We start from the raw sequence: 71007 nt of genomic DNA on the forward strand, positions 1-71007 counted from the left end.
GGGGACGCCAGGGTGGCTCAGTTGGTTAAGCGTCAGACTCTTGATTTTGGCTCGTGTCATAATCTCAGGGCTGTGAGATCATGCTCCCCCTCGGGATCTGTGCTTAGCACAGAAATTGCTTGAGACTCTCTCTCCTCTCTCCCTCCCTCTCCCGCTGCCCCTCTCCCTTCACTCTCTCAAAAAAACAAAAACAAAAACACAAAAAAGCTCACTACATTATCGGGCAAAATTAAATAAAAACTATACACATCAGTGTACCATCTAAAGTTACCAACCTACAAGATTAAACAAAGACGTGTCCAGCATCCAGGTATCAAAATTAACCGTTTACAAAAGTAAAACAAAAACAAAAACAAAAAAACCCAAAACCCAAAGTCATGTTGGTTTCAAATTTCTCAGCAACAGCTGAGGCCAACAACGAAGGCGAGATGTGACCCAGGGCTCCACATCCGATTAAGCTGCTGCTCACAGGGACAGAACAGAAAGGCATTCTCACAGAAGCAGATTCCAGTTGTGGGAACTCTGAATCTAACTTATGGAATCCGTCAGGATTCGACCAGAGAAGTGGAACCGTGTGCGTGCACGTGCGCATATATGTACCTGTGCATGCGTGTGTGGGGATTTGACTCATGCAGTGTGGGAGCGGGGTAGGCAGCTTTCACAATGTGATGCTGGGGATTGAGGGACACAGGGCTACCAGTCAGGAAGGGACGGTAAAGTAGAGAAAGGAAAAGAGCACTCTGGATCCGGTGAGCTGGAGTCCATGAGGACAGTCCCTGGGACAGAAACTCGTGTCATCACAGAGCTAAGCACACTCACCTGGCCCAAGAGGCAGAGACACTCCAGGAAGATCCAAGAGAATGTGAAGCCGTGGCAGGCCTGGCTGCGGAGGGGCTGAGGCAGCAGAGAAATGACAGCACTTTGAGCTAAAATTGGCTGCTGTCTCATTTCCAGCCTCCGAATCTCCATGAGAATCTCTAGTCTTGTGGGCCGTTCTAATAAAAAACATACAGAAAAGATAGTTCTGGAAAAATATAATTTGGCCTCGGCAAGTGGAAACATTACAAAGATGCCATGGTCCATCCCTTTCCAACTTGGCACCAGGATACGTTGCCTTAAACCACACTTACTCTCCAAATAAAGACAGTCCAGAACCACACTTGTGTATAACACAACACAATATCCCCAATACGGCCAAAACCACACTGACCTTCTCTAGCACCAGACCCAGCACCAGAGACCCTGGTTTGTCTCTGGAGAATGGGCATTCTCTTCCAAGCTGGTTCATATTCCCTTTTTGACATCTTGATACTTAAATACTTACACAGAACATTATTCATTATGAGCACATCTTAAATTAGAAAATAAAGGATTGAGAGATTTTAAAAATTTGGTTAATATTTATTAAAATATATTCACACCACCATAAAGGAGAAATACCCATACTATTACAGTCTTTTCTACAACAGGTCATGAGGTCACAGATCGTGTTTGTAACTACCATCATTTACCACTTATTCCTTAATCCTTTGTCCTCAGCAAGGACCTCGGTTCATCATAGTTCCTCACCTGGTGGAATGATCCAAACCTCTGTGGAAGGTGTGAGCCATTGCCAGTATAAATTGGGTTATTACTGTTTTCCTTTTACTTGAGTCAGAGGCTATGGGAGTGCTATAAGGTACTGCCAAGGATCTCTGGCATTCTCCCTCATTATCCCTACTGTGTAGTAACAACCCAATTTCCCTTTGATAGGATCAGTCACCCCAGCCTGTCCTATGCCTGTTTATTCAGTGCCCAAAGACACCAGATGGCAGCTTCCAAGTCCACTTCAAGGCAATCTTTCCTGTGTGTCCTGGGGAAAGCATTTCTCCCTTTATAACTAAGACTTCTAGACCAGTAGAGGCTCAAGCTGTAGGAATGAGAAGCAAAAATTTGACTACCAGATCAACAGGGCTGATAGGGAGAGGAGTAACTCTTCATTTTTCTGCCTTGATTCCTAGACTCCCAGATCCAGGGTGCGGGAGAAGCAGGATGCCGACGGACAGCATGTACCGCATGCTGAAGGACTCGGCCTCAGTCCTGCGAGGGATCCCCATCTAGCTGGTACTGTGGTTGCTCACTCAGCCAAGTGTCAGCGCAGTTGCTTCAGGATGGTGGGGGAACATGGTAAAACCAGCGAATGCCAAGAGCATGAACCCACTTCTGCATTCTGTGTGCTGCGAATACCATGATGGCGGGTGGCACATTCTCTAAGGCCAGAGATGGCAGTTTTGGCAGAGGCATTGTGGGCAGAGACGGCGTGTCTATGTCCCCGGCAAGTGTCAGTTCCAGTAAGATCAACCCGCTGCCTTTTTCGTAATGAACGTGGTCCCATGTCATCAACCTGACACCGGGTAGCTGGCTGATCCCTCCGGGCACGGGCGCCGTGTCAGGGGCTCAGCATTGTCCCTCGCGCTGGCAGTTGAGGCAGTCGGCAGCAGCTGTAGCCAGGTTAGTCTTGGTGAGCACGAGTCCGCTGCTGTCGCTATGGCCACTTCGGTTGACACTGAGCCCACAGGTGTTGCTGGGGAAAGAGGCTGTTCCATGTCCACGGAACGGGCGATTCTCGCCATCTGATTATTAAAGATCTTCCTCTACCCTTTGGTGAGCATTCACCTGGAACACAAGTTAGCTTCATAACCTGCCATTCAGAAGTCCATCCTCGTACCTCTTCCTCAGGCCTTGTGATTTTTCAGTTGTGTTCATTCCAAGTTCAGCTACCCAGCCAAATGATGCCTTGGTGTGGACCCTTTCTTCGGACCACCTCTCCTTTCCGGCAAAATGAACAATCAGGTACCTTGTTCCAAGTTCTGTCCACTGGGAGGACTTCCACTCTGTCCACTCCCAGGTGATGCATGCCCACCATGCAGAACAATCTGTAAATGAAGCCCCAGATGTCCTTCCCATGTGAACTGATCCCAGAAAATTTCCCATGAAGGCATGGCTGTGGGTTGAGAAAGAATGTATATAACAGCAGGAGGAGGGCTTTGGGCATTGTGGAATTGGTGCTAGGATCTTTTTTTTTTTTAAGATTTTATTTATTGGGGCGCCTGGGTGGCTCAGTGGGTTAAAGCCTCTGCCTTCGGCTCGGGTCATGATCCCAGGGTCCTGGGATCGAGCCCCGCATCGGGCTCTCTGCTTGGCGGGGAGCCTGCTTCCTCCTCTCTCCCTCTGCCTGCCTCTCTGCCTACTTGTGATCTCCCTCTGTCAAATAAATAAATAAAACCTTTAAAAAAAAAAAGATTTTATTTATTTATTTGACAAGCAGAGACCACAAGTAGGCAGAGAGGCAGGCAGAGGGCGAGAGGAGGAAGCAGGCTCCCCGCCAAGCAGAGAGCCCGATGCGGGGCTCGATCCCAGGACCCTGGGATCATGACCCGAGCCGAAGGCAGAGGCTTTAAGCCACTGAGCCACCCAGGCGCCCCTGGTGATAGGATCTTAAGGCAGGAGAAGATTCATTTCCTCAGGCTGGGCTGGAAGGGCTGCGTCTAGTGGCAAAAAAAAAATGGTCAGAGGTCTCTAGCTTCACTGGAATCTGCCCGTGTGCACATCCTAATGTTCAAACTCAGATCCCTTCCCAACTAGTACCCTAACTTCTTTTCCTCTTTTTTTTTCCTCTCCCTTTTTTTTTTTTTTTTAAGTAGGCTCCATGCCCAGCATGGGGCTTGATCTTGGGACCCTGAGATCCAAAGTCTCGTACACAACTAACCGAGCCAGCCAGGTGCCCCCTAACACCCTAACTTCTATGAAAGCGATCCTGTGAGGCTGGGAATTCAACTGTGTTGTAATTCAGTGCCAGAAGGACTCACAAGACTCCGTAAGTATACTCACAGCTACCTTTTCTTCCAGCAAAGGACCCAGCAAAAGCAGCAGGAGACTATGCACTGGTGGGGTCCAGTGGGACCCAGCATAAGCCTGTCACGTTCTTCCATGTCCAAGGGCACACAGGAGTGCTTTCTTCCCAACAGCGAATCATGGTTAAGTGCGCGGTAGCCCTGCCCCAGCAGCCCTGCATTAATCTCAGGTCTGAGCCCCGGAGAGGGTCATGTAGACTTAACCCACTATTTCTTTTTTTCTAATTTAAATTCAATTAGCTAGCATATAGCACATTATTAGTTTCAAATGCATCACCTGCTATTATCACTCTATTCTCCTGGGAGGCTCTGGGTTTGGTTTTCAGAATCTCAGCCCCACAACCACAAGACAGAGTGTTTTTTTCAGGGTTGTCGCAGAGGCTATGACCTCCCTTATGCAGACCTTAAAAATCCTGACTTTTAAGTTAAAGACATCATTTTCATGTTAAAAAGGGAAGTTACAGTTCTTTGACTTAAACCATTGTGCCTTTAGGAATCTACCATACGAAAATAAGGAGGATATGTATAAAAATATAACTGTCAAGATGAATCACCAGAGCACTGTCTCTAGCAGACACACCAGGCGCTGCTCACATGAAACCGTTGTGCCTCATGGTACATCCACGAAATGGAATGCTCGGCAGCTATTAAAAATGTCACAAGAGAACATTTATTGACATGAAGAGGTGATGGGACAATTGGTATGTGTGCCAGGTAGTCAGACAACATACAGTAATGATTCCATTTCTGTAAAAAATATATATGCATATATGGCAAAAAAAAAAAAAAAAAAAAGACTTACAAGGCTGGACAGTGAAAGGGTAACCGAGCTTTTCCCAGGGAAGGGAGTAAAAGGGTGTTTATTCTGTTTACTTGTATTTCTCCCCCCCCCCCCATAAATCACGTCATTTTGTCATACCAAAATGTCAACCTATCTCAACGCTTCATTTTGATTAAAACAAATCCATCGGGAAAAAATAGGAGTTCTTCAGAAGCAGAAATAATTTCCAAGTTGCCGCGGAGACAGCGAGTGTGTTCTCAGGAGACGCGGGCGGGAACCTTCACACTGACAGGCAGGCAGGGTTCCGTGGGAGACGGGCGGGAGGCCGGTGCCTCCTACGGCTCAGGGTCCTGGCTCTGCCTCCCGGGCCCCGGGGCGGAGCAACTCACCGCCAGTCCGTCCTACTCCTGCTGAGTCACCATCCTCATCATCTTCAGAGCCATGTCCCCTTGGTCAGAAGGAACCTAGGACCAAACAGTCTCCTGAGCCCACACTCCTGGTTCTGGGTTCAGGGGCGATATCCTGAGACCCCGCTCCCAGGAGGAGTGCGGGCTCCGCAACAGCAGCCTAGGAGGACATTGCACCCGAGTGCGCCCCTTACAGGAGGGTCCCTTCTGTGGAATGAGCCCTGTGCAGGACAGAAGCTTGTCAGACTGCAGGGGTCTGAAGAGGTCAGCATTTAGGAAAGACCCTGCTGCTCCATTTGGAGCTGATCTGTTGATTCATTTTTTTTTTTAAAGATTTTATTTATTTGTCAGAGAGAGAAAGGGAGAGAGAGCGAGCACAGGCAGACAGAATGGCAGGCAGAGGGAGAAGCAGGCTCCCTGCGGAGGAAGGAGCCCGATGTGGGACTCGATCCCAGGACGCTGGGATCACGACCTGAGACGAAGCCAGCTGCTTAACCAACTGAGCCACCCAGGCGTCCCGATTCATTTATTTTTAAAGAGAGAGAGAGAGAGCGTACAAGTGCAGAGAGGGGTAGAGGGAGAGGGAGAGAGAGAGAATCCCAAGATGACTCTCCGAGGAGGTCAGAGCCTCAGCTGGGACTTGGTCCTAGGACCGTGAGATCAGGACCTGAGCGGAATTCGAGTCGGACACTTAACCCACTGAGCCCCCCAGAAGTCCCTGCTGATTTCCTTGGAAGACCTGTGCTTAAGTTACCAGGACCTAGCCTGTTCAAGGAAGAGCGGAGGTTCTAAACAATTTAAAGGATTCTCTGGGACTGGAGTACAAAATAGCCAAGAGGGAAGCTAATAGCAAATCTGTCAACAATACAACAAACAAACAAGATGCTTTGTTTGGGCAGTACCCTATTTTGGTATTATTGTTATTATTCAATTTTCTTTTGTTTTTCCTTTAGATTTTTCAGATAGGTTCCATGCCCAGCGTGGAACTCAAACTCATGACCCTCACATCCAGAGTCACACACTCTACTGTCTGAGCCCGCCAAGTGACCCATCCCTTAGATTTTTCAGATAATTCCTTTATAAACTCCCTTCCCATACACCATGGAAAAGGGGAGGGACAGCAGCCTCAGTTTCTCCCCCACAAAGATGGGCGTCCTATTGATGGTCCCAAGTTCTGAGAGCCCATGGCTCCATGATTCTCCACAGCACACTGCTGTCCCTTAGGTCCCCTGGAGGCACAGGCACAGTGGGGTATATCAAAAAGACATTTCATCAACTAAAGGGGAAGTGGTTGGGGGTAATTTAATAACAGTTTCCAGGAGCTATTTTAAGGCTGCCCCAACTGATGTCTTGCTTCTCTCGGTGACAAGCCAGAGGAAATGGGCCTGAACTCCGGCACACATGCTCTCCTTCCCCTCCCTCTCCCCCTTCCCCTCCCACCTGCCCCTACAGGGCCCCTTCTCACAGCACTGTGCCCTAAGACTTCCTACTAGCTCCCTCCCTTGTTGATGCTGAGGGTACTGAGAATATCTAAAGCCCTAACAGGGAGGCACCTGGGTGGCTCAGGTGGTTCCATGTCTGCCTTCGGCTCAGGTCATGATCCCAGAGGGTCCTGGGATCGAGTCCCGAATGAGGCTCTCCACCTCAGTGCGGAGCCTGCTTCTCCCTCTCCCTGCTGCTCCCCCCTACTCTCTCTCTCTCTTAAATAAAACCTTGAAAAGAAAAAAACCCAGACAACATGTCCTCTTCACCCTGGGTGCTGCTGCCTTGTTCATGGTCTCTCCACATCAAGTTTCTTCAAAGGGTAGGCTACTATGTCCTTCCGGTTTCTGAAAGGAAGCTATCTTCCACCCCCTCACTGCTCGTTCATCTGCTCCACCCCGTCCATGCTGGCTTCTGGGCCAGCCCCAGCCCTGAAAGCGCTTGCCACGAGCTCCACGGATACCACTCTGCCCAAATCCCTGCTGACACTTCGCTCCTTTATCTGAGCTAGTGGCAGCCTGTGACACCGCCGGCCCCTGGCGACTTTGCGCATGTCCAGGTCCCTGGTCTCCCTCTTCCTTTTTTGGCTGCCCTTTCTCAACTCTCATTTGTATGTTCTTCTTTTACCTCCTGCCTCTTTTTTTTTTTTTCCAATTTATTTATTTGACAGGGACAGAAGGAGCACAAGCAAGGGGAGTGGCAGGCAGAGCGAGAGGGAGAAGCAGGTTCCCCGCGGAGTAGGGAGCCTGATGCAGGCAGCACTCAATCCCAGGACCCCCGATCATGACCCGAGCCCAAGGCAGACCCCAACCGACTGAGCCACCCAGGCACCCCACCTCCTGCCTCTTAAATACTGGTGTACCCAGGGCCTGTCCCCAACCTTTTTCATACTCGACTCCCAAATCTCAGTCTCCAAGAACAAAAATTGGACTCTGGATCATATACACACAGTGTATTCAGTTGCCTTATGAGCGTCCCACTTGCCGGTTCTACCGGCAAACAGGTACCAAGTCCAGCCAGTTCTCCCTTCTGACGCTTTACCAGCTCCCTCTACTTCTCTTCCTCCTGGATTACTATAAGAGCGCCTTAGAGGGGCGCCCAGGTGGCTCAGTTGGTTAAGCATTTCTGCCTTTGGGTCAGGTCACAATCCCAGGGTCCTAGGATCAGCCCCACTGCATCGGGCTCCCTGCTCAGCTGCTGCTCCCTGCTCAGCTGCTGCTCCCTCTGCTGCTCCCCCTGCTTGTATGTGCTCTCTCTGTCAAATAAATAAATCAATCTTTAAAAAAAAAAAGTGCCTTAGATTGGTTCTCTGCCCCAGTCTCATCCCAGGCCCTCGGCTGCTAGAATGCTGTTTCTTAGACAAATGTGGCGATTTCACTCCTTTGCTTTAAGACCCTCACTGGCACCCCGTTGGTTTCAGGATGCCTGTGAGCTCCCTAACAAGGACTCCCCAGCCTCATCTCTCTCCCGTGCCCCTCCTGAGGCTCTGGACCTGCCCATGCGGTTCTCCTTGCTCCTACACCTCCTCCTAGCCTACCTAATACCCCTAAGCAGCTGGTTTCTGGAGAGGGCACTTTAGTTTCTGCTGAAATCTCTCTTAGCATCTCCTCGGCCATCCAAGTAAATACACTGTGTGGGCTTGATGTACAAATGGAGCTTACAGACGAGTTTTCTAGCCAGACCACAGCCCCTCAGCCCCTTCTCTGTGGAGATTCTGTCCTAAGCACCAGGGGGACAGGCAGAGAGGGCTTCCCAGAAGGCACCTTACCACCCCTTCCAATGAATCTCCTCCAGGAAACCACTGTCCTGGGAAGAAGAGAGACCCTGCATTTAAGTGGCCAGACCAAAGCCTCACCATAAGGGAAGCACCTGACCCCTTGGGCGCCTGTGCAGGTGTCTGCATCTGTACGTGCACACACACGTGTGTTTACAGTGGATTTATCCCTCCAGAATCTCCCTCAGCCTGTGTAGAGCCACTCAGTCAACCTATGACCTAAGGGGAGATAGTGTGTTCACTTGGCACGTGAAGACCGCCTCATCTTTGCACACAAAGCCACTTCCAAACTACAAATCTGGAAGCTACTGCAGCTCAAACACTCCCCCGCACCTTGTCCCATGCACTGCAACTCAGTTTTCCAGGGCGCGGAACTTTGGTTTTCGCTCCCCAAAAATGTTAGGGAAAGACAATTTCTCCCTTCTTCCCCCAAGACAAACAATTAAGAAGAAAGTAACATTAAACTCATTTGAACTAAAAAATCAAAGATAGAGAGCCCGGCTTAATGCTCTCAGAAGGATTTAGCTTTTTTAAATGAGACTCTCTAGAGCCAAAGGAATGAAGCACTAATAGTAGGACTTCAGTAGAGACCTGGAAACACTCCCCAAACCAAAGCACTTCTTTTAAGACCAATCCGGGCACTGCACTCATGCATCATCAATCACTCGTGGCCTCCCTCTCAGGGCAGCTAAGAGTCCACGACCAAGGCTGAGGGACACGGCCTCACCATGTGCCCAGCTCTGAGGATCCAGTAGAAAGCCAGGTTCTTGTAGGACTTGACGAAAGCAGATGTTTCCGAAGACTCAGGGTCACTGTACACGGCCTTCCACTTCAGCTGCTTGAATTTGGGCAGATCTGCCCACTTCAGTTTCCGCACCCAGGCCTCCTGACCTGGTGAGAGGGACAGAGTAGGGCCTGGCATCAACAGCTGGTTGGGGTAGAAACAAAAATCTAGATCCCATCGCTTTGCCCTTCCCAAACTGTAACATGCATAGAGCCCATCCTAGATCTGGTTAAAATGCAAACTGGGAGTCAGTAGGTCTGGGGAGGGCCCGAGACTCTGCCTTTCCAGTGAACTCCCAGTGATGCCCAAGATACCCAGAAGAAACCTAAATGCTGAGAAGCCTGACTGCGTTTGCCTCTGCCTTTCCCACCACTGTATGCTCTGAAGGAAGGAAACTGGGGACCTCTGCAGGTGGTAAGACTCTCTGGAGGACTGTGAAGTCTCAGGGTGGGGAGATGCTAACGGGGATCCCCTGGGCAGGTCATAGAAGAAACACAGAACCCTTTCAGAGTGGCCTTAGTGCCCTTGGCTTACAACTGGCGGAAATATTCAATCCCACTCACCTTAAGAGGTGCGTCATAGACCTGTCAGACCAGGTGCCTCGATTTACCTGCTGGTTCTGAGAACCTGCCTCTCAGTCCTTACCTGGCCCTACTGAAACAGAACCACAAAGGCCATTTCCCTCGGGTCTTCAGGTTTAGAGCAGCAGGGTTTAGTTTTAATTCAGCCTGCAGAGCTTACCACCTACTGGGCCTGTGACAAAGACTCAACAGTGCCTTGATCCCATGGCCAGGATCTATTTTCTATTTTTGGCAGGAGTAGGTGTAGTGTGTTTCTTAATCATACATAAGGGCCTCAAAATCTGGCAGGCCCAGGCTTCTCTAAGGGGTCACCATGATGAGGGAGCAGGAGGCTAGCCGAGGGCAAGCAGAGGCTGACACCCTGCAAATGCCCGGCCCCCCCACCCCCAGGCAGGATCTGGGACACATTCTTCAGGCACTCCTGGCTGCCTTAAAGCTAAGGGAAGGAAAAGCAAATGATTCCCTAACAGAGATCACAGTCCAGCAAGACCTGCGCTTCCCTCAGTTTACAAATGTTTTCATGATTTACAAGAAAAAAGCATTCTTAGCAATCACCTCACTACCAGAAGGAAACTCCCAACTGTCTTAATGTTAATGCTTTACTAGAGGGAGAAACTACTTGAACTCGACAATAGCAAGGCCTCCAATATCTTATAGGTCCGCTTTAGCATACAAAAGTTTTGAAAATCAAAAAAAAAAAAAAAGTTTTGAACCACCCCCCCCTTTTCCTTACCCCCAACTCCAGAGTATATAATCAGCCTCCCCTCAAAAGCCCAGGGCAGCAGCTCTTTCCGCCCATGGGTCCTGTCCGTGTACTTTCAGAAAATCACCGTTCTGCACCAAAGATGTCTCAAGAATTCTTTCTTGGCGATCAGCTCCAGACCTCACCCCACCAAACCTCACCTACATTCAAAAACCGTGTCAACACCTCTGTTCTCTTCAAAGAGGTCAGGCAGATGAATGGAACATGAAATGGCCTTCTTCCTGGCATTTCAACGTCACCAGCCCCAAGAGTGGCATGTCTGGGGCCAGTTCCCTTCCAGCTCAACCTACCGAACTGTCTCCATGGGTCCCTCAGAGTGCTTTCCTACCTATGGTGTCCACGATGAGATCGAGCTGGCCATTATAGATGGTCACGTTGACGCCGGCTTCCAGCAGCTCGTCCACGATGCTGATGACGGGCTTCATGAAGTCCCCCTCCATGTTCTGGAAGACATTGGCAGACTGGCCTACACATGAGGAAAGAGAAAGAGGTAAGTGCCAGCATCAAGGGCACCTTTCAGACCAGAACATCCTGGGCTCCGGATGTAAGTAACCACTGTGCTTCACCTAACAAAGGCTGAGCCCAAGTGCTTCACCAACAGGGACCAGCCAGTCCAGAAATCCATGCCCTGAGCCAGTCACCTGAAGCCTAGTACCCACACAGATAGAGCTTGGTAGGCTGGTCATATCAGGGAACAATCTCTGCTTTGGGGCACGTGTTAGTTTCCCTCCTTAGCTAAGGAACACCAGGGCCACACTGTAAGTCCTGCACAAGGGAGGCCACCCTACTAATAAACCAAATCAGACCCAAAGCAATGCGGAGCCTCCCCACCAGGGAGCCACAGCGAGGACGAGCCCCAGGCAAGAGAGGAGATGGTTGACACCGCACCCCTGGCAGATTCCGGACCGTCATCTGTGACACTGAACCCCACAGTGACACCCCACAACGACAGCAGCTACTACCCATTTCTGTCCACTAGTCATTGGGTTAAGCAAGCACTTTGCAAACAACATTGCATTTCCTCTTCACCAATCCCGGGAGGTAAGGGGTCCTAACCTGAGCAGTGGTTAAAGCAGACGAGGGTCCAAGAGGCTAAGAAACATGCCCGCAGTGACAGAGCTGGTCAGTGGCAGGCGGGGCTGTGAGCACAGGCCTGGTGGGCCCCACGTGTGTGCGGAGACTTAACTGCAAACTCGAGCTCAACACCCTGGGTGTGGGTATAGGCCAGCCAGTGTGTCCTTTCCCAGACACAGCTGGAGCCACAAAGAGTTTTCTCTATCACTCATCATCTGCCAAAATGGAGTCTCCTTGCCTGTCCAGCTGCACAGGGCAGGAAGGGTCCGGGGAACCAGAGAAGCTGGCGCTGGAGAACACAGTCACAGGGACCCATGAAAGGGGCAGAGCAGGAGAGGGGCTCTTGCAGGCTTGACCTTAGCTGCCTTCCTGTGACCTGTAACGGCTCACACCCCTATTCTCAGTGCCCCCGGCTTCCCGGAGGGGGGTACTCCCTGAAAGCTCTGACATTGGATTATTTTTATTTGATCTAATTAACTCCCTCCAACCCCACCCCCATTTCTACAAAACTGTAAGGGGTGAGGCAGAAATGAAGACACCGGAGCTCGGAGGAGTCCTCGGCGAACTGTAATTTGGGAGGAGTGCCCGTGTACCCTGAGGAAGCCGGGGCTGGAGCCGCATCTTAGCCTCTCAGCAGCTGTCAAGGGGCTGCTCTAGAAAGGCATCGCTTTGGGAGAGCTCACACATAAAGGAAGCTCTCTTCAGCTTGGCCTGTCTCCCCTCCAGGGATCTGGGAGTCCCACTGGCTCACAGCCTTCCTATAGGACTGAGTTCTGATCTCTGGTCCTGTTTTCTGAAGACCAATAGTTCCTAATATGGCCCCCAGAACAGAAGGCCCTGGAACCACATCCAGCATGAGGAGGCAGAGGTGGGGGTTCGGGGGGACTGAGAAGGGGTGGTGCGGAGGGGGGCTGGCCAGGGAGCTGGTCAAAACCCACCCCAAAGGACCTTGGTCTGGAAGTCACACCCACAACCCCCCGGTGGCTTTAGGCTTGGCTTTTTAATCTCAGGTGTTTTTTTTGTTGTTGTTGTTTTGTTTTGTTTTTAATTATGGAAAACCTCCAACTGATAACAAACAGTCAGAAGAGTGAGAGGATTCCCAGGTGCCCACAATCTGGCTTCAACAATTCTCAACGCCCACCCCATCCGCTCATTCCCCTCCCCACCCACTTCCCTACCAAGGTCTTACTCTGAACCGATTTTGGCAGGTTATTTACTGTCTGTGCATGTGCTTGCTCACCTATAAAGCGTGGCCAGTAATGCGGTCCTATCTGCAACCTGTCCTCACCATCAACAAAGCCCATTCTTCAAATTCAGGCCTCTGAACCCGCACCTCTACTGCTCCACACCCCACAGAGGGCCCTTTATCAGGTCGCCGAAGTACCTACCTCCCCAGGAGCAATCCTCAGGAATAATTTTGAGCTTCTTCCTGATGGGACCATTCATGAGCTGACTCAGGGAGTCCTGCTGGAGGTGTCTCACGTAGCGCTGGTAAAGATGAACTGAAACAAACTGGCACCCGGTGAGCCAAGGGACTGGAAATACCACCCAGAGAATGTCTTCCCCCGAGGCTGGGACAGTGTCTAAGAGGGAGGCTTTCAGCTGGAAGATGGAAAGCGTCACCTTCATTTACCCCAGATGGAGGAAGAAAGCCAGAAAGCCACTGGATGTGTCGAGATGCTTTATAAATTGTGATCACTGCACTTTATGTATTTTGGGGCCATTGAGACTATCCAGCACAGCCCAAGGCAGTCAGTTGAGACATGGAATGTAGAGGCTCCCGCAGCCTTTATAGACCTATGAAGGGAGGACACTGGGGCGTTCAGCATCCTCAGCAAAGCTGGCTCAGCTGAAGGACAGCTCAGTCCAGCTTTCAGAAGGACTGTAATGTTCAATGGGCAGAAGATGGTTTCCAAATGTCAAAAACAAGTGAAAGTAAAAATAGTAAATAAAATCTTTAAAAATTTAAAAAAAAATTTTAAAAATTCAAAATACAAAAATGTTAAGAATTTTTAAAAAATTAAAAATATTTTAAAAATTAGAAAAAGAAAAACAAAAAGCAAGCGAAAGAAGCCAGATGCAAAAGACCACCCACTGTATGGTTCCATTTAGACCAAATGTCTGTTTCTAGAAACACAGACAGATCAGTGACTGCCTGGGGGCTGGGTGTGGGACCCGAAACCAACTGCCAGGAGACACAGGATCTTTCTGGCATGATGGAAATTTCTAGAACTGGACTATGGTGATGGCGGTGAGCAGCTTTGTGAATACACTGAAACCACTGAATCCTACACTTAACATGGGTGAATTTTGTGGCGTGTAAACTATGTTACTGAAGTTAAAAGAACTGATTCTCTCTTGCATGGAGATGGAGACAGGGGTCTTGCAACGTCAAGGTTCACTTACCTAGGGGGCTCTGGGTGAATTCTAGGCTCGACTTCACCGCAGATGTGGGAGTGCTTTTAGTTAAGATGTTATAGAAGTTCACGCCATCTGTGTTCTGAAATACAGAATGGTAACTGGCTGTTTGTTTATTTATCTATTAACGAAGCTGCATAATAGAGAGGTAACTGGCTTTCCATCTTATCCGAGAACAGCTTGAACTTTGTAACAATTTGCCAGGACCAGAAAGAAATGCAGCTCAGAGGGCTGAGACCGGCCGTCAGCCTGATCCTGGGGCAGGGGGAGTGAGCAGTTTATCCACATGGAGCTCAGATGCTGGAGAAAACCAAGGGACCACGTGTTATTCTACAAGGAGAACAGGGCTAAGGAGGGTCCTGCACACTCATCCTCAGCTGTGCATTCTTCTGTCCTGGCTCGCTGGGGGCAGAATGTTGCCTGGCAAGAATTCAAACATTCACTTCTGTAAGACATATCATTTCTCAGGATGACCATACATTCGGTCAAGGGACAAGCGGGTCTGGCAGGCCTGGGGTGGTTTTCTGACCTCATCACTGATTCATCGGCTTTATTGTTTAGCACGTGACCCTTTTCAGATCTGCGGGGAGTCTCAGAATAGACCCAAACCCTGGTAGCACCAACCAGGGGGCCCTAGCTCCACGTGGGAACAAGGCAAGTGGGCTGCCCCCGAGTGTGTCCCATTACCTGTTCAATGACCATTTCTGCTTTCCCCCACAGCTGGGTGGCCTCTTTGTAGAGCCCCTTATTCACGGCATCCAGGACATCCTCTGCAACCTGAGACACCTCTGCCAGGCCTTGGTCATCGAGAAGAGACTGGAATGCAAACCGAGAATGAGAAGGCCTGCTCTACTCAGGGACACAGACCCGGCATCACCACAGCTGGGGACAGGTGACAGAAAGAAAGAGAGCAAAACGCTGGCAGAGTCCAGATGGTGGGTATAGGGGTGTTCATGGGATCTTTCAACTTTTCTGCATATGTGAAAATTTTTCTCATAAAAAGTTGGGGAGATTTTAAACACTATGTTTCTTATGCCTGGAGAAACGGGAACTGGGGTGATGGTTCATTCAGTTTCCCCCAAGGGTGCGGTGTCAACTTCGTAGGCAAACCCCGTCTGTCCTGGGGAGAGAGCCAGGAGGGGTCTGCCAGGCCACTTACCATGGAGGGTGCCGAGATGAGGACTCATCTACTTACCACGCTGTATAGGAATGGTCCCCAGGAGAGCACCGAATCTGAAGGAAACCACACAGGTACAATGTAAGTCCACCGTGGCTCTCCCTTCCAAAGAAAAACCCAACTAGCTTCCCTCCCAAAGTGGAGACAGAAGCAAGAGAGCTGGTGGCTTTGGGGCTATCGGCTCCTTAACTCACTGGTGCCCCTGGCAGGGCACCCCCACGCGGGAGGCGGCATGATGTGGGGACCTTTCTGTTGATTCAGGGCTAATGACACGTTAATTTGGCTTGATCTTGGAGCAGCGAGTGAGTCCCGGCCAGTGATGGCATCCCTGCAGGCATGGTGTGTGTGTGTGTGTGTGTGTGTGTGCACGCGCACGCACACAGGTTCCTCTCTGCTAGACCTCTGGGCTTTCCGACAGCTTAGAATATTCCCCCCACCCTCACATTTCTGCTCTCTATTTGCTCCTCCAGTCTGGGGACTCTACCTTCTGCCGAGGAGCTATTTAAGGAGGAAGACTATGGACTTTGTAATTCAAGCGCCTAGGACTACATTATCAGCCAATTCTTTTCTATTCCACAAACATATTTGAGAATTTACAAAGGGTCGGAAGCCAGCAAGGAATTTTAGAGATACAAACAAGTAAAATAATGCCTGCCCTCAGATAGAAGAGTTGGGCTTGGTCTGACAGATTCACAACTCCCATAACTCTACATAAGGCTAGTACCACTGAGATGTGCCAACAAAGTATCAAGGACCACAACTTGCACACTGGATATGTCACTCCTTTCCTTAAAAGACTTCAATAGTTCCCTAAGGCCAAGCATCTCAAAGTATGTTTTAAGGAGCTTCAATACTGCAGGAGTTCAGCCTACGTATCAGAGAAGAAAAAATGATTCTTCAGTTAAATATCGCTGAGGCTATGCAAAACAGAGTATTCCCCCCACTGCAGGACTTCTCAGAGCCTTTCACAGGCCTGTGAAACCTTGAGGAGGTAGAGCCAGTACTGAGCCCTGGCAACTTACCTGACCACGAAGCCCTTTGCATAGCACCGCACTGGTCTGGTATTCTTCAGGGTACACCCTGAGACATGCAGACGTACCAGGGGACCTCACTATCCTTCATCTCTCCAATTTAACTATCATGTTTATGACTTAGTTTCTTGAAATACAGAATCGTCTGCAACTTTTCCAATGCGCGCATTCCCTGCTGGATCTAGACCAGGGAGGGACAAAACTTTTCTATAAAGGAACAAACAGTAAACATTTTTTGCTTTCCAGGCCAGGCGGCCTCTTTTGCAACTACTTGACTCTGTTGCAGCAACCTCCAAACAGCCACACACAACATGTAAACGAATGGGTGTAACTGTGTCCCAGTAAAAAGCTTCTCTACCAAAGGAGAGTGGCAGGACAGACTCAACTTGTATGCTGTAGTCCGCCAACCTCTGATGTGCAACAGAACTTCCTGAGGTGATGGAAATATTCTCTATCTATGTGGTCCAGGATAACTCTACAGTCACGTGTGGCTACTGGGTGCTTAAAATGTGGACAGTGCAATTGAGAGATTAAAATTTTTATTGTATGTTAATTAATTTAAATTCAGCTACATATGACTACGGCTACCATCTTGAACTGTGTAGATCTTCTTGAAGACATGGAGCATGTCTGTGCATCCTTCCTGGCACCTAGCAAAATGGCTACTACCTAGCAAATAATAATTGTTCATATAAATTAACAGTATTTCTCTCTCAAAAAAGGAGTACTTCTGGGATGGCAGGGTGAACTTAAGTGGATCTGAAAGGAGGGATTCAGATCTGGGCAGAAGATTTCTTCTTTCTTTTTTTTTTTTTTTTTAATTGAGAGAGAGTGCACAAGTGCAAACAGAAGTGAGGGGTAGGGGGAGGGAGGGGCAGAGGAAGAGAGAGAAAGAGAAAACACGGGGCTTGATCTCATGACCCTGAGATCATGATCTGGAGCTGAAATCAAGAGTCAGATGCTTAATCCACTGAGCCACCCAGGCGCTCCTGGGCAGGAAGATTTCTAAGGGGAACTTCGTCACAGTAAGGTGAAAAAAGGTAGATTTTGGACAGGATGAATGGCACTTTTTTTTTTTTTTTTTGGTGTTGTTGTTGTCTTGTTTTTTTTAAATTTCTCTTTTTGTTTTTAATTTATTTGACAGAGAGCGAAAGATCACAAGTAGGCAGAGAGAGAGGGAGAAGCAGGCTCCCCCTGAGAAGAGAGCCCGATGGAGGGCTTGATCCCAGGACTCTGGGATCATGACCCGAGCTAAAGGCAGAGGCCTAACCCACTGAGCCACCCAGGGGCCCGATGAACAGCACTTGTAAAGCCTTGTGTCTTGTGTTGGTAGGTGCAGCATACTGGGTGAGTGCATAGAGTCTGGAGCCTGCTGCCTGGACATGAATGCTGACTTTAGCTGTGTGACTTTAGGAAAATTGTTCAACCTCTCTGAGCCTCAGTTTCATCATCTCCAAAACTGTGATCATAATAGCATCCATCCCATGGAGCTGTCGTAAGTGTTAAATGAAGTTAATCCATGCCAAGTGTTGAGTGCTGTTAGGAAACTGTGATGAGACCCCAGAAGGCAGCATAAGGCCCATGGCTTCATGGTCAGGTAAGTTGCCAGGGTTCAGAAGCCTCTGATCAAGGCTTCTGAAGCTTTATGATGTAATAGGAGGTCTATCCAGGAAGGAAAAACAAAGAAGAGCTCTTCTCCCAATGCTAACTCCAGAGCTCTCACTTACGCCATTTCAGCCCCGGATGATGCCAAGAATAAGGGCAAGAGACACCATTCTCAACAGCATCGGGATATCCCGAATCCATTAGAGGCATGGCTCTGTAACAAACTAAATCCCCACCTTTGAGGAGAAAAATATTGCTTTTTACAGATTACTATTTTTAAAAACCGAGGCATCATCACACATCAGAAATCATACATGCCAATTCAGACGTTCTGATGAATACACACACCCACGTAATGACCACCCCAATGAAGACAGAGAACACACACAGCCTAGAAAGTTCCTTGGTATCCCCTTCCAGCTCATTCCCCTCCCTCCTCCAGAGGTAACTTCTCTTCTAATTTCCTACTTTGTAGTTTGGTCTTTCCTATGAAAAGTCACCAGATGCTGCTAATACCCCACAATGGACAGGACAAGTCCCGCAACAAAGAATTATGTGGCTTCAACAGTCAAAAGCCCTGAGATTAGAGTTAACCCCACCACCGTGACAACTTCCGACAGGGGAAGCCACACCCCAGATGTCTGCATCACAAACCACTTTTATCTGTAGTCCCAAAGAGGACACTCTGGCCCTGAAACAATGAACCTGAGCGGCAGGACCTAATGGTAACATCTCACCATCACTGTGAGCAACAGATGGGAATTCCACCCCATTTGCTCATACAGACTAGGGTTTGAATCCTGATGGGGCCACTCATGCTGTTGTGTCTGAGGGCAAATTCCATCACCTCTCTAGTCTTTAAAATGTTTTCAACTATAGGGGCACCAGGGTGGCTCAGTCAGTTAGGCAGCAAAATCTTGATTTTGACTCAGGTCATGATCTCAAGGTTTATAAGATCGAGCCCTGCCTTGAGCTTGTGCTGGGCACGGAGCCTGCATAAGATTCTCACTCACTCTCTTCCAATCTCCCACTGCACCCCCTTCTCTTATTTAAAAAAAAAAAAAAGTCTTTAACTGTAAACTGTGATTCTTTTAGTGTAAGAATCAAATAAGAGAATTAATCTGGCCAGCAGCAATCCATGGTAGGAGCTCTATAAATGAGTTCTCATCCCCAGATTTCTTAGACACTCCTGAGGCAAACACTTTCTGCTTTGACATCTCTAAGGATCCAGAAAATTCTGTTTCCCTGTTTTTTGATCTGGACCACACAGCCCCAAGTCCCAGGGAAGGATGGAGAAAAGGAGTAAAGCATCGAAGGATTCTGGACTTACCAACAGGGGAGATCCACGAGTCACCCAAAGCGACGCCGGCAAAGTTGCACTGGATGGTCCCTTGCTGAATGGCCTGAAAGAGGAGCCCAGAAACATTCTTGCCAAGGAAACCCAGAGACCTCTGTCCCTTCTTCAGCAGGAGGGAGCCAAGCCTTTATGCACCACCTTTCCTGAGCACAGAAAACTTCTGCCCATCCTTTCTAAGACTCTCTGGTATCCGAAGACCTAAGAGACCCAGTGGAGAACCAGAGTAACTCTTTCCTGCTGCCATATGCAAAATGAGGAAGAACTGCTCGAATTTCTCTCTACTGTTTTCATAAGAGTGTTGGCAGGATGTGCATGGGGTCTGGTGTGGCCCTAGCTTCTTTCCAAGGGTCACTGGCACTCTTTCCCCTGAGGTCTGGGATCCTTCACAAGGTGCTGGGGTGAGGAGGACCTGGGTACAGGTCACTGTCCATACGGCAGTTGCAGAAGGGGTGGTGGTCCTCCTCAGGAGGTCCTTGAGGGAGGGAGGGATGCCTCAGAATTATACTATCATTTGTATAAAAATGAGAAAAGAAGAATATCGAGTGGACCCGTGAACACAGGTAGGAATAGCACAAGTCTACTTACACACAGATTTTTTCCAACAAATACGATACAGTAATATAAATATATTTCTCATGTTCTTCTTAATAGCATTTTCTTTTCTAGCTTACTTTACTGTAAGAATACAGTATATAATATATGTAACATACTTTATGTTCTCAGCAAGGCTTCTGGTCAACAGGAGGCTATTAGTAGTTAAGTTCTGGGAGAGTCAAGTTATATTTGGATTTTCCATAGTCCTACTTATATGAGAAAATGAATCACTGTTACACACCTGAAACTAATTGAACATTGTGTGTCAACTGTACTCAAACAAACAAACAAACAAACAAATGTGTTTGAAAAAGATGTATGTGGGGCACCTGACCTATTATAATATATGCTATCCAAAACTTTTTTTTAAAAGATTTTATTTATTTATTTGACACACAAAGAGAGAGAGAGATCACAAGTAGGCAGAGAGGCAGACACAGAGAGGGGGAAGCAGTCTCCCCATTGAGCAGAGAGCTAATGTGGGGCTCGATCCCAGGACTCTGAGATCATGACCTGAGTCGAAGGCAGAGGCTTAACCCACTGAGCCACCCAGGTGCCCCTCTTTTCTTTTCTTTTTTTTTTTAATTTTATTTATTTGACAGAGAGAGAGACACAGCAGGGGGACAGGGAGAGGGAGAGGGAGAAGCAGGCTTCCCGCTGAGCAAGGAGCCTGATGCAGGGCTTGATCCCAGGACCCTGAGACCATGTCCTGAGCTGAAGGCAGGCACTTAATGACTGAGCCATGCAGGTGCCCCTGCTACCCAGAACTTTTACCTTGAATATATTAGACCTTTGCATCTAACTTACAATTTCATAGGAAATACAATAGAGAGAGAAATAAGCTAAATAAAAAAACACAATGAAGATGTTACCAGACAAATCCAGAAAAGGAGACAAGCCATGGTCTGGTTTCTTCACCAAATCAGTCATAATAAAGGGGCTATACTAGATGAAAACAGACTTTAGGGACACCGCAGCCAGATGTAATTCCTGCATCTGGTTTGAACAATGGCGTAGACTAACTGGCTATCAAGGACACGCTGCGATCATTAATATTTGAGATGACTATCTGAGATGAAAAAGTACTGAAATGGGAAGGTGAGGACTAGCGACTGAAGAAAGAAGGCTGTAGACATTATGCCTAAGATGATCTCATATTGGTTTAAAAAGCGTTTTATTACAGTGCAGGAGCAGATGTAAAGGCCATCCACTAAGGTGCTGGGGGGGCTCTCCACCTGGTGGGAAGGTGACGTTTTAAGCTTTAGTTTGTGCTTGCTGTATTTTCTAATTTTCTGTTATGCACATATACTATTTCTTATGAAGGTTCATTTTTTTTTTTAAAAGATTTTATTTATTTGACAGAGATCACAGGTAGGCAGAGAGGCAGGCAGAGAGAGAGGAAGGGAAGCAGGCTCCCTGTTTCACAGAGAGCCCAATGCGGGGCTCGATCCCAAGACCCCGGGATCATGACCCGAGCCGAAGGCAGAGGCCCTAACCCACTGAGCCACCCAGGCGCCCCGTTATGAAGGTTCATTTTTTAAACAGAACTAATGAATCTTAAAAAAGTAAAGGTCGGGGCACCTGGGTGGCTCAGTGGGTAAGCATCTGCCTTCGGCTCAGGTCATGATCTCGGGGTCCTGGGATCACGCCCCGCATCGGGCTCTCTGCTCAGCGGGGAGCCTGCTTCCCTCTCTCTCTCTCTGTCTGTCTCTCTGCCTACTCGTGATCTCTCTGTCAAATAGATAAATAAAATCTTTTTTAAAAAAAGTAAAGGTCATATGAGCTCACTGGAAACAGACTGAAACACTGCAGGGGACGGGAGAAAATGTGGTGAAACTTTCCCCTCTGTCCCACACGCGACCTCCTGCTCACCGGTCAGCCACAGTTCACATGGCGCATACCTTAAACCCTTCCTTTGCTCTCACAAGCTTATACACACACGTATATAAAGAGGCATCCATTCTTTATGACGGCTGCAAAGAGTCCCACGGAAAGATACACTTCCTTTACTTAACTAATCCTCTAGGGACAACCACTGACCTTGTTTTCAGTTGACGGGCACTGTAAGCAATAGTGAATTAAACATCCACTGACTTGGGGCGCCTGGGTAGCTCAGTCAGTTAAGTGTCTGACTCTTGGTTTTGGCCCAGGTTGTGATCTCAAGGTTTTAGGATCGACCCCCACACTGGGCTCCACGCACAGTGCAGTCTGCTTAAAACATTCTCCTTCTCCCTCTGCTCCCCCACCACCCCACACTCTCACTGACTCTCTCTCTCGCTCAAATAAATAAATAAATAAATAAATGTATGTTAAAAATAAAATCCTCTGACACACACACATGTAAGAATTCCCAAGGACAGGGGCGCCTGGGTGGCTCAGTGGGTTAAGCCGCTGCCTTTGGCTCAGGTCATGATCTCAGAGTCCTGGGATCGAGCCCCGCATCAGGCTCTCTGCTCAGCAGGGAGCCTGCTTCCTCCTCTCTCTCTCTTACCTGCCTCTCTGCCTGCTTGTGATCTCCGTCTGTCAAATAAATAAATAAAATCTTAAAAAAAAAAAAAAAAAAAAAAGAATTCCCAAGGACAGGCTCCTGGAACTGAAACTATTGGGTCCGAAGGGCATACAGATTTTAAAAGCTGACAAAGACTGCCAAATTGACATTTTATTTATTTTTTTTGAAGATTTTATTTATTTATTTGACAGAGAGAGAGACAGATAGAGAGCACAGCCAGGCAGAGTAGCAGGCAGAGAGAGAGAGGGAGAAGCAGGCTCCCCGCTGAGCAGGGAGCCCAATGAGGGACTTGATTAGGACCCTGGCATCATGACCTGAGCCGAAGGAGTCATTTAACCAACTGAGCCACCCAGACGCCCCCCCACCAATTTCCACCAAAAGTGCAGGAGAGCACTTATTTCCCTGACTTCTTACCAAAACAGGGTGTCATCAATATTTAAATATTTATAAGCCTTATAGATTTGACTACTAACAAAAGCTGAGCATTTGTCCTAGGTTCATGGCTGTTTGGATTTTTTCTATAAATGGCTTGTTTATATTTGCCCATTTGCTACTAGGATATTGTCCTTGTTTATGGTTATCAATATGAATACTTTTTCTATTATGTATTTGTGTATATATACATCTTTTGAAATTATCTATGGAACTCTTAAGTTTAAATCTGCATGGGGTCTAAATACGTCAACCTCATTCTTTTTGGCTATTGGGTGTTCCATCCTATGACGGAGAGCTTTAGGGGCTCAGTCAGTTGTGTCCAAGTCTTGATTTAGGCTCAGGTCAGGATCTCGGGGTTGTAAGATGGAGCCCCATGTTGAGTTCTGTGCTGGGCATGGAGTCTGCTTGAGATTCTCTCTCTCCCTCCCTTTGTCCTACCTCCTTCTCTGGCTCACGTTCTCTCTCTCTAAATAATAATAATAATAATAATAATCATTTAAAAATTAAAAGAAAATTAAAACAATGAAGGAAAGCCTCAGGTTCTCTTACAGTTTTGGTTTTTATGCTTAGATTTTTTTTTAATGTTTAGATTTTTTTTTTTTTAAGATTTTATTTATTTATTTGACAGACAGAGATCACAAGTAGGCAGAGAGGCAGGCAGAGAGAAGGAAGCAGACTCCCTGCGGAGCACAGAGCCCAATGCGGGGCTTGATCCCAGGACCCTGGCTGGGATCATGACCTGAGCCGAAGGCAGAGGTTTAACTTGCTGAGCCACCCAGGTGCCTCTTATGTTTAGATATTTAATCTTGAACCAATATTTTATGAGAGAAAGAATTCCACATGATGGTTTTTCAAAGTGAGAGCCATTCGTTTCCATACCATTCACTGAGTATCCTATCTGCTGCCCAATGATTTAAAATGCGATCTTATCATCGCATATGTTCATGCTATATGATCATATGCACAACACATATATGTTACTTACATACACATATATACACATCATATCCTGCTACATTTAATCCGTTAGTCTGCTGCTGTGCTAGTACCACATTGGTTTACTTGCTATAGCTTTCTTTTTTTAATTAATTAATTAATTAATTACTTTCTTTGATAGAGAGAGAGAAAGCGAGAGAGGGAACACAGACAGGGGAGTGGGAGAGGGAGAAGCAGGCTTCCCACTGAGCAGGGAGTCCGATGCAGGGCTCCATCCCAGGACCCTGGGATCATGACCTGAGCTGAAGGGAGATGCTTCACAACTTAGCCACCCAGGCGCCTCATGGTGTAGCTTTCTTTATAGCCTGTTCCACATCTGCTAGGGCAACCTTCACTGTTCTCTTTGAAACCTTTTGTGGTTATTACAGACTTTATACAAGGTCCCACTCAAAGTATATTCAGTTATCAGGTGATACAGAAAGGAACACAATCAGTTTTTATCTGAAACCAAAACAACAGTCCTCTCCTCCGTTACCTTATAAAGTTCTAGACCAATGCCGGCTGCCATTTTTCCTCCGTAGGACTCTGAGAAAATGTAGAATGGAATCGTCTAGCAAGAAAAGGGATTTACAAAGAATTAAATATGCTGAATGCCTTTTTTTTCCCCCACATGAATTGATTTCACATTTCTACTGCATGTAATGGCCAGACAAATCTCTTTTCTTGGTCTTTTCCTCCATATTAAGCTCAAAACCACTTTCAGAGATGACAGAAACAAAAGGCCACAACCTGCTCTCGGGTGCAGAAAGGTTTTCTCTGGTAACAGCTGGACATTGAACTCCTGGGGAAATCGAAGTTAATTCAGATGGCTACAACAGTGTGACTGCTACCCCCTCTGCTTAGCCGTCCCCGAGTCACTGTTCACCTGAAATTCCTTGTGGCAATCGAAGAAAGTCTTCAGGAGAACCATCATGTCTGACACCACAGTGGCGAGGTCTTTGGCATACGCGTCACTCCTGTTCACGTAACTGAACCCAGTGCCCACTGGGTTATCCACGAATAGGAGACTGGCCGACTGGAGCTACACGTCACACAGGAAAGTCAAGTGGTACAGTCAGTTAGTCACCAACTGTCTTTCCACCATCTTTTTAAAATTTATTTTTATTTTATTTTTTTTTTTATTTCCACCATCTTCTATGCACTTGAACCCAGGCATATGAAAATATCAGTGAATTTACAATCCTACTGCTAAAAGGGATTTCAAAAAATAATAAGGGACAGGACAGGCGCCCGGCTGGCTTAGTCAGTAGAGCCTGCAACTCCGGACCTCAGGGTTGTGAGTTCAAGCCTCACACTGGGCCTGGAACCTCCTTTAAGAAAATAAATAAGAAGGGCCAGGAACGTAGACTACTAAGGCAAAGAAAAGCAAAGGAAAGAAGAGGTATGTCTGTATACACAGGGACCAAAGCATCCTAGCTGTCACTTTCACACAACATAGTGTCTTAAATGTAATCCGTGAGCTCAGGTAGGACCACACAGTGTCAGCAAGAGCCACGGCTCAAAGCAGAGACAGTACATCCCAGGTCTGAACATCACCATCAGTTTTTTTCAAGATGAATCCAATTTCCACACCAGTCTGGCCTCCAGAACACCACGAGCACAGAATTTATCCTAATACCTTTTCCAGAGGCTCAGGGCTATAGACTCTTCTGTCTGGAAGGATCATCCCTGGTGACACAGTCCAGCCATGTCCTTTACCGATCAGGGAATTAAAGTTGAGAAAAGACCCAGGACTTGTCCAAGGAAGATCACAAAGCTGGACAAATAATAGCAGCACAGCACTCAGGCCTGGCCTCCTCACTTCTCATTCAGACTCTGCCGAGTCGTACTACACTCGGAGTTCTGGGAAACTTGTGAACGAGCCAGTGTGGCACTCGGCTACTTCACATGGGAGTGATATTTCAGTCAGAAGCAAGTTCTGGAATGTTCCAGGCCAAGGGAACAGCATGTGCAAAGACCCTGAGGCAAAGGTAAACTGCACTTGAGGGAGACGGACAAAGAGAATCCAAGGACTCCGAGGAAACCTTGAGGAAGAGGCAGTCCCGCACTGAGTCTTGAATGATAGACATGAGTATGGGAAGGCAGTAGAGAGTGAGGGGCCAAAGGAATGAGGTCCACGCCAAGGAACTGGCCAAGCAGAGGCCTGAAGGGAGGGCGTACAAAGACAGATGTTGGGACATGGGGCAGGAGATAGGCAGAGACCAGCTTATGCCCAGGAATCTGATATTTTGGGAATTGGAAGATATTAAACTAAGGAACGAATTGCATCAGAGAGGCGCTCTGAAAGCAGCCACTAGAGAGGATGGGAAAGGGAGGGATGAAGAATGTTAAGAACGCGTGGGGGTCTAACATAGAGTTACCAGATGACCCAGCCACTCCACTTCGAGGTAGATCCCCCTCAAAACCAAAAACAGGAACTCCTACGAATGTTTGAGCCCCAGGGTCCCCTGCACTCATCATCAGAGCCAAAGGATGGAAACAACCCAGCTGTCCATCAACAGATGGAGAGACAGAGAGAATGTGGTCCATCCATACAACGGAACGTTATTCAGCCGTACCAAAGGGGCTCTAGTGGCACATACGACATGGATGTACCCTGTAAATATCACGAGACGTGAAGGAAGCCACACACCGAAGGCCACATACGGTATGACTCCATAGTTACAAGACGGCTTACCCAGCCAAGCCTACAGAGACGAAGGTTGCAGAGCGGCAGCCTAAGGAGAGACTAGTGCTTAATAGCTAAGGGGTATGTGGTTTTCTGGGATGGGAGGGTAGTGAAAATGTTCTGAAATTAACCATGGTAACGGTTGTAAAACTGAATATACCGAAAGCCACTGAATCATACACTTTCAATGGGTGAGTCGTATGGTGTGCGGATTTTATTTCAACAAGGCTTTATTTTAAGAATTCGTTTTTAGGGGTGCCTAGGTGGCTCAGTCGGTAAGGCATCTGCCTTCGGCAAGGTCATGAACCCAGGGTCCTGGGATCAAGCTCTGCGTCAGACTCTGTGCTCAGTGGGGAGCCTGCTTCTCCCTCTGCCCCTGCTTGTGCTCTCTCTCTCTCTCTCAAATAAATATAATCCTTTAAAAAAATAATTCATTTTTAGGTAAAACTGATTGGACAAGCAGGGTGAGGGGCAGGGGAAGACAAGGATGGCTCTCTGGTTTGGTTCAGGCACCTGATGGGATGGTGGGACTATTCGCCACAGCAAGGAACAATGGAGTTGGCTGATTTTGTGGGTGGGCAGTCCGGTGTGCTAATGACTATAGTTTGGGTATGTTGAATAGGGAATTATGAGAGACATTCACATGGAGACATCCCAGAAGCAAATGGAGAAAAGTTCTGGGGCAAAAGGTTCTGAGCTAGAGATAAGGACTTAGGAGTCATCACCTTCTATGTGTGATTAAAGCAGTCTGAGAGGACAGGGCTGCCTAGAGAACACACAGAAGAGAAAGTTACCAAGGACAGAGTATGGGACACAGAGTACGAAGCAAAAAAGTCCATGAAAAGAATCCCATGCAGGATCTGCCAGACTTGGGACTGGAAAGCCAGCAGGGCCCTGGGGACAGGCGCTCCAGCAGAGTTATGGGGAGAGAGTGAAGTGGGTTAGGACAGGGCTGCCCAGCCTCCTCACGGTGACAGAGGAGATTTGCATACTCCCTCCTAGGGCTACGATGTATTGCATTCCAGAGCACCCACTCTCCTCTGCCCCCAGCCCTAGCCCCCAGCCCAGAAAGCTCCAGGTGAAGGCATAAATAGGAGGTGAAGACTAGAGCAGTGAACAGAGGCACACCTCATTTTACTGCACTTTCTATAAATTGAAGGTTTGCATGTAGCCCCGCCTCGAGCAAGTCTACCGGCACCATTTTCCCAAAAGCACCTGCTCATTTCATGTCCCTGGGCCATATTTTGGTAATTCTTGCAAGGTTTCAAACTGTTTCATTATTACTGTACTTCTTACGGCTCTCTGTAACCAGTGATTACCACTCCACGGAAAGCTCAGATGATGGCTAGCACTTTTTAGCAATAGGGCCCTTTTCATTAAGGTACGTACATCGTTTTTTCACACATCACTTCAGTGCCCATGGAGCAGGCCACAGTATAGGGTAAGCATAACTTGAATATGCCCCGGGAAGTAAAAAAATTCATCTGACCCACTTTACCGTAGGGGTCCAGAACGGAACCCACAGTATCTCCAAGGTATGCCTATATAAAGAATTCTTTAAGAAAGGGAGGGAGCAGGCGCCTGGGTGGCTCAGTGGGTTAAGCTGCTGCCTTCGGCTCGGGTCATGATCTCAGGGTCCTGGGATCGAGTCCCGCATCGGGATCTCTGCTCAGCGGGGAACCTGCTTCCTCCTCTCTCTCTCTGCCTGCCTCTCTGCCTACTTGTAATTTCTCTCTGTCAAATAAATAAATAAAATCTTTAAAAAAAAGAAAAGAAAGGGAGGGAGCTGGAGGGATTGGTGTGATAGGCTGGGGAAAACCTATGCATGTCTGTATCCCAGGGAGAAGAGAGTCTAGAGACAGCACAAGGGCAGGGAAAGGTAGTAACTGTCTGAATGGAATCCTGGAGGAAGGGACACCGGCAGAGAGGAGGCCACATGTTGTTCTGAGATGGGGAGGAGGCTAGAAAGGGGTAGAGAGGTCAAACCTTACTAGCAAGGATGGGGGCAGCTGGTTGCAGGGGATAGCTCTATTCTCCTGGGCAGGCAGGGAGGGGAGTGGAGTTGCAGCGCACAGCGGAGGCGGCCCCCTAAGGCCCGGCAAAGCCCACAGCCAGGCAACAGCCCCACCCCGCCAACACTGCCGTGTTGCCCACCAGGGCTGGGCACTTGGGAGTAGGAGCCAAGCAGGCAGACAGTGGGACGCACCCACGCTTGGGGGTGGCAGGGCTGTTCCGGGAGAAGGATGAAGGAGCCAGGGGTTGAACAGAGAGGGGTTAGGGCAAAAAGTGAGACTAAGAATGAGGGAGGGAGGGAGACAGAATTGGAGGCACACCAGAAAGTTTGAGGACAAGGGGTCTGAGGTCTTGATGGAGTCAAGAAGCAAGGCAGGTGAGGGGAGAGGGGACAGGACGGGGGGTTGTGGCTGGAGGCAGGGACCCTACAGTTGGACTACAGAGATGGCCAAGATGTGGGAAGTGAGGAGGTCCAAGCTGTCAGCTAGAATAGGCTTCTGCTGCCAAGTGGAGAGAAAGGTCAGGGATGTGGGAAGGAGAGAGAGGAAGCCTGTGGTAAGTAGGCAAGGCCCCAGGACACATGGGAAAAGGGACCGGACAGGATGGCTAGACTTGTGATCCCACCCAGAATGGGTCAGGCCCGGTGGGGCTGAGCCCTGGGGAGGCCAAAGGGCATTTGCAGTTAGGGGCTGTGCTCACGGTACCCAGGAGCTTCTTCGTGGTTTGAGATCACTATCAAGGGGCCCAATCTCCTCGAAATTTCCAAATCCAGTGCTGGAACCACCCGGGCCACCCTGTGGAAGAGAAAATAAACAAAAATAAACCCAGAGAAAACATGGGTCAAATCATCATTATGACAACGACCACATTCACGACAACAACATACGATTTAGCAATGGCTGGGGCAACATTATACCAAAGATCAACTCTGTCTGGACCAACAGAGCCCCCTCCTAACTGCTCAAGCCTTATTAAAGGGAAAAGACCCAGGGACGTCTGGCTGGCTGAGTCCACAGGGCCCACGACTCAACTCAGGTTTGTGAGTTTGAGCCCCATGTTGGGTGTAGAAAGTACTTGAAAATAAAATTAAAATTAGGGCATCTGGGTGGCTCAGTGGGTTAAGCAGCTGCCTTGGGCTCGGGTCATGATCCCAGGGTCCTGGGATCGAGTCCCACATAGGGCTCCTTGCTCAGCAGGGAGCCTGCTTCTCTCTCCACCTCTGCCTGCTTGTGCACTTGTGCTCTCTCTCTCTCTCTGACAAACAAATAAATAAAATATTTTTTAAAAAATTAAAATAGTAAATAAGCGAATAAATAAATAAAGTAAATGGAAAGATGTGGCCATAGAGCCCCAGAGAGAACTTTCCTATTTCCAATCCTCTGAGGTTGAACCCTGGCCTGCCATGGGGTCACTGACCTTCAAAACACCTCGTCCGTCCTCTCTCATTTCCAAGATGAGCAGTAAGGGCCAGGGAAGGCACAGGACAATGCAGGGGCTGCCAGGCCCAGACCTGGGGCCCTGTGACTCTCCATCCCACCACCCTCTCCTCAGTGTCCCTGCAGACCGACAAGGGATGCAGATTTGATCACTGGATCCCCAGGATAGAATTTAGCAAATGCAAAAGTCCCAGAGCAGGGAGGACCCAATACTGTTGTGTACCCAGGATGAAGGGTGGGGCAGGACTGTGACCAGAGCTCGGTGCTGGGGCCCAACCATGAGAGATGGGAGGTCCTGTGGGTTGTGAAGGGCTAAGTGAGGGAGGGAGGCCCTTCTGGAGATGATCAGGGGAAAGCATGGTCAGTGCTCTTCTGGACAGCGTCTTAGGGGCCAGCTGAGCTGAGGGGGTAGGTCTCAAATAAAAGGATACTGCCTCCCCGTACATGAGCAAGACAGATAGGAAAGAGAGACACAAACATGGAAGGAATAACTCTGGCAAAAGAGAAGCCAGGGCTATCTGTATAGGGAAATCTAAAGAAAAAAAAAAAAGTCAGGGAGCCTGGGGCGCTCAGTCAGTTAAGCAACTGCCTTTAGCTTGGGTCGTGATCTCGGGGTCCTGGGTTTGAGCCCCACATTGGGATCCCTGCTTTGCGGGGAGTCTGCTTCTCCCTCTGCCTGCTGCTTCCCCTTCTTGTGCACTTTCTCTCTCTGTCAAATAAATAAATAAAAATCTTTAAAAAAAAAAAAAAGAGAGAGAGAGACAACATAGGGTCAGGGTTCAGGGGTAACTGGAAGAGCCCAGCAGGGAAAGACTGTACGAAAGTATGCAATGTTTTGAACCTACACCAAACTATTATAGAGCTGGGTGGCTATAAATCCTTCTAATTATATGCCCTCTGTATCTTAGGTTTTCCTAATAGTGTGGTAAGACGCCCACCAGCCAGAGGCACAGTTCATCGCAGCGATGCCTGTAACAGTGAAAGGATGCACCTGCAGCGTCCCTCACTTGGGAACAGGTTAGTAAATTATGACACATCTACAAGACAGACTTAAAATGGCCATTTAGAACCATAAACTATAGGAAACTGTGTGGCAACACTGAAAAATGCTTATAATGCAACACGCAGTGAATTAAGAGCAAGTGTGTATCCTCAGGTGAGCGCTGGGCCCCTTTCTCCTTGCCGACTAACTGGGAGACGGGGGACAGCACCAGAGCGAAAGGAGTGACGCTGGGAATCCTGGGAATCCTGGGATCCCTATTGGGATCCTCCAAATCCCAATTTCCTGTCCCGCTTTTGATAAGCTGTGGTTGTCGGCAGGTGACGACACTCCTTCCACTGTCCCCCCCACCTCGCCCCCACCCATGGCAACGAGAAACTGGCTGGAGGATGTTTCTGTTCTGCTTGAGAACATTCCACTGCAAAATCCTTTTTCCTTTGGAACTTTGGGATGGGGTGCTGTCATGGCCCAAGACTACCAGTGACTGAAATATGGGAAATGTGTCAGCAGATCAACCAAAAGGCTTCCATGACTTGCAAGTGTACCTAAAATAGCTTACTGCTCCACTCAGAATTACTTCACTCGGGCGACATGACCTCAAGTCTCAAGGACCTACCCACAGAACGCAGTATGTGCATCGTCAGCAAGCTGCTAAAACAGATCTTTTAATCTAAATTAATTATTTCTTCCCTAATCATAGTCTTTTTCCTTTTCCCATGGGGCTCTGAGGAAATGAAAGGCAGGCTGGTTAGCCAGCCTGTTGAGAACCTTCACACAGTATCTCAGCTCAGAGGGTAACCCTAACCAAAGGTCACAAACTGGGCAGCCTGTGGGGGCCACGAAGAGTACGTACGGAGCAGAGAACTCAGCTGTGGGCAGAGGGATCCCCTCCTCCAGAAGCTCCTGCCCTGTCTCACGGGGGGCCACGGCCACTCAGCTCTGGCAGAGCAGGGTCAGGCCCCAAGGGGGCCAAGTCTCCTGATTTTTGGAAAAAGGAAAGAAGTGTCTTGAATTTAAAATGTTGCCAGCTGGGGTACCTGGGTGGCGCCGTCTGTGGTGCATCTGACTCTTGGTTTGGGCTCAGGTTGTGATCTCAGGATCATGAGCTTGAGCCCAAGCGGAGTCAGCCTGGGATTCTCTCCCTCTCCCTACCCCGTCCCCCCAAATAAATAAATAAACCTTTATAAAAATCCTGGCAAGTAATTCAGATAGAACCACCACCTCACTCTACAATCAACCAAAGGGAAGGTTTGCAGCTTCTGGAACTGAAGAATTTTTACATTCCGAGAGCCCAGAAAGTGCCTTAGGGCAGCATGTGACAAAGGGGAGCACCAGGCCTACACGCCAAGCACTTCTGCTTTCTGCTCTGACTCCGTACATCAGCTTTCACTTGAGGGTAGAAAAAGTCCTGCTGATTAATAAAAAAGTTCAACACCCTCAAAATTCCTCAGACTAAAAAACCAAAGCTCAGAAAACGGAAGTGGGCCGCATCGCCCCTCCCCCACCGCCCCTGCAGCCTGGGGTGGACAGAAGTTCCTGAAATACACACATGGGATCTTTCCTCAGACATCTTCCTATCTCTACCCTCAGGCTGGGCCTCACCTCCAGCCCCCAAGGAGAGAGTTGTGATAATGCTATAAGAGAAAGGGCCCTCCCTACAAAGGGCTCCTCGGAGCTCTATCTCACCAGAAACGTCTGCAGGGGCTAGCTGAGGAGGCCAAGGCCAGGACACCAGCAGGGTGCTTGTGAATACTAACATTTTGGGAGAAAGTGGCATCTGCACCCCATGGAGAGGAGCAGCAGGACACCTTCTTTACCCATGAGCAACCTGGAGCCCCATCCAGGCCATACGTCCAGTTTCCAGAGGCTGAAGCGGGAGCGCGTTCCTCCACCCCTCCCTAGAGCCTGGTCCTCTAGGTGGGTGTGGGCCACCTCTGGACAGGTATTGTAGGAGGGCAAGAAACGATCCTCTGCCTGCCCCCTAATGCCCTTCAACCAGCTCCCTGCCTTCCATCCTACAATCAGAGCTTAAGATCAAAAGGCAGGGCGCCTGGGTGGCTCACATGGTAAAGCGTCTGCCTTCGGCTCAGGTCATGATCCCGGGGTGCTGGGATCGAGTCCCGCATCGGGCTTCCTGCTCCTTGGGAGCCTGCTTCTCCCTCTGCCTCGCTCTCTCTTTCTGTCTCTCAAGAATAAATAAATAAAATCTTACAAAAAGAAGATTAAAGGCAAACACACTCAGGGAGAAGGCTAGGGTGCAACATTTGATACTAAGCTACACGAGGCAGAGTCCTTTCAAGATCAGCTTTCCCGCCGGCAAGGAGATAGGGTTAAGGAAGGACTGGGAGAAGAGGGAGAGGGAGGGCTGCTCAGGGTACCTCAACCTTTGCTTGGGAACCTCTGAAAACATTTCTGTCAGCACAGAGTTGAATGTGAATTTAGAGCTTCCACAAAGGCGTCCTGCCACTGACTGGGCTTAATACAGGAACACCCCTGCAAAGGCTAGAACCCCTCACTCTCTGATATGGCCCCCTTGGTATACCATGGCCTTTGCCTGCCTCGGTAGGACACCGAAGCCCCAAGCCTTGGCCACCCCCCACTGGGCACTGGATCAGATCAGTCCTTCACCGCTGAGCTGTGAGTCCTTAAGAGCAAGCAAAGTGGCAGGTGGGGAAAGCTGACCAGGCAGCCCAGCCACTGTTACCTGAAGCCACATGACCAGGGGCAGTTCTGAGAAGTTCTTGCAGGGGTTAGTGGCATAATAGAGCCACCAGAACATGTAGGCATCCTTGCGAACAGTCACATAATTCCATACTTCCTTTCCCTCCTCTGCCGGCTGGTCCGTGGCCACTCCTGAAACAAGCACAACGCGATCTTCCTGAAGAATGTGTAATGTCCAGGTAAATTCTAAGCCCATGGAGATGGCCACGATAAACTGGAGATGATTTGGTTTCTATTTTTAGGCCCTTTATTTACTCTAGTATACTGTAGAGATAAGGAAAAGCACTTCATTTAGGATAAAGCAAACCAGGAGGGCCTGGGTGGCTCAGTCAGTTAAGCATCTGATAATAGATCTCAGCTAGGTCCTGATCTCAGGGTTGTGAGTTCAAGCCCTGCATCAGGCTCCAGGCTGAGCAGAGTCAGCTTGAGATTCTTTCCTTCTGCCCTTCCCACCCCCTCTCTCTCTAATAAATAATTTTTTTAAAGATTTTATTTATTTATTTGACAGACAGAGATCACAGGTAGGCAGAGAGGCAGGCAGAGAGAGAGGAGGAAGCAGGCTCCCTGCTGAGCAGAGAGCCCAATGCGGGGCTCGATCCCAGAACCCTGAGATCATGACCTGAGCTGAAGGCAGAGGCTTTAACCCACTGAGCCACCCAGGCACCCCATAAATAAATAAGTCTTTGAAAAAAAAAAAAGGCAAACCAAACTTAATAGTGACATAGGAGGCTGGAGACTTTCACTTTTTCCTCCGCACCCCCTGTAATATTCAATATTACAAAATATAATATGTTTAACAGTAAGCATGAAACACTTTTTTTTTTAAAGATTTTATTTATTTATTGGACAGACAGAGATCACAAGTAGGCAGAGGCAGGCAGAGAGAGAGAGAGGAGGAAGTGAAGTGGACTCCCTGCTGAGCAGAGAGCCCAATGTGGGGCTCAATCCCAGGACACCGGGATCATGACCTGAGCCCAAGGCAGAGGCTTTAACTCACTGAACCACCTAGGTGACCCAGCATGAAACACTTTTATAATTCTGTTTTAGAAAGACAGATTCACATTTCTGGGGAAAAAAAGGAAAATTGCAAAATGCAAAATGCTGGCCTTTATATCTCACTTAATATATGATTAAAGAGGTATCCCAGAGGAGAGGGACCAATATTCATTATCTTCTGCTGGGGCAAGTGTTAGCTTTTGAGAAGGAGAAATAAAATGCAGGTCCCTACATGACACTATAAACCAAAACACATTTCAAGTGAATCAAGTATTTCAATTTTAAATTTTAGATATTAAAAATAATACAAAAATATAATTGAGGATGCCTGGGTGGCTCAATCGTTAAGCATCTGCCTTCTGCTCAGGTCATATCTCAGGGTCCTGGGATCAAGCCCATTAGGCTCTTTGCTCAGTGGGAAGCCTGCTTTTCCCTTTGCCTGCTGCTCCCCCTGCTTGTGTTCTCTCTTTCACTCACTCTCTCTTAAATAAATAAATAAAATCTTTAAAATACATATAGAAAATTGAATTTTTCTTAACCTCTGGAAGGGGAAGTGATGTAAGCATACCCCAGAGGCTATAAAGGAAAAGATCAATAGAGTTGAGGACAGAGACTTGTAATATTTTCTGTACAACAAAATTTATGTACATCAGAAATAAAATTAAAAGGCATACAAAATGATATGCAACAAATACAAAAAAGGGTGATTTTTCTTACTCGTGTGGATCAATTTCAAAAAGGAAGAGCCTAATAGTCAAATGGGTGAAGGCTCTGAAGAAATAACTTATGAAAAGTAAATGTGAATGTCGGATAAGTATGTGAGAAAGAGCTAACATCACTAATACTCAGTTATGAAAATCAAACCAATATGAGGTCACACACAAAAAAACTTTGCTTATGTGACAGATTAAAAAAATAATGACAGGTGCCCAATGGCAAGGAGACAGGAGAGCAGTCCTCATCACTGCTGGAAAGCGTGCACACTGGCATCACTTTTGGGGAAGGCAGCTTGGGTTTGCAAATATCAAAAGAAAGATATTCCACAGATCAAAAGCTATATATATATGTATCCTTTAATCCCACAGCTCCGATTTTCCCTAGTTAACTCTGTAGCATCTGCAAAATATGTATCCAGAAAAAATAGGTTCAATACATTTTCTACATCACCTTTGCTAAAGTAACAACTCTTGAGTTACTGTTCTTTGTCTCAAGTACCCGTCTGGGTAAAAGGCTGCCATTCAAAGATGATGAGAGGTGATCCTCCGTGAGGGGAGTTTCCTGCCTTCTACTTCCTCTTTTCTTAAATTTCAAGCCCCCACGACAAGGATAAGTACAAGAACTGGTCTCAAAAAGAAGAGAAGGGAGTAGAGGAGACAGGAGAAGTGAGAAGCGAGAAGAATGTAGATTAAGAAAACCAGAAAGTGGCTTGAGGAGCAAAACAGAGTGGCTAGATCATAGATGTGGTTGGAGATTGTACAAGTGACCTAAGATTACAGTCTCTTGGAAAATGACAGATATGGTTCAGGTCCCTTTTCACTTAACCGATGGCCCTCCTCCCTTCCCTGGCAGTGACTGCTGTTAAAATGGGGGTGGGAGGGGTGGGGGCAACGTATTTGACATTTCCCAGACCCAAACTGAAGGGCCAGATGATCCCGAGTTTACACAGGGTTAAGTCGAGAACTCTTAAGCACTCTGCGTTAAGATCACAAGGCCAGTGTGTGGCCAGTTCGAATTCTCAGATCTTGAATCAGACCACGGAACACTTTGCTGAAAGGCTAAAAATCGATCTGCAAGTCATCCTATTAAACGCGAGTTTGTTTTTGTCAAAAAAGGATCGCAGTGAGGGGAGATATTATGCCGTCCGTTCTGATCAGGAGAGAAAGACCTCCTCTCAGTAAAACGTCCCATTTGCGGCGGAGTTGGTATTTCTGGGTCCTTCGCCCCACACGTTTCCGCTCAAAATAAAAAGTCCTCATTAACCCCACTTAGCAGCCAATCACCGCACGAAAAGGGAGGTGGACTTGGGATCGTGGAAACCTCACTGATCAGCAGTTTCCCCCAGTCATGTATTTTGCACAACTCCTTCTACCTCAGGGTAGGGAAGAGAGGAATACTAGACCACGCAGAGCCAGAAAGAGGTAGAAAAAGCACTTGGCACTTAAAAAGAAGAAGAAAAGGAAAGAAAAGAAAGAAAGAGCGAGGTTCTAAAGCGGTGTAATTACGCAAGGTGGAAACTGGGGGAAACAGATTTGTTTTCAAAAGCACAAACCCACTAATAGACGCTCATCCCTGGAGAGAGGAGGAGGCACCTGCCGCTGATGCAAATTTTGTCCGAACCTACCGGTGCTCGAACCCAGATGCAGCAGGAGCAGCAGCAGCAGAGACAAGGGAGAGGTCCGCGGTGCCAGCTCCATGGCGAATACTAGGCGGCCTCACCAGCCGCAAACTGGAACCCGCGCCCCACCACGTGACGGCGGTGGGTGGGGCCTGGCCGGGGCGGGGGCGGGGCCGGCGGTCCGAGGGCGGGGCCTGGGCGGCCGCTAGTCTCTCGAGTACACTTTGCTGGTCTGGCTCCCCGGAAGCCGAGTGGCAGCGCGGGGGGTGTTGTATCTGCCTCACCACGTCCTCCTCTGCGGCTTTGGGGATGGATCAGAGAAGTTGCAGCGTTTAATGCATTTGTCTGACTTGGGTCGTGCGACGGGACTGAAACGCTGCGGAGAAATAACCGCGAGAACCGTCTTTCCTGCCTGGCTCATCCCTTCCTTCCCCAAAAATACGCCTGGCATTTCGGAAGCTACTGCATGACATCCAGGCAGATGAAGCCTGAACCACCTGGTCGTAGAACACTGCGATTGCATTTTTCACAGATTTAGCTTTAAACGTATTTGAACTATAAAATTACATATATCATGGACATGTTGGAAATTACTAAAATTTTTAGTTCCTGCAAAACCATTGTTGGCGTTATGTATTTTTCTCTAGTCTTCATCTTTGTAAGTACAATGAAAAAAAGTTTTATTGTTTTTTTCTGGGTTGGTAATTTGTCATTCATATAATTCTGTGTTAACATTGTCTTTGGAACAGTCATTTTAATATTTTATTTGAGAGAGAGAGTGTGTGAGCACAAGCAGTGGGGAGAGGGAGAAGCAGACTCCCTGCTAAGCAGAGAGCCTGCTGTGGGGCTCTATCCCAGGACCTCGGGATCATGCCCTGAGCTGAAGGCAGAGGCTTAACAGACCAGGTGCCCCCACAACAATCATTCCTAGATGGAATTCTAGGTTTGAGTAGGGGAAGGGAGGAAATGAATGGTAGAGGGGTGTGTGTGTGTATGTGTCTAAAGGTCATTTTTTTTTCCTTAGGATATTCTAAATAACTCACCTCATAGAACTAGGACACAGGATAATACAAGGACAAGTTATTGCTAAATACTGTATTTCAAAAAGTGCTCATGACAGAGAACGAAACTGAAAAACAAAGTCCATGTGACAACTCCTTTTTCTGTCCCCCTCTGTATCCCTCTCCTTCTGACTCTCATAAATGGACAGATGTTTTTATTAACAACCTTGTGAAAAGAGTCCTGCCAGTGAAGGGCAAGGGCACTGAGATTTGGGCCAGAGAAAAGAATTAGGCAACCCGATTTTCGCAAGCTCTAGCTTGGGTTGGTCCTGGAATGTGTTAAATGCCATAATGAGGATACTAGAGATAAGCCTCTTCTAAAGGAACATTTGAAAAATATACACACAGGAGTGACTGGGTGGCTCAGTCGGTTAAGTGGCTGCCTTCAGCTCAGGTCATGACCTCAGGGTCCTGGGATCAAGCCCTGCGTCAGTCTCCCCTGCTCAGTGGAGAGCCTGCTTCTCCTTTTCCCTCTGCCCCCACCCCCGCTTGTGCTCTCTCTCAAATAAATAAGATCTTAAAAAAATAAAATAAACATGCAACTATCATACGACCCATGCAATTGCACTCCTGGGCATTTATCCCAGGGAAATAAAGTCTTACTTTTACATAAAAACCTGTCAATGAATGTTTATAGCAGCTTTATTTGTAATAACCCCAAACTGGAAACAACCCAAATGGCCTTGAACACGGCCAACAGGTCTTCAATGCAAATGGTTAAACAAACGGGGGCTCACCCGTGCCACGGGATACTGTTTAGCAATAATAAGAGCAAACTATGGATATACAACAACCTGAATGAGTCTCCAGAGAGTTATGCTGAGGAGAAGAAAAGCCAATACCAAAAGTTTACATTCTTCATGATTTCACTCATATAACATTCTTGAAATGACAAAATCACAGAAATGGAAAGCATAGTGGTGGCTCTAACAGCAACAGGGAAGATCCCTGTGAAAATGGAACTGTTCTGTGTCTTGGTTATATTCATGTCAACATTCTAGTTATCACTGGGGGAAATTGGTACATGAGATCTCTCCATTATTTTCCACAACTGCATGTGATCTATAATTATCTCATACTTTTAAAAAACTAAATTTTATTTATTTATTAACTATTTATTTACTTATTTGTCATAGAAAGAAAGAGACAATGCACAAGCAGGGGAAGCAGCCCTCAGAGGGAGAAACAGGCTCCCCACTGAGCAAGTAGCCTGATACAGGACTTGCTCCCAGAACTCTGGGATCATGACCTGAGCCCAAGGCAGACTCTTAACAGACGGAGCCACCCTATTTATTTATCTTAAGTAGGCTCCTCCTCAATGTGGGGCTCAAAATCATGGCCCTGAGATTAACACCTGAGCTGAGATCAAGAGTCAGACATTTACCTGACTGAGCCACCCAGGTGCTGCCCCCCAAAAGCTTAATTTTAAAAAGGAAAGCACATAGAAGCATAAAACATACAGCTCTGCGCCTTCTCTTTTCTCTCATTATATCCTAGGCACATTTCCATCGAGGTATATTTGGAATTAACTAAATAGGGATTTAATTGCATAACTTTTGATACAGTGGAATTCTATACAACCATTTGATGTACACTAATTTTATTCAATTAAATCTATAGATGGGTATTTACTTTGTTTCTTGTTATTTGCTTTTACAGTGTTTCGGGAAACCTTGTACGGGAGTCTCTGCTCATTGTATTAGTCTATCTCTAGGATAAATGCCTAGATATGGAATTGCTAAGTCAAAGAGTACATGAAAAAAAAAGGTACATGAATTTATGATTAGGCAAATGTTGTCAAATGACCTTTTGTAAGTTTTTAAAGGATCATTCGACAAAAGAATAATAAGTACTTTCTATAAATTTTTGAAGTCATGAACATTGTAAAATGCAGATAAACACACAGAATTGGGTACCTACCATCCAGTATGTTAATACTTTGGTTCTGAGGCTTAGATTAGATCTGATCAGATTTAATTGGCTCACATCTAGGACTAGATCTGACTCTTTTTTACAGTTTGGAATCAATCCTTTGTCATCACTCTAGGTTTCCACAGTAAAAAGAATGGTGACATTTCACCTATCTACAGGAAGGAAACAAGAATAGGCAGGCAAGTACTTAAAAACCACCTGCTACTTAGGTAACTTTCCACTTTTGGAGGACTGTGGGCAAATCAGTCCTGAAGAGTACCCGAACACTTTCTTTCTAAAGATTTTATTTATTTATTTGACAGACAGAGATCACAAGTAGGCAGAGAGGCAGGCAGAGAGAGGGAGGGAAGCAGTTTCCCTACTGAGCACCCCACTGAGCAGAGAGTCCAACACAGGGCTCGATCCCAGGACCCTGAGGTCATGACCTAAGCTGAAGGCAGAAGCTTAATGCACTGAGCCACCCAGGTGTTCCTCAGGTGTTTGTTTTTGACATTTCTTTGTTACATTTGAACGATTCTTTGTTTTTAACATTACTGAACATAACTGAATTGTTGGCTGATAGAGTACTGAAAATAATTTTTAAAGGAAGATCCCTAAGTAACTTTAGCGTTTAACTTGGCAGGAGTTTAAGGAATTGGCTGACATTGCCAACGACATAATTCCTTCTAGTCTTGTCTACTTACGTAACAAACACGTTTTCTTAGGACCTTACATCTACAAAAACAAAAAATAGATCCAGAATCCATGTAAAGCCCTGTCTCTATTGCTAAATGAGACACAATATTCATCCAGAGAGACTTGGACTAATTAAAAGAAAACCATAGAGCTTTATTTCGTTAATAGATATGTTTCCATGTCCATTTTATTTTCCGTTTATTAATTATGTACCAAAATGTGTGATATTTTGTGCTATTTTGGTCAGCTGGGTACCACTCATAATAGTAATGATAATTCAATCAGAGGACTTACAAATAAGGTTAGGAGAAAATAAAACTTACAGAATTTTTTTTCAATGTTTCCACTGACTACAAATATTAATACTTACTCGTCCAGTGATCTTGGGTTAGTAGCTTAGTCTCTCTGAACTTTTAAAAAAACTTCCAGCATGGGAATAGTAATAGCTTATCTTTGTCATGAAAACTAAAGGAATTAATATACCATGTTATATGGAAATTCAAATGATGTACAATTTGTGATTTACTTACCTACTGGCTAATAAAAGGGCTACTTTTATATTTTAAAGTAAGGATGGTGGTAGGTATTATACTGCTTAGGCCTCTAATTAATGATTTTATTTTAAAACGTCGATATCTACAATATATTAGGAATTGCATCTTTTCCAACTCTTTACAATGAAAACTTTTGTCAATTAAATGTATTGGGAGTTACTGTTTTTTGTAATTCTTTTCCGTGTAAAAGCAAATATCTGAGAAGACAGCTACTGAGAAGTGCTTGTTTATCCAGAGAGTTGCCTAAATTCGGACGCTGCACAGAGTTCAGCGGAAAAGGAATTCACGTAGACTCTTTCCTAGCCCAGTGATGAACAGAATTGAATCGAAATCAACCCCGCTCCGCGTTCTCGCCGGTCATCGATCCTGTAGTAGCCACTTGGAGCCAATAGGGGGCATACGTTAAAAGGCCCCAGGGGGCGGGCCTCCGAGCACGCCTCTCGGTAGCCCTGTGGTGTCTCTCGGCTTCCGTTGAGCATCGGGCAAGATGGCGGCCTCCGAGACGGTTAGGCTACGGCTTCAATTCGATTATCCGCCGCCAGCTACCCCGCACTGCACGGCCTTCTGGCTTCTTGTCGACTTGAACAGATGCCGAGTGGTCACGGATCTCATTAGTCTCATCCGCCAGCGCTTTGGCTTCAGTTCTGGGGCCCTCTTGGGCCTCTACTTGGAGGGGGGGCTCTTGCCCCCCGCCGAGAGCGCGCGCCTGGTACGAGACAACGACTGCCTCAGGTGCGTGCAGCGCGGTATCGGGGTGTCGGGGTGGGCGGCGGGCCGGGGATGCGCCTGCGCACGCCCGGAGGCGCCTCAGGCATCTGGAGGCCGCGCGTGGGTGGTCAGTGGGGGCGGTGGGGAGTGGGAAGGGGGGTTGGGGGTGGGCGTGGGGTGGGCTGTCAAGCTGCACGTTAGTGAATGCAGGAGATGCTGATTGGGCTAGGCAGGTTTGGGGCTCAGGAATCCGCCGGGTAAGGAGCATCCTTCCCCGGAGTGCTTCTGAGCCAGGTGATTGGTGCCCAGACTTGGAAAGACCCTGATTTTGCGCATGGGCCCGGCCGGTCTTTCTTTCAGCCCTGGTTCAGGGGGCACTCACTTAACGAGGCACTGTGTTACGTGCTCATGACACGCATGTGCCTGAGACCCGGCCTTCCCCTGGAGGCTCTCAGGGTCAGGTGCAGGGGACCCAGGCAAACGGGGAACAGTCGTTATCTCTTCAAAGTGTGCCGTTCGCCCTACGTGCTCCTGCTAGGTCTTCCGAGACTTACGGTGTCATTCTTGTCATACGTGGGTGTTTTGTGGTTCTTTTAAATAAGTATTTGGGACCTTTTTGGGTTGTGAATTGGGAAATAAAATAGTTTTAAATATTTTGGAAGTTAAAAATAATGATACTCAGAGGAGTATCAAGGAGCCATTGTGGTATGGATTGCCCAGGTGTGGTTCATTTGTTTCAATAAAATGGTAAGACATTATCATATCTGTTGGAACTTTTTTGACTAATTCATTCAGGTCTTCTTTTTAAAGCTCAGCTCCAATGAAAAAATTCTAAAGTTATGAACCAGCCTACTTCCTCTGCTTGCTCTTTGTTGAATAGTCTGTTCCTTAGAACATGTCAGATTCACAAGATTTCTTCATAAGATTTCTTCAGGGAATTCAGTTCAGAGCAATAACCACATCTTTGTGTGTGTGTGCGTGTGTGTGTGTGTGTCTTAAAATCAGGAATGCTGTGATTTGTTGAGGATGTTTAGCTGTTTCTAAAGACAATTTGAAATAGTCCAAATTTCAAAAAAAAGTTCTTTCTCCTTTTTCTTTCACTGTTAACGGCTCTTCTATTATTTCTGCAATTCAGGGACTACTTAAATATTACAATTCAATTGCAAGGACTGCCTCTCCTCCTATTAACTCTCCTTTCTGGGCTATTCCCGCCTAATGAATTAATAACTTGCTGCTCACTAACTGCAGTTATACCTCAATTAATGAATCATCTGGGAATTACACTCTTTATAATGAAGTTAATGTCAAAAGCAAGCCATGACAGCTCTTAGAGGATATAAATACAGCACAATGGCAGGAAGAATTTCTCCTAAACACTTCAAATGTGTGATTGTGTGTGGTAAAATGGCAGCTGGCTTCGGTGGTAAATGGGGCAGACCTTAGAAAAAACTGAGTTTGGGAAAATTTTGTATATTTTTGTGGTTACCTGTTTTCAATCATTCTGTGTTCCAGCAGATTCACCTTTCTCCAGAGCTACAGAAGAAAGCATAGTCTCTTTTCTTAAAGGTTTCTAGTATTGCAGAATAACTAGTTTCATGGTTCAGTATATTATCTTCTTGTGTGATGTCAGCAATCAGCCTGGATAATTATATTAGGTTGTGCTGCTAAGTGTGGAAGATGATGGAGAAGGGAGAGATCATCATGGAACACACGGTCTGGGACTCTTGCAGTTCCTTGACGGACATGTTAGAAATGGAAATGCTAGATGGCCCAGGAGAGTTGTAGAGGCAAACGCTAGCCTGACTTGGTGAAGAGATAAGCCTGACTGCAGAAGGAGTCTGTCGGGACTGCTGGGAGTATTGAGGAAAGTCTCATGAGGAAAGGTGGAGCCAGCTGGTGGGAGGCTTGAGAGGCTGCTTCCCGGTGGCCATTTCCTCACAGCCCATTCTCTCAGGACCCAGAATCTGACTTTTTCCTGCTCTGACAGACCAAAAAAAGTTATACTTCAGAATAGTTCAAGGGAAGAAGGCCCTTATGTCTCTTCTCAAATTCTCTTCCCACACCCTACTTTCTAGAAGTATCCTCAGTTAAGTTTGGGGTCTGTCTTCCTAAAATTTTTCCATACATGTGCAAACATGTATACTTACCCTTTTAAAATATACATGTTATTGTAATAAACAGTGTCCTGCACCTCACTTTTTTTTAACATGACATATCATGGGTATCTTTCATTTGAATGTACATTATTCTTTTTTTAATTTTTTATTTTCTGTTTTTGGGAGAGAGAGAGAGACGGAGGGAGGGAGGGAACGAGCAGGGGGAGGGGCAGAGGGAGAGGAAGAAGCAGGCTCCCCACCGAGCAGGGAGCCTGAAGCAGGACCCTGGGATCATGACCTGAGCCAAAGGCAGACTTTTAACTGACTGAGCCACCCAGGTGCCCTACATCATTCTTTCTAAATGCCATGTAATATCCTTTTACATGACATGTCAATTTCTTTAACCAACCTCTTACTAATGGACCTTTTAGGTTGTTAATCTGAGCTCATTTGGGCTGCCATGATAAAAATACCATAAACTGGGTAGCTTATAAGCAACAAGAATTTATTTCTCACAGGTCTAGAGGCTGGGGAGTCCAAGATCAAGGGGCCAGCAGATTCAGTGTCTGGTGAGGTTTGCTTTCTGGTTCATAGACGGCACCTTCTCATTGTGCCTTCACTGTGGAAGGGACAAGGGAGGGCTGTGGAGCACTAATCGGGTTTGGGAGGGTTCTGCCCCAGTGACCTGAGCACCTTCCAGAGTCCCCACCTCCTAATTATATCACCTTGGCGGTTAGGGTTTCAACGTATGAATTTTTCAGCGACGCAAACATTTAGAACATGGCAGGTTTTTTTTTTTTTTAAGATTTTATTTTTAAGTAATCTCTACATCCAGTGTGGGGCCCAGACTTAAACCCCGAGATCAAGAGTTACATGCTCCATTGACTGAGCCAGCTTGGTGACCCCCTCATGATGGTTGTTTTCTGTTTTTCACTGGTACATAGTGATGTAGTAAACATTCTTGTACATTCTTGTGTAGTTGGGCAGTAGTTCAGCAGGATACATTCCTAGAAGAGGTACTTTTTGGTCAGATTTTAAAAATTGGTGAGTATTGTCAAACTGGCCTCCAGAAAAGTTGTACTGATCTGTGTTTACGCCAATAATATGTTGAGTTACTTCTGTTCAGTATTGTGTGAAAGGTAAGAGGGCAGAGTGATTAAGAGTTCAGGCTCTGGAGTCAGACCCCTAAGTTTGAATCATGGCTCATTAGCTGTGTTCCCTTGGTCAAGTACTTTTACCTCTTTGAAGGTGATAATGTAGCAGCCAGGCAGGAGGAAGGCTGCAGGGAACTGAGGGGACCCAAACAGGGTGCAGTGCTACCTTTTTACTCTCTTGTTGTTCTTCACCTCCATTTGGTGGGACAAATTCATTAAAACCCCCCCAACTCCTGGCCTCAGAGGACTAACAATTATTGTATTAATAAAAATTAGAGTTAGCATTTGGATAGTTCTTGGTCTGAGTCTGGCACTGCTCTAAACATAGATGATAGCTCATCTGAATATTATTATTATCACTGTCCCCATTTTTACAAATGAGAAGGATTGAGGTAATATTTAAAAATTTTACTTTAAGTGGCAGAAGAATTTGAATCCAGTCACTTTGACCTTAGCAGGCTGTGGGTTTGGGGTATTAGGCTGTGCAGCTGGGTGTGGCTGTATTTCTGTATGATAGAATCCTAGAAGAGAAATTGCACATTTAAAGGGAGTGCCTTGCATTTTGGGGTGCCTGGGCAGCCCAGTCGTTTGAGTGTTGGACTCGATTTCTGCTTCAGTTATGATTTTATGGGCTGTGAGATTGAGCCCTGCTCAGTGGGGAGTCTGCTTAAAGATTCTCTTCCTCTGCCCCCCTGCCCACTTGCTTGGGCACAGGCTGTCTCTCAAATAAATAAATAAATCTTAAAAAATAAATAAAGGGAGTGCCTTGCATTTTGATAATACCACCCAGCTTGCCCTGAAAGGGTTTGCATGAACATTGAAGAGTCTGTTTTTAAAATTTCTTGGAATTAAATCTCTTTTATTGCTAATTACGTAGGTAATTCACTTCTCTTCGTACAAGGACAGCTACATTTATTGTTTGTGATCCAAGAAGAGAAATGAAGGATATTCCTAGGGAAGGTGTACACCCAGGAAGGGATGATAGCTCAGCAGACCCTAACGAACCATTCCTTATCCTCTGGATGGCGGTTTGTCTCTCAGTCTTCCTGTGTTCCAAAAGGAAGTAATTCTCCTCAGGAACAGCAGATAGTGAGTGAGGCTGCAGCAATCACAGGTCATACCTTTAGGCCGGTAGCCCCAGATTCGATGTCTTCAGCATAGGTGAGGTGATGCCAAGGGCTGCTTGTTGAAAGCGTGATGGTGTGGCAGCGGGTACTGTGTGTTCCAGGGATCTAGCAAACCAGTGACTGAACTGAGAGCCTCGCAACCATCTTCACAGTTTGATGGGAAATTTGGTCCAAACGGGTTGCCTCAGGATTGAAGCTTGAATTGTAACATTGCTACGAGTAAAACAAATTGATGAAGAATGTCAAGGGACAATCCAATATACTGCAGGTTCCTTAGCAGTTCTTAGATTCACAGGATGCCAGCCCACTTTTTGCCCATTTGAGAATTCCTCCCTTGCTGCTACATGCTAAAGTCCATCCCGGGCGTAGAGGGTAATGTGTTTTTATAAATTAAATCCCTGATCCTTCAGACTTTTATTTCTGTCTATCTGATAGATAGCAGCTTTGATTTTACTTTGCTTTGTATGTGTCTGTGTATTTGTGTATTCTGCAGAATAATCTGGTATGTTTTCTTCAGCTACCACATGATAAATCACAGGATTACTATCCCATAAAAATTTTTTTTTAAATGCCTACATCTTATTCCCCAATTATACTCCCCCCCCAAATACGATTATTTAATCTTTCTGTGGTCACTAAAAAAACTTGAAATATATAGCTGGATAAAAATGTATTAAAAATATAATGTCTGTTTTTAGCAGACAACTTTAAGCACCCACTATGCACTTGACTTTCGGGATACTCTCATCTTTCCATCATTGAACTGCACATGTTAGAACTGTTGCCAGTTCATGGAACAACAGAGTTTTTTTTACTGTGATAATAATTTTAGATGAAGTGTGTTAGGGCTCTCCAGAAAAACCTAGAGTGAAAGATAATAGATTATATATAGATAGGAACTTGTTTAAGGAATTGGCTCATGAGATAATGGAGGTTGAGAGGTCCCAAGATCCACAGTTGGCAAGCCGGAAATCTAGAAGAACCAATGATAAGGTTGTGGTCCAGGTCCAAAGACTTCAGATCCGGGGAGTCGATGGTGTAAGTTCCAGCCCTAGTCTGAGCCTGAAGGCTGAGGTCCCAGCTCAGACACGTGGACTAAGAGAGGGAATTCCATTCAGGCCTTCAGTGGATTGGATGAAGCGCACTCACCCACTGGGGTGGGCAATCTATGTGACTTAGTCTACCAATTCAGATGTTAATCTCATCTAGAAACACCCTCACAGACAAGCCCAGAACAGTGTCTAACCAAATGTCTGGGCACCCATGGCCCAGTCAAGTTGACATATAAAATTAGTAATCACAGAATTGAACTTTATGATGGCTTGTCACTATCCCAGAGAACATAAATTGTTAGAAAAATGTTCCCAGGGACGCCTGGGTGGCTCAGTTGGTTAAGCAGCTGCCTTTGGCTCAGGTCATGATCCCAGCGTCCTGGGATCGAGTCCCACATTGGCCTCCTTGCCCCGCAGGGAGCCTGCCTCTCCCTCTGACACTGCCTGCCACTCTGCCTGTGCTCTCTCTCTCTCTCTCTGACAAATAAATAAATAAAATCTTAAAAAAAAAAAAAAAAAAGAAAAGAAAAATATTCCCCAAATTTCAACAGAATAAAAGTAAAATCTGAATTTAAGAACAAGCTCACATTTATTTTTAAAATTTTTTTATTTTTTTTAAAAGATTTTATTTATTTATTTGACAGAGAGGGAGACAGCGAAGAGAGGGAACACAAGCAGGGAGAGTGGGAGAGGGAGAAGCAGGCTTTCTGCTGAGCTTGAAGCCCTATATGGGACTCATCCCAGGATCCTGGGATCACGACCTGAACCTAAGGCAGATGCTTAATGATTGAGCCACCCAGGTCCCAGCAACTTGCATTTAAAAACAAAAATAGAGGGGCGCCTGGGTGGCTCAGTGGATTAAAGCCTCTGCCTTTGTGATCCCAGGGTCCTGGTGTTGAGCCCTGCGTCGGGCTTTCTGCTCAATGGGGAGCCTGCTTCCTCCTCTCTCTCTGCCTGTCTCTCTGCCTACTTGTGATCTCTCTGTCAAATAAATAAATAAAATCTTTAAAAAGCAAACAAACAAAAAACAAAAAATAGATACTCTGCATTATCACCATTTGGGATAGGCAACATAATAGAATGGAAAGATTGTGAACTTTGAGGTTAGACAAACTGGTTTGAATCCCATTTCTGCTGCTTATTAGCTGTGGATCTTATTAGCTGTGGGCAGGTTACGTGTCTGAACTGTAATTTTGTGATCTGTTTTAGAATGAAGGATAACTGCTTCATGGTGGCATTTAGATTAGAGAAAAGGTCTAGAAAATATTTGGGATGCAGAAGATATTCAAGAAATAGAACTAGTCATTAGAAAGTTGACCGTAAGTGACCATGTAGGCCATTTTGTCAAAGTGAGTCTTTTATCCTTAAGTGATTTGACATTTTTTTCATTGCCTGGTGGCAGGGGTAGCTTGCAGTCATCTCCTTATATAATTGTGTCCTGGCGACGTGCTTGTCCAGGAGACGTACTCACTGTGACTTTCTCTCTCGTTTTGATAGAGTTAAATTAGAAGAAAGAGCAGCTGTTGAGGATACCGTGACAGTCAAGAATGGTGATGATAGTCATTTATTACCTAGGAAAGCAAAGAAGAGGGCATTTAAGTTGGAGGACGGTGAAGAAACTGAACTAGATTACAAAAATTTAAAGAAACAGTGGAAGAGGCAAGAGAACAATATTGATGAGAAGACCTTGGATCTGGAACCAAAAGCCGTCACAGATCTGAGTGTGAGGAAAAAAGGCAAGAGGAAGAGCAAAGCCATGTGTAGTGTCGTGGATGGTGATGACGAAGGAACCAAAAGAAAATCACCAAAGAGAAAGGAGAAATGTGAATATAAAAAACAGACGAAAAACTCCAGGTCTTCCAAAGCACAGACAGTGAAGGACTGGGCTGCCCCGAACTGTGGTCCTCTGAAAGGCTCGCCCGCTAGAAATAGCCTTGTCAAAGCCAAAAGGAAAGGTGGCACGAGCATTAGTACAAAAGATAGTCCCATTTCCTCCTCAGAGTCTGAGTCTTACCATGAATCAACCAGTGATGGTCTCAGCCATGTCATCTTGGAGGTCAGAAATTCTTCAGAGAAAATACCAACTGAGTCATCAAAGGAAGGACCCTCTACCAAAAACACAGCTGCAAACAAAGTGACCGCCAAAACTGGCTTCAATTCTACCACCGTCAAGGGCAAGACAACTAGAACATCATCTTCTAGTTCAGACTCTAGCTCAGAGTCTGATGACCAGAGCACGGTGTCTAAGAGCACCCCGGAGCGCACTGCCAGCTTCTTAAAGCCAGTAGGCCTCTTTGCAGGACGAGGCTGTCCAGGCCCAGGGCCCTGCTCGCAGCCTCCCGCTGCTGCCGCCTGGAAGCATTCTGACACCAACAGTGCCAGACCGGCTCCTCCTGCTCCCCCTCCCAATGTGACTCTTTCTGCCGGTTTGGGAAGAGGCTGGGGGAGAGGAGAGGACCTTCTTTCTTGGAAGGGGGCTAGGGGCCGGGGGATGCGGGGGAGAGGCCGAGGCCGAGGGCAGGCCATTTCCTTTGTGTTAAATAGAAACGCGGACTATCAGAAGCACCAGCAATTAAATGAAATGGTCACGAACTCATCTACTATTATCCAGGCAAGTACGATTTCTTCTGAGCGTACCTCTTCCCCTTCTCCCATGGGGTGTGTCTGGAGCGCATGTCACAGGTTCGCTTTTTTTCACCAGTAATAGACTCCCATGACTCATGCTGTTTTTCAGAACCCAGTAGAGACACACAAGAAGGACTACAGTTTGTTACCACTGTTAGCAGCTGCTCCGCAAGTTGGAGAAAAGATTGCGTTTAAGGTATATTTTAAAACCACAACAATTAAAACAAAAAGATTATCCTCCCTCCAAATAAACTTAATCATTAGCAACTCTGGATTATATATGCATATAGACCCTTTTCCAGATCATATCTGTCCTGTTTTTGTACCTGGCATGGAGGAGGTGCCTACTTACTGTTTCGGGAACGAAAAGTGGCTTAGTCTAGTGTCTGGGACATAGCAAGTGCTCAATAAAAAAAGGGCTCTAATTCATGCACACTCCACCACAACATCCTCCCCCAAATCAAAGAAACGTTTCCCACTGGAACCCCTGTTTTGCCCCTGTTTTGTTCATGGTAGGACCTCCAGGGTGGTGGGGTGGCACCCTAACCCGGCATATTCTCCCAGGGGCAGAGGAGAGGAGCCGCAGAATTTGTGTATTTGTGGGCTCTTTCTTCTTTTGTAGCTTTTGGAACTAACATCTGATTATTCTCCTGATGTCTCTGATTACAAGGTAAGGCTTTTTATTTCAAAATAACTTAGTATATTAAAGAAGCTAAAGTTGTATTTAGTGCTGCTAATATGGATAATTTTGCTTTTTTGGAGTAAATAATGTTGTAAAATAGAAAATGGGAACATTATCAAAGTGTAAACTTTTTAATAGTATCACTGGAGCCTTCAGCGTCATTTTCCTTGCACTTGAGGGTGAATGCAGGACAATGATGAGTTTTAATTTTTTTAAGTCATTTTTTTCTAAATGGCTTAGACATTTGCACGCTTATTTGAAGCCACTCCCCCAGGATCCTAAACTTTGAAAGGAAATAATGAATAGCTGTTAGCCAGAAAATTTGATTATTTTCATCATAGGAATCTCTTTTATATAATTGTGAATTACTGTAGATTCTGATGGTCTAACCTAGCCCCTTTTGCATTATCTGTTAACCACAGGTAACTCACAATATTATCCTTGAAATTTATTCACTAAATGTCTGTGTGGGACTTTACATTAGCATGAGCTTTATCATAGTTCAGTAAAAGCTTAACTCCAGTGGGATTACAGAATTGCATGTTTCCTTTTTCACCCATTCAAAATTTTGTTAAAATGCATAATTTTTTATTTTGATGTAATATATGGAATATAAGTGCATTTAAAAAATAATAATTGGTAATGTTAACATAGTAATACAGAGAAAGTACAAGGAGATTTGATTTAATCTGAGTGATACCTTGGAAGACTTTTTTTTTTTAAACCTTGGAAGACTTTTAAAATCCTGTTAAGAACCTTTCCTCAAAAGCAGACTAGAAGAAGAATCAGTTCATGAAGGGGTTTGGTAGGTCAGTTCTAGATAATTAGTATTTCATCGTATTTTTTATCTTAGCCTCTTATTATAAGTAACATATAAGTTATCAATTAAAGCAGGATACTTGTGAGTGAAAAGGATTAATATTAATAACTATCCTGGAAGGAAATGTAAATGGGCCTGTCTTGGGCAAACCAGGATTTTTTTTTTAAGATTTAATTTATTTATTTGACAGACAGAGATCACAAGTAGGTAGAAAGGCAGGCGGAGAAGAGGAGGCTCCCCGCTGAGCAGAGAGCCCGATGTGGGGCTTGATCCCAGGACCCTGGGATCACGACCCAAGTGGCAGGCAGAGGCTTTAACCCACTGAGCCACCCGGGCATCCCAAACCAGGATATTTTGTCACTTTATGGTAGATAAGGAGTTTAATTCTGTGATATGTGGGGAGATGGATAAATACAGAATTAATATATGTCCTACAGCACAAATTGTGAGTCTAGAATACTGATTTTTTTTAAATGCATATTAAATTGATGTTGGTCCTAGTTATTACCCTGGAAAGCTATTTGCTTACTTTTCCTGGTATTTTTAGGACTTTCTGGAAATTATTTTCAAAACCATTTGCAGAGTGAAAATCAGTCCCAGTTTTTGCTTTGACCTCAAGTGCTGTTATCTAGCTGATCACTGGCTTTATTCCTGAAGCTGGTCCTCAGAAGTCAAATCTGTCTTCAAAGAATGTAGTTTCCTCCATCCCTGACCCTGTCTCATGTGTATGCACCTACCTGCGGGATTTTAACCGATGGAAGTGACTGAGTGACGCCGCAGAAGTCAGTGCAATGAAAGAAGACTTTATTACCTAAATTTCCCGCAGGAGCAGGGAATGCCTTGTCGTGCAGGCCCTTGGGGGAGAGTACCTGGACCTCACCTGGATCTCATTCAGAGGCAGAAGCAGGAGTGAGGAGAAACCCTGTGCCAGGGCCTTTACTGGGGTTTCCTTGGGGTAGGCAAGGCAGGATGGGGGAAACAGTTTAAGATTGGCTACTTTGAATAATTAGCAGGCTTTGGGCTGTAGGGGCTGTCCCTAGTTGTGTGGTACTTGCCTCTGGGATGATTTCTAGGGAAAATAGTGTCTTGAGGTATGGGAGTTCTTTTTCTCCTATAGGTGGATTTATTTTAAAAATTTTTTTAAAAGATTTTATTTATTTATTTGAGAGAGAGAGCATAAGTAGGGGGTGAGGAGGAGCAGAGAGAAAAGGAGAAGCAGACTTCCTGCTGAGCAGGGAGCCCAACGCAGGACTTGATCCCAGGACCCTGGGATCATGACCTGCGCCGAAGGCAGATGCTTAACCAACTGAGCCACCCAGGCGCCCCTAAAAGAAGTTTTAATATTGAGATAAAATTTGTGTAATGTAAAATTCACCATTTTAACCATTTTAAAATATAAAATAATAATTAGGTGGTTTTAATATATTCTCAATGTTTCACATGTTGGTTTTTGACTTGGACTTTTATTTTTGAAAGGAAGGAAAAATACTAAGCCACAATCCAGAGACCCAGCAAGTAGATATAGAAATTCTTTCATCCTTACCTGGTGAGTCTTCTAGAAAAGAATTTGAAAATTTAGGATCTTCATATCTACATTGGTTTCTAAATAGCTTTTATACCCAGGAGCTACTCTCTGCCTTGGCCTCTGTGACGAACTCTCCACTTCTCCCGTGGGCACAGTGCAGCCCTGGGGACCTGTGCTCCCCCTTAGTGGAAGTGTGTGTCCACTAAGGGTTGTTGGATTTGTTTCCAAAGCCATTAGACAAGTTTTCTTAGTCCTATAATTATGTAATTTCATAAAAATTACGTAAACTGATGAGCACTGGTTGCAAAAGGAATTATTTCTATGTAACCCAAATTGAATGCGACCCAAGAGTGTAACTAAGAAATTTTTTGGATTATGGATCTGCCAAAAGAGATTGGGAGGAATCTGGTAAGAAATCTAGGAAGATATCTAACTTGGGCTGCCTTGCTAGTGTTCGCATTCTTGTATCCCTTTAAAAAAAAAACTCAGAACTGGAAATTGTAGAAATAGCAGACATATATTAAGTATATGGTTTATAGAAGAAAGATAACTGTAGTCAGTAGGCTCCTAAGAACTACTTAGTTCTATTTCAAAAGAATTGGTAAATGAGTATACTTTTGTGTGTTAAGCCAAAATAAAATGTCTAAAGTACATCTGCCATCCACACTCTCACACATTATTTCAAATGCTTCCCTGCTTTATCCCTGATTCACCTCATCCATTATTGGTTCTAAAATCTGGGAATAAGAGAGCTTTCACTGAATATGGCTTCATTTGGGTCGTATTGGCCAAAGAGCAGAAGAGATCACTTTTTCTTTAGCAGCCCCTAAGGCAATTAAAATGTTAAATAAATGACTAGAAATAACTTAAATTGGTTTTCCAGCTTTCTTCTAATTAGGTTTTATTTGAAGAAATCTCCTTTGCTAGGAATGGTGGACAGAGAGGTTTGTCCATGGTCAAATTCATGGATACAGCCTGATCACTGTCTGTCAGGTGATTGGCAGTGAGAACATCCAGTTAGAACTTTTCTTCTTTGGAGCATCTAGAAGTGGTTTTATCTGTTCAGTAATAGAAATACAGGTAGTCCTCGCTTTGCATGGTTCTGATCATACATATAGATATATATAGGAACTTTTGTTCCCATGGTTTGGTTACATAACACCAGTTCCCAGCGACATCAGGTATGCTGTTAGCTGTGAATAACCACATAAAGTACTGCCAGCTTTTTGGTCTGCAGATCACTATGTCAGTAACAGATGCTCATCGTGATCAGTGACCAGTGATGTCACTTCCAGGTCTCCCGGTGATTGGTCACTGTGCGTCTGTTACTCCATCCCCAGACATACTGCTACGCGTGTGGTTTGCTGCCTCCTTGTCTCTCAGGATAAGCTCACATGGCATTTTACAAAAATGTATGTTGAGGTAGGAAATTGGTCAACAAACCTGAAAGTACAACAAAGAAACAAAAAGTGATGATTCTGGAGGTGACATGCAAATGGGTTCAAGTGGAGTAGGGTCAGAGAACAGCTGACCGTGTGGATGTTGGCCCTGCAGTTCATGTGAACTTCTTGACATAAATGAGGAGGGCTGGTGGTGACGGAAGAGCTATTTCATGATGATGGTAAGAGCTCAAAGGATAAAATCCTGAAAGCTGATGCACACTTAGGAAGGAGTCTGCTGCTTTTGCAAGTGTAGAAAAGACTCTCCCTCTATGTTGTCATTACATGGCAGGAAGGCAAGCACTGTTTAAACCACTCTTGTTAATAGCTTGTTCTTTTCTTTTCTTTTTTAAGATTTTTATTTTTAAGTCATCTCTACACCCAAAGTGGGGCTTGAACTCATGACCCCAAGATCTAGAGTCACATGCTCTACTGACTGAGCCAACCAGGTGCCTGGATAAGTTTGTTTTTTTTTTTTTTCCTTAAGATTTTATTCATTTATTAGACAGAGAGAGAAATCATATGTAGGCAGAGAGAGAGAGGGAGAAGCAGGCTCCCCGCTGAGCAAAGAGCCCGCTGTGGGGCTCAGTCCCAGGACGCTGAGATCATGACTTGAGCTGAAGGCAGAGGCCCAACCTACTGAGCCACCCAGGCGTCCCCTGGATAAGTTTCTTCACAAAGAGAGCACTAATTCTTTCTGGCAGTTGAGATTACAGTGTACCACACGCAGAATATTTTTGCTATTTTTCATCTCCCAATAGAGATTTTAATGTTTTGACAGTTTTTAAAAATGTCTTGAGACCATCATGATTTTTCCCCATTGATTATTCAGATTGTTCAGCCTGCCACGGTTGTTTTTATGACCCCGCACTACCGTACAAAGCGAGGACTGCTATATTACCGAGTAATAAGTATGTTTAATTTTGAGGACAGAGCAAGATAGACAAATTTTGCCGAATTCAGATTACCTTTCCCAGCTGGAATATATCAGTAGTCTTTTGGGTTATCTAATGGTTACACCTATTCTTTTCTGAGAGTACTAATAACAGTGTATCAAGCTCATTTCTCTTTTGATGAAGGAAAGAGTCTCTCTGATAAATGGCCAGGAAGCTCCCATCTGCTGTTACAGGGCTTTCTCAGGGTCTCCTGTCACTGAGCACTCCATACTTTCATGTGTGTCCCCAGCCTCCATATCAGTGGACAATTTGTTTGTGGTTGTTTTTCCAATGATGTAAATTCCCTGTAGAGGAACGTTTTCACTACTAGGAAATGACTTATTGTCTCTCCTTCCCACCGTCTGGTTTCAGCCATGAAGGAACCTGGGAAATTTGATTTGGTTTATCACAACGAAAATGGAACTGAGGTAGTGGAGTACGCTGTGACGCAAGAGAAGAGGGTAGGCGCGCTTCGCTTCTTGGGATTGCTTGGTCGTCCGTTCTCTCAACTGGCTACTGGCAGTCTGGAAGGTGACATTGCAGCTTCCTGAACTGCCTATATTAAAGTCATAAAAGCTCTAGGCTCTGGGATCCCTGGTCTGCCTACAGGGTGGCAGTGTCTGTGCCCAGTGCCAAGTTAGGGTGCCATCTTGGATCTCAAAAGAGCCAACAGGACAAGGTGCACAAATAACAGAATCTTACTGAAGATTATAGAGTTACATAAAAACATAGTTATGTAAGGGTTTCATTAGGGAAGAGTAGCATATTTTTAAAACTTCATCGATACATACTTTGAGTAAAGTGTATATAGTATATAGCTTGAAGGATTGTCATAATTGAACATACCCATGTCACCAGCACCTGGGTCAAGAAGCAGAACATTAACAGCCTCCCTGGAAATCCCCATCATGTCTCTTTGCAGTCACTACTATCTCCCAAATGTTACCGTGATTCTGACTTACAACAGCATACATAGTTTTAAAGGATGACATAAAAGGGTGATTCTGTCTTTTGACTTCTGTTTAAATTCTTAAATTGCCATTTTAGGAAATATCTGGTTTAGAGGTTTTAGGCAGTCAGGCTTCTAGAGTTGCTGGCAACGCCTGGCTCATTAGGCTGTGCTAGCATTAAACTAAATAGAATTTATATTTAAGAAAGTGTTTCCTCTTAAGATGTTTATATTTGAAATTTTATGGATATTATTTTGTAACTTTCAGTATTGCAAACTCACATTTTAGAAATGTACACTTGTAGAAACCCTAACCAGACTATGATTTGCTTTGTCTTTAGGATAGACGACACTCTTAGGGATTTATTCCAAAAACACATTTTTAGGGTCTGTAGTAGGATAAGCAGATTTGGCCAAGTCTCCTGTACTTCTTTATTTGCAATGTGTGCCTCTTCACTTTTTTGTTGAAAGGTATTCTTGGAAACTACACTGGAAAATTTAACCTTGGAAGCTTTCCTCTTTATGCCTTATTATACAGGGGCTAGAAGCGGAGTCTGTCATTACCATTCTCCGACACTAGATGGTGCTCATGATTCATCCACATGGCCCAAGTGATGGCATTTGTTTGCTCTCTGTAAAACACGAGATGCCTCCTAGGTTTAGGCAGCACAGAGTAGAGCTGTGCAATGGAGCATTAGGAATCCCCTGATAACCCTTAAGGGCCACATCTGCCTGTGAAGAGTCCATGGGCCGCCAAGCCACAGAGTCCTGCTGGGCAAATACCCTTGACCCTGGATAACCAGCTGCCCCACACCCCGGCCCATCCCATCCCTGGCCCTGCTCGAAATGAAGGAAAGGTGCAATGTGTTTAATATAAAGTGTAGTTGCATTCTAGGTTAACAGTTCTTCTAGCTAATTGGACTCATCTTACTGGGACTCAGGTCATTCCAGGTCCTCAACCATTCTGCACAAATGGAAATTTACATGACTGAAGTTTTTAACCAAGTGAAACCTGTATGATCGCAAAATGAAGCCTCTAAACCAAATATTTTGTATTTTTCCTCAGATCACTGTTTTTTGGAGAGAATTGATTGATCCAAGATTGATTGTTGAACCTCCGAGTACCATACCAAGTACAGAGCCTGCTTGAGGATGACCTCTCCATCTCATAGTTTATAAATGTCTTGTTTATGAAAGTGACTATAACCTGAACTTTAAAAAAAAAAAAAAAGATTTGAAAGTTGTATGCATTTTTTGTTCACTTTACTGCATAGGAAAAAAATCTACCTCATCATTTAAAATAACATGGGTGTTCCTTTTTGTAGATCTTTTTTTTCTTCTTCCAAGCTTAATTTCAGTAACAAAATTTAATACATGACATTCCCTGCAGGCATTGTTACATATCAGTATATATGGTTTCTTCTCTTTTTTATTTATTTTTTGACCATCAAGTAGCCATCGTCAGTAGGAGTTTATAACACCAAGTACAAGAAAATGCTGCATATCTTGTCTTAGTAAGTTTTATTAAGTAACGTTCTAAAACCTGAAAGCATGTTACTTGACCCAATTTTTTAACATTTGAGTTCCATTAAATATGGAACATCTTATAAATTGCAAGTATTTTATACTTGTAACTGTCAAGAATTAAGTAGCTGGGTTTATTGCAAGCAGTGAATTAGAGAATCCTTTCACATTTTTCTCAACTTTAAAATTGAGGATTTTCAGAGTCCTGTGTAGAGCAGTGAAAATAAGACCTCGTGTTTTTGCCGGGGGTGAACTGGTGTTCCACCTGGGTGAAAGGATTTCCTATGAGTTCAGACCAGGGAGCATGTTGTCTTGCTACAAGATCCCAAGCACCTGGCTGAGTGTGCTGGAGTAAGGACTGAACAGAAATTTCAGTTTCTGTTATTATTCAACAAAAGCTAAAATGGAAAAATGGCTAAATCTATACTGTGAAAATTGCTTCCTTTTACAAAAAAGATCAGGTTCCTCCTTCAGCTTTGCAGATTTTTAAATAAAATCCGATTGAACTACACCTCCCTGCTGAGTCATCGTGTTTGGTTGAGTATTGCAAATTGCTGTCTTGTGTCACCATAACGCAACAGATACAAATGTTCTGGAACTGGAAGCTTTGCTTTGACTGGAGAGTCTGGTGTTGCACAGTTCAGTCCAATGAGAGTCATCAGATCTAGGAGCTATTGGGCTGGTGATGCTGTGTTCTTTCAACCCGCACAACACTGATGTGCATCAAATGTGGATTTATTGATTTGTAATGAGTATTACTCCAGAAAGTGTGAGGTCAATGTGAATAATGGGATCTCGGCACTGGGGTTCTTTCCATGGTCTAGAAAACAAATTAAGGTAACTAGCAAGCACCAGCAGACATATGAATAAATGCTCAACATCATCATCATCAGGGAATTGCAGATCAAAATCAATGAGCTATCACCTCACAGCTCTTAGAACGGATGTTGTCAAGACAAGGAATAATGAGTGTTGGTGAGGGTGTGGAGACAAGGGAATCCGCTGTGCAGCCACTTTGGAAAACCGTATGCCCTCTGTTCATTGCGGCATTATTTACAATAGGCAAGATACGGAAACAAGTGTCCATTGACGGCTGAAAGGATAAAGAAAATGTGTTATATATACGTATGTATTTGTTATTCAGCCATAAAAAGGAATGAAATTCTGCCATTTGAGGCAACATGGATGGACCTTGAGGGTGCTATGCTAAGTGAAACAAGTCAGACAGAAAATGATAGAATGATCTCACCTATATATGCCATCCAAACAGCCCTCCCCTGCTCCACCCGATAAAGGGGAACTTAGATACAGTGAACAGATTGGTAGTTGCCAGTGGTACGGGGTGTGGGTGGGCAAAATGGGCAAATGGGGGTAAAAGGCACTAGCTTCCAGTTATAAAATAAGTCACAGGCATGTAACGTACAGCATGGGGACTATAATCAGTAATACTGTATTCCATATTTGAAAGTTGTTGAGAAAGTTGCTGGGAGAGTAGATCTTAAAAATTCCCACTACAAAAAGTTTCCATAATTATGTATTTATTGTGGTTATTGTTCTGCAATGGGTATATACAAATACAGAGTCATGTTGTGTACCAGAAACTAACGTTCTATGTCAATTATACATTAATTAAAAAAGATAATTAGTAAACATTGACTAGATCAAAGGAAGTGTTGATCTCAGGATATGTTTTCTTTAGATTATAATCCACTTATGAGTTCCCTTTTTCCTCTGTAGTGGTGTTTTTCAAACTAAAAACAGCAGCCTACTAGAAAATTGGGGGTCATGATCTCTTTGAAAGATGCAATACCATAGAAAAATACTACATCCACTAAATTTCAGTTTTCCTTATAGAACAGAATTTATAGGGGTTCCTGTGGCTCAGTCAGTTTAGCGGCTGCCTTCAGATTAGGTCATGATCCTAGGGTTCTGGGATCAAGCTGCATGGGGCTCCGCGCTCAGTGGGAAGTCTGCTTCTCCCTCCCCACCCAACCTCCCACCCTGCTCGTGTGCACATGCTTTCTCTCTTTCAAATAAATAAAACCTTAAACCCCAGGATTTACATATAGCTGTGTGTGTACAGCATCACCATGTAAAATATAGCTGTATTTACTCTTTTTTTTTTTTTAAGATTATTTGAGAGAGTGAGTGAGAGCACAAGCAGGGGGAGCAGCAGAGACAGAGGGAGAAGCAGGCTCCCCCCTGAGCAGGGACTCCCCCCAATGCGACATGGGGCTCGAACCCAGGACCTTGGGATCATGCCCTGAGCCGCAGGCAGATGCTTAACTGACTGGGCCACCCAAGCGCCTCTGTAGCTCTTTTTACTCTTGCTTGAAATCAGATCACCGTCCGATGCGGACACTCAACTATGTAGTACATTCCCGGAGTGAGAGAGAAGAGGGGACATGAGGAAAGGAGCTGGGCCAAAAGTACCTGCCAGCGACTAAGTCTTTGCCTCACATGTCCTGAGCTGGTGGTCCGGTTCTAGATGAGGAAATAGCAAGTACTCAGAGGCCAGCTCTGAATATTACAGGATTAGCCTGTGGGTTTCAAGTAGTGACGCATCTAACCCTCTCAACGTAATATTGAGTAACTTGCCAGAGACCACACAGCTAGAGGAGAGAGAGAGAGCTTCCAGTGTAATTTTTCAGAGCAGTTTTTTTTCCCCAAGGTGTTTCAGTGGCTGTCCCAACGCTCTTGTGTCCTGGCCTGACCATTGGAGTTGGGCGCACTCCACACCCTTCCCCCATGGCCGCCTGTGTTCTTGGGAACAGAAAACTCCCTGCTCATGACCTTTCTGTCCCGTTCGTCTTCAGACTGTCCGCTCACCATTAAGTTCTTTTTTGTTTTTTAATTGAGTATCTGTTTTTTATTGTTTTTGTTTAGATTTTTAAAATTATTTTAAAAGCGCTTGATTGAGGTATGAGTGATACCCTGGAAACGGCACGTATTAAATGTGTTCCCTTTGATGAGTTTGCACACACGCCCAAGCTCCTGAAACCGTCACCACCATCAAGCTGATAAGCAGCGCCTTCCAAAGTGTCCTTGTGCCTTGTTTTTGTTTTCATTTGTTTTCTGTATGTTTGTCAATAACACTTAACGTGAGACCTACCTTTCTAAATTTTTATACCAGTGGAATCGGGTAGCATTTGTCCCTTGTGCCTGGTTCATTTCACTCAGCATGGCGCCCTTTGGTTCATCCGTGCTCTTGCAAACGGTAGAACGGCCTCCTTTTAGGCTGCTAATACTCTGTTGTTTGCAGGTCCACACTTACTATCCATTCATGTGTGGGCGGACCTGTGGCTTTCTACATCTTGGCTGTTGTAAATAATGCTGCAGTGACCACGGTCACCATTAAATCCTAACCTGCTCTAGCTCTTAGGCCTTCATCTCTGTATAAAAAGACTGTGACCCTTGGGGTGTCTGGGTGGCTCAGTGGGTTAAGCCTCTGCCTTCGGCTCGGGTCATGATCTCAGGGTCCTGGGATTGAGTCCCGCAGCGTCCTGGGATTGAGTCCCGCATCGGGCTCTCTGCTCAACGGGGAGCCTGCTTCCCCATCTCTCTCTGCCTGCTTCTCTGCCTACTAGTGATCTCTCTCTCTGTCAAATAAATAAATAAATAAATAATTTACAAAAAGACTGTGACCCTTACTTAATCAGCCCACTGTCCTACAGTATCTTTGTTCCCCTCTTGTGAAAACTGCGGGTTCCCCACTCCATTTACGTCCCTTGATACCGTTGATGTCCTCTTTGCTGTCCTCATCGGGGTCACCATGCTGCTAGCTTCTTACTGGCTAACTTTTTTTTCCCTTTTCTTTTCTTTTTTAGCTACTTCCAAACCTGGATTATTTAAAGCATTTATTCCCAACCTTCCTAACTGTTCTGAAGGGATGACATCACAAAAACTCTTCCCACGTGAGAGATCTATATACTCTCAAAATATAGGCACTATTTGGTTCTAACTTTTAGCTTCCTTATTTCTACCTGAAAGAGCGGTTGCAGACTTTCTCCTTCAGCCCAGACCCTCCTTCCCCCGTGTCAAGTAGACGGTTCTTGCCACTCACACCAGGATGAAGGGGACCGGCGGGAAGCCCCTTCCCTTCACAGTAATGACTGTATGGTTGGTTTTTCTTCCTGGGGTTTGGTTCTCAGCACAGGCTTGCAAGGCCTACTGTATCAGCCCGGATCAGATTGGGAGAGAGAAACCGCACAGTAATTCAAAAAGGAAAAGTTTAGTACCCAAAATTACTAACTCTAACAGGGACTGGAGTAATGAAGGACTGGCTAGTAGGAAATAAAGAGGCCACTAATGGAATGGTGACCGTGACAAGCAGCTACTCCCTGAGCTGAGACAGAGCCCCCTGGGGAAGAGTCACCAAGACCCCCCGCCCCGGGGCACTCTTGATGAGGCCCTGCTGGGAGGTCATGGCCATCCCTCACTGAAGGGGAGGGCGGTCTTTGTGATGTTGTACTGGCAGAACTTGCCGGAAATCTGCCCTCTCCCACACGTTTAATTATGTGGTATTTTAAACTCGCATTTACTAATATTGCCAAATACCTCGTCAAACCAGTCTCTTGAGTATTGGGAAACTGTCAGCTCACTACAGCAGACACATTTCCAAAATTCTGATTTGTGCTTGAAAGCTCCCACTTTTTAACTGGCAACTGACACAGTTGCTCTTGAAGGGAGAGCTTCCCTCCATTCATGGTCAAGAAGATGTCTGCCAGACCCGCGTCTGAGCGACCACGGCCTGTCTGCCCATTGGTATTCTGAGTAATGACGCAGAAGGGCGCAGAAGGTGTCCGCCACGCAGCATGTCTCTCCGCAAGAAAACCACGCTCTCCGCTTTGCAGCAGCAGACGTGCCTTCAAGAGGTCATGGTTTCATAACAGTACTTGTCCCTGCTCTCTCGGGGACGGTCCTTTTCCTGCCCACGGCCCATTCGCGGCTGCGAGGTGGCCCCAGCTGGGTTCCCACTGGGTGCCGCACTTTGGGGCTTTCGCACCGTCACCATGGATGGGACGCAGTGCCAAGACAGGACCCTCGTAGTTCGGACCTCACAGGCCCCGGGACCCACAGGGCTCCACAGACGATGCTCAGAGACCTGCTGGCCTCGTGGAAGAAGACGGGTTTTGAAGTCAGGATTGGGGGTCCCATCTGAGCCCCAAGACAGAGTGGGTGTCTCATGACTGCGATGGACCTGCCCCACCCTCGGCTTACCATGAAAAGTCGAAACAATGTTTGGGAAATGTGACACCATTCAGGAAGGCTTGGTCCACTCTTAAGCCTCTAATCAGACTCAAGAGAGGCTAATTAATAAACACCAACTCATTAACATTCAGAAAGAAAAGTCACAACTGAGTATTAGCATGCGATCACCTTGACCGTAGACTTGGTTCACTGCAAAGGCAGTGTCGATTCAGTCAAAAGGATCTGCTAAGCATGCCTAAAAACCCTGCACCCTGCTGGAAAATGTTCTTGCATCAACAAGAATGTAGTGACTGTTAGCACCCGGCTGGTCCAGCAATCCAGGTGTACCCATGGGAGTGTGGCAGCTATGATAAGGGACTTGAGGGCAGTTAAAGCTCTGGCTAAAGCCATGAGTCAAAACCATGGGTGCTTCCTGGCACCTGAGCACCCAGTCTTGGGGGCACTGGAGGTCATACGATGTTAAAGCCCAAGGCACCCTCAGAATAATGAAGCCCAAACCCCACTCCCTGCTTGCCCACCCCCCACACACTTTTTTTTAAAGATTGATTGATTTTAGCAGGGGAGGGACAAAGGGAGAGGGAGAATATCAGGCAGGTTCCCTGCTGGCCTGGGCTTGGAGCCTGACCGGAAGGTTGGTCTCATGACCCCAAGATCATGACCTGAGCTGCAGTCCAGAGTCGGCTGGGTCTCTTAATGGACTGAACGACCCAGGCGCCCTCTGAATCTCCTTTTTACACTGACAGTGGAGCCAGAGGGAGTGACACGGCAGAGGCAGTGTGGGGTTAGAATGTGGGCTCCAACCAGTTACGGATTCTGTCTCTCTCACTCTCTCTTTGTGGTCACTCTGCCTTCAGCCAGCCCAGTAGCCTCTGTCAACCTCAGCTTCCTCTGCACGGTGCTTGCCCAGGGGAGTGTGGCCAGGCCCGCAGGAGAGAACAGCTCACAGGAAGCATTTAGGGCATGACCAGGAACACAGTAGGTGCCTGTTGAGACGTTAGCTGTCATTTATTCATGTTCCCGTTATGGGGCGTGCCCGAGGTCTGACTCTGAATTTTGGGCAGAATTTGGAATCTCCTTCTTTTGAATTTATCTTAATTTTTAAATTTTATTTTTATCTGTTAGAAGCAACTTGCGCCATCCTTCATATTACAGCTGCCATGTTTAGACGTTCCTTAATGACATCTTTATTTTATTTTATGTTTTAAATATTTTATTTATTTATTTGAGAGAGCAGGAGGAGGGGCAGGCAGAGAGGGAGAGGGTTAAGCAGACTCCCCACTGAGCGCCGAGGCCCTGTAGGGTAGGGGGGAGGCTCAATCCCGGGACCCTGAGATCATGACCTGAGCTGAAACCAGGAGTCTGAATCTCAACCAACTGAGCCACGGGGCACCCCCTTAATTACATCTTTAGGTGGGAGGAAGTGAGTCACCTAATTCCGATTAGTGATGCTTTTATTCCAGAAGGCTTGGGAGATTCCTGCTCTGACTTTGTCCATCCATTATCTCCAAACTTTTGGGCTTATCCTCATGCCCGAGTAGTATAGTTTGCCCCCCTGGCTTTAGCTACTTAGACACACGATCCCCACTTTCAAAGAATCACTATTAAGAAAATACCTCAGGATTGTGCTTTGTTTGTTTGTTCGTTTGTGTCTGTTTCTCTTCCTCCCCAGCCAACAGGAGGAAAAGTCATTTGGAGGTGAATAGTGAGGGATTACAGCAGAACCAGTACAATAAAACCTGAGAAAAATGCACCCGGGCTCTGTTGAGACTGATGATTGGCTCCTGTCCTCTGTCATCTTGTTACCCTTGCAGCAATAAAACCCCTTGTGTCAAACAGCTGGATTTGGGGACACCATTTACAGGGTTTTACTATATACAAATGTGGCTACCAGGTAATATATGATTAATTAATTGACTGATTGATTGATTTTGGACCAACCAACCATGAGAGAGTCTAAAGGCTGGGGCACAGATTGTATTGCATATTTCTGCTGAAACTGGTCAGCTTCGCTGAGATACACCCTCAAGGTCAATGGCACATGCCAGCCCATTGGCTGCTGTGCTGTCTGCCAAGGAAACCTGGTTGAGCCTTAAGGGAAGGCGCAGGGCCGGCTGGACCCGGACCTTGCTGCTCCCGTGGGTCTGCCAATAAGCGGCCTCCACTTCCTGGGAGCTGGTTAGGAAAACAGGGTCCCAAGCCCACCAGACCTGCTGGATTGGAGAGGTATTAAAGAACCCCACGTGACATGTGCATATGAAGTTCTGGGACACGCTGAGTTAGGAGAGGACACAACTGGGATGCTGGCGCAGTTTCCTGCTCATCAGACTAATAACAGTTACTCCTGCTTGACTAAACCTGGTCTCCATGAGGTTTTTCTTGGGGGCTGACCTGGCAAACCTGAGATTCTCTTTCACTGTAGAGGGAAAAGGGAGTGACACAGCTGCTCCAGCAAGGAGCAGGGGTCTCAGAAGGATAAAGGTTTCATACTGTTTTTATTATTTAAAAATGTTTTAAAATTAATTTATTTGAGAGACAGAGAGAGAGCGAGCAGGGGGAGGAGCAGAGGGAGACAAGCAGACCCCCACTGAGTACAGAGCCTGATGCAGGGCTCGATCTCACCATCCTGAGAGCATGACCTGAGTTTGAAACCAAGAGTCAGATGCTTGGGCCACCAAGCACCCCTAAAGGTTTTATTTTGATCAGGACTAACATTCAGTTGAGTGCTGTAAGTAGAGCTTCCTGACATTTTTCCTATCAGAGCACGCATGGAAAATATTTGCAGGCACACTGGGATAAGCAAATAATGCTCTCAGTAGCCAGAGGCAACCAACCACCTAGCTCCTGGCTGCACCAAAGCCGGAGGGATCAAAGTCTCAGAACACAGGTAAAGCAAGCTGGTTGAGCACACCAGGGTTTCAGGACACAGCAGCTAGTTCAGGGTGGGAGCCGGAAATGGAGGCAGCATTGCCTGAGCAGTCCTGAGCAGCCCCAGCACCATGTTGGACTGGTCACCATCCCAGCCCTGCAGGAGCACCGCCCCAGGCGGAGACCCCCACTGGAGATGAGATGATCAGCGCAAGGAAGCTTTGGAGACTAGAAATGGTAACAAGAGCTATGTCAGCTGTTTTTCTAAGGGGTATACGTGTGTGGGTATACGTGTGTTAACTCATTTACGTAATAAGCTGACGAGTGAAGTACTGTTTCTATTTCCTTTTTACAGAGGAAGGAACCGAGGCACAGAGGTGCGGGGCTTGCCCATGGTCACACGGCGAGCGAACGAAGGAAGTCTACGTCCGGTTGTCTGCACCAGAGTCTGTCCTCTTGCTGTACCACCTGCCCGCAGCAGAAGATTCCAGGGAAGAAAAAGATGGAGTCCGAAGTGAAAAGGACACCCAGACCTGTCCGCATCCAGTCAGCCGACTGAGGCTTCCTCTGCAACCCAGGCTTGCTGGGTCCCCGTCACCCGGTTAGGAACAAACAAGAGGAAACAAACATCAAATTCCACATTAGGAATTGGGGGAAAGGTTTGGAGCGGAATCCTTTCAGAGTATGTTCTTATAAACACTGTTAAAGGGAAAAAGTGAAACACAAGTGAGTTCAAGAATGTGCTTTCAGCCCTCCGACAGATAATTAGGACCACTTGCTCTTCCTCTGCATCATGAATAAGGCGCCTGGTGGTTTGTTGTTGTTGTTTTTAAGATTTTATTGATTTATTTGACAGAGAGAGAACACAGAGAGAGAGGCAACACAAGGAGGGGGAGGGGGTGAGGGAGAAGCAGGCTTCCTGCCAAGCAGGGAGCCTGATACGGGGCAGGCTTGATCCCAGGACCCTGGGATCATGACCTGAGCCAAAGGCAGGCGCTTAATGACGGAGCCACCCAGGCGCCCGTTCTGTTGTTTGTTTGTTTTTTTTTTAACCTGTTTATAATAATGATCAATGTGTGCAACTGCCCCTCAGAATAATGTGTTACTTAAACTATAACCCCTGGAAGATTTTACTAGTTACCAAGCACATTTAGATACGGCCTTAAGAAAAACACAGGCTGGCAACAGATCTTTGCAGGAAAGGACGATGTGTACAACCCCAGAGCCCAGCAGCCGGGGATGCCCGGCCGGCTCAGGGCGGAGCGAAACACCGCCTGCTTCCCTTCTCCATTATCGCGCCTTCCTCCTCCCAAAAGCGCCTGTTGTTGTTAGTTAGATAAGTCCTTTGAACGTGCTTGGTTATAACTATAAACTTGACCCGCCTTCTTGTTTGTCCACAAGACCTGCGACTAATCTGTGGGCTCTTGTGTCTATCTAATAAAAGCGAGACTGAGGAGTTGCTCGGGGCAACAGTCTCTTCTCCTGTAGTCTCCTGCTCTGTTTCTCTTGCAGCTGACTTGTTTGTGCCTCATTCTTCTCCCGTTTGCTGACTGGAAGCGGCAAGCGGCGCCCGAAGAGAGACTTGAAACCAAGCAGGAGAAGAAGCCCCAACGTGAGTTTTGCACGGCCGTGCCTCCCCCCGCCCCCTGCTGGTGAGTTGTGGGTACTTACCGCAGGGTATGGGGAATCTAGAGAGCACAGCAGGAACGATTAGCGCCCTTAACGTTTGCTTCCTGAGACGGCTCCTAAAGGTGGGAGGAGCAAAAGTCAGCGAGGGCCAACTTACGGAGCTCTTAAAGGTAATTAAAGAACATTGCTCCTGGTTCCCTATATTAGGGACTTTAGATTTACAAACTTGGGGAAAAGTAGGTCACGAATTAAAACTTTGGTATACTAAAGGAAAGCCAATTCCAATGACTATATGGCCTACTTGGACCCTCATTCGCTCTGTTCTGGAGCCTTTACAAAGCCCTGATTCAGAAAGCGATAATGAATGTTCAGGAGAAACTAAAAAAAGGGGAACCTGAACATGCCATCCAGGAGGAGAAAGAAATTACTAAGGCCACCAAAAGGAATATATAAAGGAGAAATCTCCTCCTCCTCCTCCAATAACAGAACAAAAGGTGCCAATGGCAATATCGCCATCAGCTCCACCATCCTATAAGGAGGCACCATTTAATGAAAAAGATGAAAAATATACATGCCATCAGCCATTCAAAAAGGCCTCCTTGAAGCACAGCGAGCGGGAGACCTAGATGCCTTGCATTTTAATTTACCGGTTATTATTACAGAACATGTCCCTTCAGGACATGATCCTAACAAGCCTAACGGTGTCTGTGAGGCCAAGCATGAGCCATTCCCCTTCAAATTATTGAAGGAACTAAAACAAGCAGTACAAAATTATGGAGTTAATTCTCCATTTACAACAGGAATCATTCAAGGCATCGCAGAAGGCAATCGACTTTTTCCGACCGATTGGTCATTGTTAGCAAAAACAGTTCCATCTCCAAGTGAGTTCTTACAATTTAAAACACGGTGGCAAGATCATGCAAAAACAGCAGCTGCCCATAACAGAGCTCGTGATGTCTCTATTTCCATGGAACAGCTCATGGGTATTGGGCCATGGGCCCAGGTACAAGACCAGGTACTAATGAATGATCAAGCTATTGAGCAGCTCCGGCGTTGCTGTTTGAGAGCCTGGGAGAGAATAGAATCCCAAGAAGAGAAGTGCTCTTCTTTTCAAAAAGTGATACAAGGTCCAAAAGAACCCTATACTGATTTTATTGCAAGATTACAAAAGGCTGTCAAAAGACAGATAAATAATCTTGAGGTGTAGATACCATTCTACACCTATTGGCTTATGAGAATGGCCAATTCTGATTGTAAGAAATTGATAGCACCCTTTAAAGGCAAGGGAACATTGGCAGATTATATTAAGCTGTGCCAAGGAGTACGAACAGAGACCTATAAAGCTGATTTGTTAGCTCAAGCAATGGCTGCCCTTAACACGAGAGAAATTACTTACTTTGCAAGCCTTAGTAGAGGAATAGATAGAAAAACGACATATTGAAGAATCTCACAGTCCTTGGAATTCGCCAGTTTTTGTTACTAAGAAAAAATCAGGAAAATGGAGACTTTTAACAGACCTGCGTGCAGTTAATTCTGCTCTCCAACCCATGGGGTCTCTCCAACCTGGACTGCCTTCGCCTGATCTAGTCCCACGCGAATGGCCAATAATTATCACAGATTTACAGGATTGCCTTTAAACTATACCACTTGCTAAGGAAGACTATCCTCGTTTTGCTTTCACTATTCCTAGTGTAAATTTAAAAGAACCAGCCAAACGGTATCAATGGAAAATTCTTCCACAAGGAATGTTGAGTAACCCCACTGTCTGTCAGGAGTATGTGTCAAAAGTTACACAGCCAGTTAGAGATCAGTTCCCACAGATTTATCTTATCCATTACATGGACGACATATTATGTGCAGCCTCTGACAACATGCAATTGCAGGGGGCGTTCAGAACGCTTCAGTTGCAATTTGAGAAATACAAACTAATTATAGCTCCAGAAAAAAATACAAGTACCACACCTATCTCATATTTGGGGTTCATTATGGACCGAACCTCAGTTAAACCCCCAAAAGTTCAAATCCATAGAGATAAAATTATAGCCTTGATGATTCGCAAAAATTATTGGGAGACATTAATTGATAAGACCTAAAATTGGAATTCCCACGAATGCTTTACAGCATCTATTTGCCTCTTTAAAGGGAGATCCTAATTTAAACAGACCCAGGACCCTATCAAAAGAGGCCTTAAAAGAATTACAATTTGTTGAAAGCCAGATTCATTCAATGCAAATGGATAGAGTCCAACCTGACATACCGTTAGATCTTCTCATTTTTCATATCCCACATACACTCACTGGGTTAATTATTCAGGAAAAATTAATTGTAGAATGGATTTTTCTCCCGAATAATACTGTTAAAATGCTCACTACCTATATAGACCATATTGGCAGTATTATTCAATCAGGAAGAAAAAGAATTCGCCAAATATAGGGGCATCATCCGCAGGTTATTGTTCTGCCTTTAAATAAGACACAAATTGAAACAGCATTTCAAAATAATTTAAATTGGCAAATTGCCCTTAGTGGCTTTGCTGGAAACACTTCTCATTATCCCTCTTTACCTGTTGTTTCCTTTTTAAAACATACTGCTTTTGTACTTCCCAAAATTACTTCTAAAAATCCAATAATAGATGCCCCTACTTACTTTTCTGATGGCTCTGTCAAAGATAAAGCTTGTTATTATGGTCCTACTTCGAAGGTCATATCTACTATTGGTCTCTCAGCACAAAAAATCAGAATTTATGGTGGTTATTGCATTGTTTCAAGACGTTTATTCAGCATTTAATCTGTTATCTGATTCTTTGTATACAGTATATGTTTTACAGCATATCAAAACTACTACTGTTTCTATATCTGATGTAATATGATGACTCTAATCACAGTAACCTTAATTTTTCCTGGATGTTATGCACAAATACATAACTTTACTTATTGGGCTTGTATACCCAATCCTTCCCTGCTCTGTCCAGTAGAGTGGGGAGATGTTAGAATACCAATTTATTTGAATGCCTCTAAATGGGTACCCGCAATTTTGGATCCTAGATTGCCACTATTGCCCTTAGAGGAGGGCACACATATTAATCCTACCTTTGGATATCAAAATAGACCAATATGTATCGGCAATCATTCCAGTTGTCTTAATCCCTGATGATCAAAGACGGTTGGTGGACTTTCCTACTGATAATTATCTGACTAAAGCTCAGTTACATTTACTCTCCTCTAAAGGATTCCTTGCCAAGGAATATCGGGGTCCTAGCTATAACACAGCAGCACCCCTGTTCCCAAATGCAAACTAACATAAATATGGTCTGATGAGGGAATTCGCCCTTTATGGAAGGATTGTCGAGCTTCTCACCACAGTATTGGTACTAATGATTACTACGGAATTGTATGGGACTGGTCCCCTAAGGGGATGGCAGTCACCAATTGCACTGGGAGACCCTGCTCCTCTCATGAAATTTAAAATGGCAAGTGTTTAATGATCCCATTTTACTGCAAACCTTAACCTCAGGAGATGCAGCTCTGGTCTGGCTTGGGTAAGGACTTTCTATGCCATCTCCTTTTGCTTATTATCATAAAAGACAAAAGAATTTATGGAAGGTCACCACTGCT

General features: G+C 45.7%; 2 protein-coding genes and 1 long non-coding RNA gene across 4 annotated transcripts; 2 read left to right on the plus strand and 1 right to left on the minus strand.

The window, feature by feature from the left end:
- Positions 1–3818: 3818 nt before the first annotated feature.
- LOC122906547 lies at positions 3819–4692 on the plus strand. The gene is made up of 2 exons (XR_006384561.1): positions 3819–3856; positions 4387–4692. It is a non-coding gene; the product is annotated as an uncharacterized LOC122906547 (long non-coding RNA).
- SCPEP1 (serine carboxypeptidase 1) lies at positions 4541–36948 on the minus strand. Its single transcript, XM_044248618.1, has 13 exons — positions 36837–36948; positions 33483–33631; positions 29047–29136; positions 24527–24682; positions 24137–24211; positions 19101–19173; positions 15153–15190; positions 14645–14773; positions 13946–14039; positions 12928–13041; positions 10794–10931; positions 9065–9228; positions 4541–5138 (listed from the first exon to the last, which is right to left on the minus strand). Exons 1-13 carry the CDS (start codon positions 36907–36909, stop codon positions 5076–5078), a joined length of 1356 nt encoding a protein of 451 aa, XP_044104553.1. The 5' UTR covers positions 36910–36948; the 3' UTR covers positions 4541–5075.
- Positions 36949–37431: 483 nt separating this feature from the next.
- COIL (coilin) lies at positions 37432–58199 on the plus strand. 2 transcript variants are annotated; one of them, XM_044248619.1, is made up of 8 exons: positions 37432–37488; positions 41243–41784; positions 48687–49800; positions 49924–50010; positions 50437–50484; positions 52793–52862; positions 55588–55746; positions 57231–58199. In XM_044248619.1, exons 2-8 carry the CDS (start codon positions 41540–41542, stop codon positions 57257–57259), a joined length of 1752 nt encoding a protein of 583 aa, XP_044104554.1. In that variant the 5' UTR covers positions 37432–37488; positions 41243–41539; the 3' UTR covers positions 57260–58199. The 2 variants fall into 2 exon arrangements, with proteins under 2 accessions (XP_044104554.1, XP_044104555.1); XM_044248620.1 differs by having other exon boundaries at positions 37435–37488; positions 55588–55676.
- The last annotated feature ends 12808 nt before the right edge of the window (positions 58200–71007 follow it).

Source organism: Neovison vison, chromosome 5, assembly GCF_020171115.1.
Source record: "Neovison vison isolate M4711 chromosome 5, ASM_NN_V1, whole genome shotgun sequence".
In the NCBI taxonomy this organism is placed as follows: Eukaryota; Metazoa; Chordata; class Mammalia; order Carnivora; family Mustelidae; genus Neogale; species Neogale vison.

What these genes read in the sequence shown, in the direction of transcription:
- COIL (XM_044248619.1), top strand. Translation starts at nt 41,540, where the DNA reads ATGGCGGCCTCCGAGACGGTTAGGCTACGGCTTCAATTCGATTATCCG. An exon ending in GAGAAAAGATTGCGTTTAAG is followed by an intron (nt 50,011 to 50,436) that starts GTATATTTTAAA and finishes CTTCTTTTGTAG; the next exon opens with CTTTTGGAACTAACATCTGA. An exon ending in CTGATGTCTCTGATTACAAG is followed by an intron (nt 50,485 to 52,792) that starts GTAAGGCTTTTT and finishes TATTTTTGAAAG; the next exon opens with GAAGGAAAAATACTAAGCCA.
- SCPEP1 (XM_044248618.1), bottom strand. Translation starts at nt 36,909, where the DNA reads ATGGAGCTGGCACCGCGGACCTCTCCCTTGTCTCTGCTGCTGCTGCTC. An exon ending in ATTGCCACAAGGAATTTCAG is followed by an intron (nt 24,212 to 24,526) that starts GTGAACAGTGAC and finishes TTTTCTTGCTAG; the next exon opens with ACGATTCCATTCTACATTTT. An exon ending in TCTCATCGTGGACACCATAG is followed by an intron (nt 9,229 to 10,793) that starts GTAGGAAAGCAC and finishes CCCTCTCACCAG; the next exon opens with GTCAGGAGGCCTGGGTGCGG.